The 72,089-nt window shown below is 41.0% G+C and overlaps 2 protein-coding genes across 4 annotated transcripts; both read left to right on the top strand.

The window, feature by feature from the left end:
* The first annotated feature begins 17,717 nt into the window (after positions 1–17,717).
* Positions 17,718–42,453, top strand: spon2b (spondin 2b, extracellular matrix protein). Of its 3 annotated transcripts, XM_060844730.1 has the most exons (7): positions 17,718–18,027; positions 18,463–18,723; positions 21,098–21,321; positions 34,393–34,584; positions 36,139–36,316; positions 40,451–40,631; positions 41,823–42,453. In XM_060844730.1, coding segments are annotated over exons 1-6 (1,035 nt in total). In that variant the 5' UTR covers positions 17,718–18,026; the 3' UTR covers positions 40,630–40,631; positions 41,823–42,453. The 3 variants fall into 3 exon arrangements, with proteins under 3 accessions (XP_060700713.1, XP_060700875.1, XP_060700797.1); XM_060844892.1 differs by lacking the exon at positions 41,823–42,453 and having other exon boundaries at positions 18,489–18,723; positions 40,451–41,172; XM_060844814.1 differs by lacking the exon at positions 41,823–42,453 and having other exon boundaries at positions 18,484–18,723; positions 40,451–41,172.
* A 12,772-nt stretch (positions 42,454–55,225) lies between these two features.
* On the top strand, positions 55,226–65,609 carry LOC132805450 (transmembrane emp24 domain-containing protein 11-like). The gene is made up of 5 exons (XM_060826767.1): positions 55,226–55,355; positions 59,992–60,092; positions 61,719–61,844; positions 62,388–62,534; positions 65,460–65,609. The coding sequence occupies exons 1-5, from the start codon at positions 55,226–55,228 to the stop codon at positions 65,607–65,609; spliced, it is 654 nt and encodes a 217-aa protein (XP_060682750.1).
* Positions 65,610–72,089: the final 6,480 nt, after the last annotated feature.

Below are 72,089 nucleotides of genomic sequence, written 5' to 3'. Positions count from 1 at the left end.
TATCTTTCCCGGAGTATTGGAGGTTGAGGGGATGGCATTATAAAGGTTTATAAAATCATGAGGGGCATTGATAGAATAAATAGACAAGGTCTTTTCCATGTGATGGGGACGGTGTCCAAAACTAGAGGGCATAGGTTTAAGGTGAAAGGGAAAGATTTAACAGGGACCTAAGGGGTAACATTTTCATGTGGAGGGTGGTGTGTGTATGCAATGAACTGCCAGAGGAAGTGGTGGAGACATTTAAAAGGCATCTGGATGGGAATATGAATAGGAAGGGATTATTGGGATATGGGTCAAATGGGATTAGATTAATATCTGGTCGGCATGGATGACTTGGACTGAAGGGTCTGTTTCTGTCCTGTACATCTCTATGACTCTATTAGACTCTTAATTCTGGATTTTTAAAAAATTCAAATTCCATCATCTACCATGGCAAGATTTGAACTCGGGTCCCTAGAACATTACTAGGACATCAGGATTAATAGTCCAGCAATAATTTGATTAACCCGTCTCCTCTCTTATATCATGGAATTAACACAAAAATATTTAAACAGAGGAATGAATTAAATTCTGAGGAGCTGAGGAGTAATAAAGATTAACATTACAAGAAATACAATAGGCTGTGGAATACTGTGAAGGAAAATAAGGGTAATATATTAAGTAATCCAAAAGCAGATTCGGCTTGAAGAGGTTTATTTTCCACAGGGCATGATGAGGGCCTGCGTTTTGCAAGTGTTTTCAGAATAGTTTTTACAGTCAATATTGCCATTCCTTCACTGAGAAAGAATGCCTATTTGAGCTATTTCTGGAAAGCAAAGTGGAAAGATTATACAACATTTGGGAATATTAACCACTATTTACCAATGTTTCTTAGAAAGTACTAGTAAAACTTTCAACCTCCACCATCTCCATTAGGGTGACACAGTGGCTCAGTTGTTGGTACTGCTGCCTCACAGCACCAGCGACCTGAGATTGATTTCAGCCTTGGATGACTGTGTGGAGTTTGCACATTCTTCCTGTGTCAGTGAAGGTTTTCTTTGAATGCTCCAGTTTCCATCCACATCCAGATGCGCAGGTTAGCTGGATTAGCCATACAGGGTTACAGGGATAGGATAGGCTAGGGGGTGGGGGTGGATCGGGATGGGTAGATCTTCACAGGGTCCGTTTGGACTTGATGGTCAAATTATCCGCTTCTCCACCTGTAGGAATTCTGCAAGAGCAGCAGATGTATTGGAAATGGCACAGTGGACTCAATGGGCCGAATGGCCTTGCTTCCACTCCTATATCTTGTGGTCTTATCAGCAAGATCCCCTCCAAGTCATACACCACCTTGACTTGGAACTATATAGCCATTTCTTCATTGTTGCCAGGCTAGGTTCTGTGAACATCCCGTTCATTGTGGGTGGACCTACACTACAGCACTTCAAGATAGTGGCTCACCACCTAACTTTTCAAAGTCAATTAGGGATATCAATAAAGTGTTGTATTTGCCAGTGACCACATGCTGTGAATAAAATGAAAAAAAAAATGATTTGGTATAACATAGAAAAGCTGCAAATGTGTTGCTGGTCAAAGCACAGCAGGTTAGGCAGCATCTCAGGAATAGAGAATTCGACGTTTCGAGCATAAGCCCTTCATCAGGAATAAGAGAGAGAGAGCCAAGCCGGCTGAGATAAAAGGTAGGGAGGAGGGACTAGGGGGAGGGGCGATGGAGGTAAGAGCTTCTGTGCAGAGGAGATGACCTGGGGGGTGCAGTGAGGGAGGGACTCACTGAAATCCTTGTAGAGGGAGGAAGAGAGCTTCTTCAAGGAAGCTCTCTTCCTCCCTCTACAAGGATTTCAGTGAGTCCCTCCCTCACTGCACCCCCCAGGTCATCTCCTCTGCACAGAAGCTCTTACCTCCATCGCCCCTCCCCCTAGTCCCTCCTCCCTACCTTTTATCTCAGCCGGCTTGGCTCTCTCTCTCTTATTCCTGATGAAGGGCTTATGCTCGAAACGTCGAATTCTCTATTCCTGAGATGCTGCCTAACCTGCTGTGCTTTGACCAGCAACACATTTGCAGCTGTGATCTCCAGCATCTGCAGACCTCATTTTTTACTATAACATAGAAAAGGAAAACTTGACTGTAGAACAAATTTTTGTGAAGTGTAACGGACCTAGTCCAAGTTAGTAATGAAGGAGAAAATTGGCAAAACAGAACAGTAGATCAGCAAAGAGGAATACATCAATGAGAAGTGAAAAGGCACAAACCAAATAAGTCAAAAAGTTGCCCGGAGGCTAAGCAGCAACACAAAATAATTATCAAAAACAAAAAGAAAACAAAATATTTTCCAGCTGAATGTGGGCAGAAGAAGGATAGTTTAAAAAATGTCTGATCAGGTACTGAAGATAAAATAATAATGTTTGATCATAGAATGGTTACAGCAGAGGAGGAGGTATTCAGTCCTTCAAACCTGTACCAGTAAATTGTAAGAGCAAGTTAGCTAGTCCCCCACACCCCTCCCATCCCACACCCTGTCAATTTGTTTCCTTGTTTTGCACAGAATTTTGAAAGCCAAGATTAATGAAATTTCAGAGATAAATAAACACTGCTGAGCTAAATATCTATTCTAATTAAGCTTTTCATCTTGCACTTATCAGGACAATTTGAAAGAATAACATTTCAAGGAGAAAACCAGCATTCGTAATGCATTAGAGAACAGTGCTACTTGCTTGGCAAGTGGACTCTGATTGATAGATTGCCACGGAGAATGAATCTCTTAATGCTGAAAGATAGTTAAAAGTCAGGGTTTAATTCGGTTTGATTTTAAACCAGTCAGTGTGGTTTGATTGGTCTGTGAAATAAATGACTAAAGGGCTGTTATCTGTTTTGTTGAGTTGAAACGGATGCAGTGTATGGACAAAGAACATAGAGTCATACAGCACGGAAACAGACCCTTCGGTCCAACCTGTCCACGCCGAACATAATCCCAGAGTAAATGTATCCCATCCGCCTGCGCCTTGCCTCCATCCTGCCAACCCGCTTCTATTCATGTACTTATGCTAACATTTTTTAAACATTACATTGTACTTGCGTCCATCATTTCCTCAGTAAATTCATTCCACACGTGAACTACTCTCTTTGTAAAAAAAATTGCCCCATATGTCTTTTTAAAATTTCTCTCCTCTAACCCCAAAAATATGCTCCCATCATAGGGAAAAGACAACTACCATTAAGTCTATCTATATACCTCATTATTTTATAAACTTCTCAACCTCGTACACTCCAGTGAAAAACGTTCCAGCCCATCCAGCTATTCTTTATAACTCAAACCCTCCATACCCACCAATATCCTGTAAATCTTTTCTGAATCCTATCTAGCTTAATATCCTTCCTATAACTGGGTAACCAAAACTGCACCCAGTATTCTAGAAGAGGCCTCAACAATTTCCTGTACAATTCAACATGACTTGCCAACTCCTATACTCAAAGGACTGAGCAATGAAAGCAAGCATGCCAAATGCTTTTTTAAACACTCTATGTGTGACACAAACTTCAAAGAATGATGTACCTGCACTCTTAGGTCTCTCTGTTCTACAACACCACCTAAGGCCCTACCGTTAATTATATCAGCCATACCCTTGTTTGTTGTATCAAAATGCAATAGTTCACATTTATCTAGATTGAACTCCATCTGCCATTTTTCAGCACATTGATCCACTTGATTAAGATCCCTTTGTAATCTTAGAAGACTTTCTCCACGCCACCAATTTTGGAGTCACCCACAAACTTACTAATCATGCCTTCTATATTCCCATCCAACTCATTTATATAAATGACAAACCAAAGAAGACCAAGAACCAATCCCTGTGGAACACCACAGTCTGAAAAACAACCCTCCACCACCACCCTCTGTCTTCCACCTTTGAGCCAGTTCTGTATCCAAATGGATTGTTCTCCCTATATTCCATGAGATCTAACCTTGCTAATCAGTCTCCCATGGGGAACCTTGTCAAACGCCTTACTGATGTCCTAATAGATCATGTCCACTGCTCTGCCCTCATCAATTCTCTTTGTTACTTCTTCAAAAAACTCAATCAAGTTTGTGAGAGACATGATTTCCCACACATAAAGCCATGTTGACTATCTTTAATCAGTCCTTGCCTTTCCAAATACATGTATATCCTGTCCCTCAGGATTCTCTCCAACAACTTGCCCACCACTGACATCAGGTTCACCAGTCTATAGTTCCTTGGATAGTCCTTACCACCCTTTTTAAACAGTGGCACCACATTAGCCAATCTCCAGTCTTCTGGCACCTCACCTGTGACTATTCTTGATATAAATATCTCAGCAAGGGGCCCAGCAATCATTTCCCTGGCTTCTCACAGAGTTCCAGGTTATACCTGATCAGGTCCTGGGGATTAATCCACTTTTTTGTGTTTCAAGCCATCCAGCACTTTCTTCTCTGTAATATGGATATTTTTTCAATTTCTTTCATGTCCTTTTCCACTGTAAACACTGTTGCAAAATACTCGTTTAGTATCTCCCCATCTCCTGCGTCTCAACACAAAGGCTGGCTTGCTGATCTTTGAGGGGCCCTGTTCTCTCCCTAGTTACCCTTTTGTCCTTAATGTATTTGTAAAAACCCTTTGGATTCTCCTTAACTCTGTTTGCCAAAGCTATGACTAGCTCTCCCTGTATTCCATTATAACCTTGATAACCAGTCTACCACAACGAAACTTGTTGAATGCTTTACTGAATTCCATATAGATCATGTCCACTGCTCTGCGCTCATCAATCCTCTTCATTACTTTTTCCGAAAAACTCAATTAAGTTAGGGAGACATGATTTCCCACGTACAAAGTCATGTTGACTATTCCAAATAAATCCTTGCCTTTCCAAATGCATGCAAATGCTGTCCCACAGGATTCCCTCCAATAAATTGTCCACCAATGCCAGGCCCACCAATCTATTGTTCCCTGGCTTCTCCTTACCACCTTTCTTAATAATCGTACTACGTTAGCCAACCTCTAGTCTTCTGGCACCTCACCTGTTGTGATCGATAATACAAATATCTCAGCAAGGGGCCAGCAATCAGTTCCCTAGCTTCCAAAGATGTCTTGAGTAAACCTGATCAGGTCCTGGGGATTTATCCATTCATATGCATTTTAAGCTGTCCAGCACCTCCCCCTCTGTAATATGGACATTTTTCAAGATGTCACTATTTCTTCCCCACATTCTATATCTTCCATATCTTTCTCCACAGTAAACAAACTGATACAAAATGCTCATTTAGTACCTCCCCAACTCCTGTGGTTCCAAACATAGGTGGCCTTGCTGATCTTTAAGGGACCGAGAATGTGTGCTGGAAAAGCACAACAAGTCAGGCAGCATCCGAAGAGCAGGAAAACCGATATTTTGGGCAAAAGCCCTTCATCAAGAACCTTTGATGTAATTAAGGGGCCTAATTCTCTCCCTAGTTACCCTTTTGTCCTTAATGTATTTGTAGAATCCCTTTGGATTCTCCTTCACCCTGTTTGCCAAAGCTGTCTCATATCCCCTTTTTGCTCTCCTGATTTCCCTCTTTATACTCTTCTAGGGATTCATTTGATCTCTCCTGTCCATACCTGACATATGCTTCCTTCTTTTTCTTGACCAAAACCTCAATTTTTCTAGTCATCCAGCATTCCATACACTTACATTGTCTCTGGACTCTCATTCTCTCATTTCTGAAGGATTCCCATCTCCAGCCATTCCTTTACCTGAAAACATCCCCACCCACAATCAACTTCTAAAAGTTCTTGCTTAATACTGTCAAAGTTGACTTTCCTCCAATTTATAACTTTAAGTTTTAGATCCGGGCTATTCTTTTCCATCACTATTTTAAAACTAATAGAGTTATGGTCACTGGTCCCAAAGTGCTCCCCTATTGACATCTTAGTCAGCTGCCCTGCTTTATTTCCCAAGAGTAGGTCAAGTTTTGCACCTTCTCTGATAGGTACATCCACATACTGAATCAGAAAATTGTCTTGTGCACATTTAACAAATTCCTCTCCATCCAAACTCTTGACACTATGTAGTCCCGTCTATGTTTTGGAAGTTGAAATCCCCTACTATAACCACTTCATTATTCTTACAGATAACTGAGTTCTCCTTAAAAATTTGTTTCTCAATCTGTATTGGGTGGGTCTATAGTACAATCCCAATAAGATGATCATCCCTTTTTTATCTCTCAGTTCCATGCAAATAACTTCCCTGGTCATATTCTCAGGAATATCCTCCCTAAGTACAGCCATATTATGGAAGGAGTTAATCAAACACAATATCTAAAAATTCTTACTACATTCAAAGATCAGGGGAGAAGCCGAAAAAGAAGTAATAGGTTGCATGACAAATTTCCATTCTCTGGAAAATGAATTGGTGCCAGAGACCTGCAAGTTTGGAAATATAGGTCTCTAATAAAGAACATACATAAGTACATAAGAACTAGGAACAGGAGTAAGCCATCTGTCCCTTTGAGCCTGCTCTGCTGATCTTTTTGTGGTCTCAGCTCCACTTACCCACCCTCTAACTGTAACTCTTAATTTCTTTACTGTTCATGATCAAATGATCAATCTTAGCTTTAAAAACATTTACTGAGGAAGCCTCAACTTCTTCATTGGGCAGGGAATTCCTGTGGGTGAAGAATTTCCTTCTCAATTCAGTCCAAAACCTGCTCCCCCTAATTTTGCGGCTGTGGACTCTTGTCCTAGTTTCACCCACCAGTGGAAACATCCTCTCTACTTCTATCTTATCTACTCCCTTCATAATTTTATATTTTGCTATAAGAATCCCCCCTCATTCTTCTAAATTCCAATGAATATAATCCCAGACTACTCAGTCTCTCCTCATAAGACAAGACCCTCAACTCCAGAATCAACCTAGTGAACCTTCTCTGTATCCTTTCTAGTGCTAAGTACATCATTTCTCAAGTAAGGAGACCAAAACTGCACACAGTATCCAGGTGTTGCCTCAGCAGCACCCTGTACAGCTGCAACATTTAAGTTTTTAAACTCAATTCCTCTAGCAATGAAGGACAAAATTCAATTTGCCATCTTAATTATTCATTGCCCCTGCAGATGAACCTTGTGTGATTCATGCACAAGGGCACCAAGGTCCCTCTGCACAGCAGTGTGCTGCAATTTCTTACCATTGACGTATTAGTCCTCTTTACTGTTATTCCCACTGGATTACTTCAATTGTACTCCATCTGCTAGACCTTTGCCTACTCACAAACCATCTATGTCCCTTTGCAAAGTTTCACCGTACTCTGCACACTTTGCTCTACCACTCATCCTCGTGTCATCTGCAAACTTTGACACACTACACATGGTCCCCAACTTCAATAAATTGTGCATAATTGAGGTCCCAACACTGATCCCTGATGCACACCACTAGTAAATTGCTAACCAGAATGGCACTCATTTATTCCCACTCATTGCTTCCTGTTGGTTAACCAATCCTCTGTCTATATTAATATATTGCCTTGCATCTTTATCTTATGCAGCAGCCTTTTGTATGGCACCTTGTTGAATGCCTTTTGGAAATCTAGATACACCACATCTACTGGGTCCCTTTTTCCACCATGTTCATAATGTCTTCATAGAATTCCAAAAGATTAGTTAATCTGTCCTCAGGCCCATGCTGCATCTGCACAATGGGACAATTTCTATCTCGATGCCTGGCTATTCCTTCCTTGATAATAACGCAAGCATTTTCCCCATTATAGAAGTTAAGCATTCCACAAGGACCATTCCCTCTATGACACTCTAGTCCAATCCTCTTCCACTCCCAAAATCTCCCACATTCCTGTGGCATCTTCCTGAGCAATCGTTTGCTTGTTCTCCTCCTCCCTCCTTACCATCCAAGGCCCTGAAGTGAAGCAGTGTTTTACCTACACTTCTGAGGAAGGGTCACTTGACCTGAAATGTTAAGCATGATTTCTCTCCACAGATGCTGCCAGACATGCTGTTATGATTTGGGCCACTTTTAACCATTCTCATTACTCCTCTGCCCATTATCACATCATATGTGTTGCATTTAGTACAGCTGACTCATTTTGTCCTCATCTTAGTTCTTATGATCACTTATTCAGCTTGTCTTATCACCTTATCACCGCTGTTTGTGGGTGGCAGGGTGGCACAGTGGTTAGCACTGCTGTCCACAGCGCCTGAGACCCGGGTTCAATTCCCGCCTCAGGCGACTGACTGTGTGGAGTTTGCACATTTTCCCCGTGTCGGCGTGGGTTTCCTCCGGGTGCTCCGGTTTCCTCCCACAGTCCAAAGATGTGCAGGTCAGGTGAATTGGCCGTGCTAAATTGCCCGTAGTGTTAGGTAAGGGGTAAATGTAGGGGTATGGGTGGGTTGCGCTTCGGCGGGTCGATGTGGACTTGTTGGGCTGAAGGGCCTGTTTCCACACTGTAAGTAATCTAATCTAATCTAATCATCTAACAGTTTGTGGCTTCTAAAACTTCCTTGGAATAAACGTCATGTGGCCGATTTATAGAGGGATGGCACAATGGTTAGCACTGTTGCCTCACAGGGCCAGAGACTCGGGTTCAATTCCTGCCTCAGGCGACTGTGTGGAGTTTGCACATTCTCCCTGTGTCTGTGTGGGTTTCCTCCGGGTGCTCCGGTTTCCTCCCATAGTCCAAAGATGTGCAGGTTAGGTGAATTGGCCATGCTAAATTGCCCATAGTGTTAGGTGCAGGGGTAAATGTAGGCGGGTCGGTGTGGACTTGTTGGGCCGAAGGGCCTGTTTCCATACTGTAAGTAATCTAATCTAATCTAATCTTATTTACCTAACCCTTTCATACTTCTCTCAGGGCTCCATCTCCACATAAAAACTACAAGAACTGCAGATGCTGTAAATCAGAAATAAAAGTAGAAATTGTTGGAAAAGCTCAGCAGGTCTGGCAGCATTTGTGGAGAGAAATTAGAGTTAACGTTTTGGGTGGAGTGACCCTTCTTCAGAACTGACGGCAGTTCGGAAAATGTTGGTTTTTATGCACAAGACCAGGGTGGGTAGGGGGTAAGGAGTAAACAATAGATGGGGATAGAGCCCAAAGTCAAAGGAGTGGATACGGATCTGGCTCGGAGCATGAATAACTGTTAATGGGGACTGTTAGTGGCGAACAATGGGAGGTGTGTAATAGCAGACTATATGGTACCAAGACCAGGTTGTGGGAATTAGGGTAAGGAAATGGGAGAGCTGAGGCTCTAAAGTTTTGAACTTGATATTGAGTCCAGAAAGCTCAAGGTTCCCAGGCAAAAAAAGAGGTGCTGTTCTTCCAGCTTGTGCTGAGCTTTGTTGGAGTACTGCAGCAAGCCCGAGGCAGAGACATTGACCAGGGAACAGGGTGGTGTGTTAAAGTGTCAGGCAACTGGAGGCTCAGGGTCTTTTTGCACACAGAATGTAAGTGTTCTGCGAAGCAGTCATCCAGTTTATGCTTTGTTTCCTCCAATGTAGAAGAGACTACATTTTGAGCAGCGAATGCAGTAGATCAGATTGTGTGAAGTGTAGGTAAAGTGCTGCTTCACCTGGAAGGCATGTTTTGAGCCCTTAGATACTGAGGAGGGAGGAGGTAAATGGACAGGAAATACGCCTTCGGTGGTTGCAGAGGAAGGTGCCGTGAGGCTGTGGGGGGAGGGGTTGTTAGGAGTGAAGTAAGAGTGGACTCGGATGTCCTGGAGGGAATGATTTTTGCGGAGCGCTGACAAGGGAGGGGAGGGGAGGGGAGGGGAATATGTGTCTGTTGTTGGCATCTTGCCAGAGGTGGAGGAAATGGCACCTGGTGATCTTCTGGATATGGATGCTGGTGGGTTGGTAGGTAAGGACAGGGGGACCCTATTGCTGTTGCAGGAAGCAAGAAAGGGGGTGTGAGGGCTGAAGTGCAGGAGATGGGTTGGGACAATTTTTCTTTTAACTTCTCTAATTTTCTTCAAGTCAGGAGGTGGCCATGGGTATGCTTTTAGGCCCCAGTTATGCCTGTCTTTCTGTGCGGTACGTGGAACATTCCTTGTTTGGTCCTATTCTAGCCCCCATCCACAACTCTCCCTCTGGAATATCGATGATATCATCATGGTGCCTCCATCTCCTGTCCAGATTTGGAAAATTTCATCGATTTCGCTTCCGATTTCCACCCCGCTCTCACCTTCACCTGATCTACCTCTGACTCCTCCCTTCCTTTGCTTGTCATCTTTGTTTCCATTTCTGGGGATAGACTGGCCATCAATATCCATTACAAACCCACTGACTCCCACAATTACCTGGTCTATACATCCTCACAGCCTGATTCTAGTAAAGATTCCATTCCATTCTCCAGTTCCTTCATCTCCATCACATTTTTTCTAGTGATATCAACTTCAACAGAGGATTCCCCAGTACCACTGTTGACAGGGAACTCAGCCATGTCCATCCAATCCATTTCCTGTGGTTCAGCCCTCACCTCCTCTCTTCCTTCCTGCAAGAGCAATAGGGTCCCCCTGTCCTCACCTACCATCCCACCAGCATCCACATCCAGAAGATCACCAGCTGCCATTTCCTCCACCTCCAGCGAGATGCCACCAACAGATATATATTCCCCACCACTCCCTTGTCAGCCTCTGCAGGGACTGTTCCCTGCAGGACATCCTGGTCCACTACCAACACCCACGCACAACCTCACGGCACCTTCTTCTGCAAATGCAGAAGGTATGACTCCTGTCTGTTTACTTCCTCCCTCCTCCATATTCAAGAGCCCAAACACACTTTTCAGGTGAAGCAGCACTCTACCTAGACTTCACACAATCTACTGTACTGCATTTCTTGCTCACAATGTGGTCTCCTCCACATTTGGGGAAACGAAGTGTAGACCAGAATGACCATGTTGCAAAACACTTGTGTTCTGTTCACAGAAATGACTCTGAGCTTCCAGTTACCTGCCACTTTAACACACCACCCTATTTCTTGGCCAACACCTCTGCGTCAGGCTTGCTGCAGTGCTCCAGTGAAGCTCAGCACAAGCAGAAAGAACAGCACCTCATTTTCTGTTTGGGGACCCTGCAGCCTTCTGGACTCAATATTGAGTTCAATAACTTTAGGGCCTGAGTTCTACCATTTCCTTACCCCCAACTCCCACACTCAGGCTATGTTATCACAGAGGCTGCTACTACACACCACCCATTGTTAGCTACTAACAGTCCCCGCTAACAACTATTCATGGGAACCTGAATTGTAGCTCCAGTGTACAGAAGGTTGAGAGTAGTGAGGTCATGAATAAGGTTTCAAGGACGCAGGAGTGTACCAGCAGGCAGGAACGTGGTTTGAAGTGTGTCTATTTCAATGCCAGAAGCATGTGGATTAAGGTGGATGAACTTGCAGCATGGGTTGGTACCTGGGACTTTGATTTTATGGTCATTTCAGAGACATGGATAGAGCAGGGAGTGGAATGGCTGTTGCAGGGACAGGAATGGTTGTTGCAGGTTCTGGGGATTTAAATGTTTCAGTAAAAATAGGGAAGGTAGTAAAAGAGGGAGAGGTGTCGCATTGTTGGTCAAGGACAGTATTATGTTTGATGGAGATACGACAGAGAGGACATTTGATGAGGACTCGTCTACTGAGGTAGTATAGGCTGAAATTAGAAACAGGAGAGGAATGGTCACCCTGTTGGTAGTTTTCTACAAGCCTCCAAAAAGTTCCAGAGAGGAAAGAATTGCAAAGATGATTCTGGAAAGAAGCGAAGGTAACAGTGTAGTTGTTATGGGGGACTTTAACTTTCCAAATATTGACAGAAAACACTATAGTTCGAGTACTTTAGATGGGTCAGTTTTTGTCCAATGTGTGCAGGAGGGTTTCCTGACACAGTATGTCAATAGGCCAATAAGTGGTGATGCCACATTGGATTTGGTACTGGGTAATGAACCAGACCAGGAGTTAGATTTGGAGGTAGGTGAGCACTTTGGTGATAATGACCATAATTTGGTTATGTTTACTTTAGCGATGGAAAGGGGCAGGCATTTACCACAGGGCGAGAGTTCTAGCTGAGGGAAGGACAATTATGATGCAATTTGGCAAGATTTAGGATGAATAGGATGGGGAAGGAAACTGCAGGGGACGGGCACAATTAAAATGTGAAGCCTGTTCAAGGAACAACTTACTGCATGTCTTGATAACTATGTACCTGTCAGGCAGGGAGGAAGTGGTCGAGCGGAGGGACCATGGTTTACTAAAGAAGATGAATCTTTTGTCAAGAGGAAGAAGGAGACTTATGTAAAGATGAGGCATGTAGGCTCAGTTAGGATGCTTGAGAGTTACAAGTTAGCCAGGAAAGACCTAAAGAGAGAGCTAAGAAGAGTCAGGAGGGGACATGATAAGTCTTTGGCATGTAGAATCAGGGTATGTCAGGAATAAAAGAATGACTAGAATAAGATTAGGGCCTGTCAAGGACAATAGTGGGAAGTTGTGTGTGGAGTCAGAAGTGAAAGGAGAAGTGCTAAATGAATATATTCAACAGAAAAAAGACAGTGTTATCAAGGAGAATACTGAGATATAGGCTATTAAACAAGATGGGTTGAGGTGCACAAGGAGGAGATATTAGCAATTCTAGAAAGTGTGAAAATAGATAAGTCCCCTGGGTTGGATGGGATTTATCCGAAGATTCTCTGGGAAGCTAGGGAGGAGACTGTAGAGCTTTGATCATTATGCTGTCATTGTCTACAGGAATAATGCCAAAAGACCGAAGGATAGCAAATGTTGCTCTCCCCTCCCTTGTTCAAGAAGGGGAGTAGAGACAACCCCAGTAATTATAGACTAAAGTGCCTTACTTCAGTTGTGGTTAAAGTGTTGGAAAAGGTTACAAGAGATAGGATTTATATAATCATCTAGAGAGGAACAATTTGTTTAGGGATAGTCAACATGGCTTTGTGAAGGGTAGGTCATGCCTCACAAACCTCGTAGAGTTCTTTGAGAAGGTGATCAAACAGGTGGATAAGTGTAAAGCAGTTGACGTGGTGTATATGAATTTCAGTAAAGTGTTTGAGAAGATTCCTTTCGGTAGGCTATTGCAGAAAATAGGGAGGCATGGGCTTGAGGGTGATTTAGCAGTTTGGGTCAGAAATTAACTAGCTGTACAGGGGATAGTGGTTGATGGTAAATGTTCATCCTGGAGTTCAGTTATTAATGGTGTACTGCAAGAATCTGTTTTGGGGCCACTGGTATTTGTCATTTTTATAAATGACCTGGATGAAGGCATAGAAGGATGGGTTAGTAAATTTGCGGATGACACTAAAGTCGGTGGAGTTGTGGACAGTGCAGAAGGATGTTGCAGGTTACAAAAGAACATAGATAAGCTGCAGAGCTGGACTGAGTCATGGCAAATGGACTTTAATGCAGAAAAGTGTGATGTGATTCACTTTGGAAGGAGTAACAGGAATACAGATTACTGGGCTAATGATAAGATTCTTAGTAGTGTGGATGAGCAGAGAGATCTTGGTGTCCATGTACGTCGATCACTGAACGCTACTATCTAGGTGATAGGATCGTTAAGAAGGCTTACGGTGTGTTAGGTTTTAATGGCAGAGGGATTGAGTTTTAGAGGTTATGTTGCAGCTGTACAAAACTCAGGTGCAGCAGTATTTGGAGTATTGCACACCATTCTGGTCACCGCACTATAGGAAGGACGTGGAAGCATTGGAAATAGCGCAGAGGAGATTTACTAGGATATTGCCTGATGTGGAGGGAAGGTCTTATGAGGTAAGGCTGAGTGACTTGAGGCTGTTTTCATTAGAGAGAAGAAGGGTAAGAGGTGACTTAATAGGGATGTACAAGATGATCAGAGGATTAAATAGCGTGGACAGTGAGAGCCTTTTTCCTCAGATGGTGATGGCTAGTACAAGGGACATAGCTTTAAATTGAGGCGTGATAGATACAGGACAGATGTCAGGAGTAGGTTCTTTACTCAGAGAGTAGTAGGGAGGTGAAATGCCCTGCCTGCAAAAGTAGTAGACTTGCTAACTTTAAGGGCATTTAAATGTCATTGGATAAATATATGGATGATATGGAATAGTGTAGGTTAAATGGACTTCAGATTGGTTTCACAATGTTGCGCAACATTGAGGGCCAAAGGGCCCGTACTGTGCTGTAATGTTCTTTGCTCTATTCGTTCTCCTAGCCAGATTGTTACCCATTCCTTTATCTGTCCAACTGCTCTTCTCTCTCTTTACTCTCTATCTCCATCTTACATTTACTTCTTACACCCCACCGCCCCCTACCTTCTGCATATGAAACGACATTTCCTAGTTGCCATCAGTTCTGAGGCAAGATCACTGGACCTGAAACATTAGCTCTGATTTCTCCTCACAAATGCTGCCAGAACTGCTGAGCTTTTCCAGCAATTTCTATTTTTGTCTCCGTCTCCACATATCCACTTACCTCTCCCGTTCACCCAATTTTGGTCTGAGTGTAAATTTTCCTGGCTACTGATAGTTCTGATCAAGAATCCAAACGTTAATTCTGCTTTCTTCCCACAGATGCTGCCAGATGTGCTGAGTTTCGCTGGTAATTTCAGTTTTTGTTAGCAATTTTGTTCTTTTGTCACCTCCTTTTGTCTTGCCCCACATTGGTATTTTCATTTGCATCTCACCTGCCCGCCAACCTGTCATAGACCAGGCCTTCATTGCAACATCCCTTCTCTTACTTTGCGACCTGGAAATTTTTTTCCAGTTCCTACAATGACCTGATCGAGACACTAATCTCCTCTTTAGAGGTGCAGCCAGCTCTGCTGCATATGTCCAGCGTTTCCTGCCTTTATTGCAGATTTCCGCGGTTTTGCTATTTGTTTTGATGCAAAGCATTTCCCCGGTGTGGTCTTTTGAGTCAAATTAAAGTCAAAATGTCAACAAAGATTTGTGCGGAACAGCACAAGGTCACAGCCAGCACAGAGTGGTAAATAAACAAAAATCAAGCCTTTTCCGGAGAAGAGCTGAATGGAAGAAATTGTTTGAAACACCTTTCCGAGGAATTAATAAATCATTCAACACAGGGGCAGAGTGAAAAGAGAAGCTAGTCACAACACAATATCAGGTTACTTTGGGAAACTGCTGCATGGTTAATAACACTTAACGCAGGTATACACCTGCATTTTAATAACTCCTTCCAGAGTATAGACTTGCTTTCTAAAAGTGAAAATTAACTCCAGAGGTTTGTATCTCTCACGGGCTCCCATATTTTCTATCAATCTCATTTAAACAGAGTGAGGATGTCACTTCATTTGCTTCTCACGTTTTGTGTGAGTGTAGAAGTGAAAATTAAAAAGGAAGGGGAAGAGCAATTATGTGTTTATAATTTAAAGGCAAGATCCATGCTGTCTTGTTTCTAAGGCATTCAAGTCAACCAAAGTAATTTGAAAAGGGTGCTGGAGCTTGGTACAACTCTGAATTTGTTTATATTCAACATATTGAAATAATTCAGAATGTTGGTAATTAGGGGAGATTTAGAATCCTGTTAAAGGCCAAGTATTCTCTCAGGGGTGAGATACAACAGGACCACACTGGCTTGTTAATGGCCTGATGTGTTCCTGTAAACCAGCACCCGCCAGTATCAATGAGGTTCCAAACTTAGTCCCTGTTCCTGTGCATTTAACTAGGCTCACTCATAAAATGTTCTTACAATTAGCCTCAGGACTAGTAGGCAGGAGAAACATCAAGTCTGGCTTCAAGCCTTGGTAATATGTTATAGCGGGTTGATTAAAATTAGTGGAGAGTAGGGCAACATCCCAGTTTGTCACCAGTGAGCTGGAGAATTGTCAATCCAGTGAAAAAATCTATAGCTGTGACAGTGAGTTAAGGACAAAATGTGTTTGTGCTTGAACCAGCCCAGTGAGACTCCTGACATGTCCTAAGTTCCTTAGGAACTGAAGGAAATGTAAACTTTAGTGTCAATTTTGACAAACACATTTTGCCTGCTTTCTCGCAGGTTATGGCGGGCACAATCAGTTGTTTTTATTTGTATGATGATTAGATTCCCTACAGTGTGGAAACAGGCCCTTCAGCCCAACCAGTCCAGACCAACCCTCTGAAGAGTAACCCACCTAGACCTGCTTCCCTCTGACTTATTACGATGGGCGATTTAGCATGGCCAATTCACCTGACCTGCACATCTTTGAACTGTGGGAGGAAACTAGAGCACCCAGAGGAAATCCAGGCAGACACAGCGAGAATGTGCAAACTCCACATAAACAGTCACCCAAGGCTGGAATCGAACCTGGGACCCTGGCACTGTGAGGCAGCAATGCTAACCACTGAGCCACCGTGCCGCTCCTGAAATATGAGATATGGGTGTCACTGGCAATGACTGTGGGCCTGGAGTCCCTCATTGAGGAGACATCTGAACTCCAAACATTAGCTTGCTCTCTCTCCATGGCAGCTGCGTGATCCACTGTGATTTCTGGCATTTTTTTTCTTTTCAGCACATGGATACGATAAATAGACAAAGTCTCTTCCCTGGGGTGGGGGAGTCCAGAACTAGAGGGCATTGGTTTAGGGTGAGAGGGGAAAGATATAAAAGAGACAAGGGGCAACTTTTTCATGCAGAGGGTGTTACGTGTGTGGAATGAGCTGTCAGAGGAAGTGGTGGAGGCTGGTACAATTGCAACATTTAAAAGGCATCTGGATGGGTATATGAATAGGAAGGGCTTAGAGGGATATGGGCCAAGTGCTGGCAGGTGGGACTAGATTGGGTTGGAATATCTGGTCGGCATGGACAAGTTGGAGATATCCCTCTCATATCTCATATGGATATCCCTCTAAAGCCCTCTGTTTCCTTGCTGTACATCTCTATGACTCTATGTAGGCCAGACCTGGGTAAAGATGGCAGATTTCCTTTAGAACAATTGACAGTGGTTAAGTGGTCATCCTTAGGTTAGATTTTCTTTAAAAATCCAGATGTTCACTGTATTCAAATGCCCCAATTGCCATGGGCGGGAATGTGTGAACCCAGAAGATAAGTCTGGGGTTCTGGATTAGTAGAGTCATAGAGATGTACAGCATGGAAACAGACGGTTTGGTCCAACTCATCCATGCTGACCAAATATCCCAACCCAATCTAGTCCCACCTACCAGCATCTGGCCCATATCCCTCTAAACCCTTCCTATTCATATACCCATCCAGATGCCTTTTAAATGTTGCAATTGTATCAGCCTCCACCACATCCTCTGGTTGCACATTCCATCCACACACCCTCTGAGCGAAAAAGTTGCCTCTTAGGTATCTTTTATACCTTTCCCCTCTCACCCTAACCTAATTCCACTAAGCCATTACCTCCTGGGTTAACCCCCTGGGGATGTGTGAGTTCAGTGTGATTGCACTGCTGCCTTCTAACAGGGCTTTTCTCGTTTTGAAGGAATAAAGCAGGGTGCTCCAGTCCAGTCCCGAAGGAAGCTACTCCTCACAATCTGATAGCTTCAGAAATGGCGATGGAAGCCTCTCCAAATTCAGACCAAAAGCCCGGACAGACTGAGTTATTTACATTGGGTTTAAAGTTTTGCAGAGTTGACGTTCTTTTTTTTAAAAAAAAAGCCTATCTGTACAGTAGATCCACAGCAGAATCGACTGTGACGTCCACTGGAGTTTTTGCAGCCAGATTTGTAATTCTATAGTCCTAGATCGGCATTACAGCAGAAATGTGGCAGTTTTAAGGCGGTAAACAGAGTTGCAGACAAAGCAGGGTTGGGGTTGGGTGATTTATGTTTTACAATCTCTTTTTTAGACCTATCAGTATCAACGATGCTTGAGACAACGCACAAAGCGGGGATAAACGTGATATAATCCGTCCAAATATCTTTAAATGAATATTATGGAGTGCCCACCCTTAAATGTGAGGTCGAAAGGTTACAATAATCGTTTGACTAGTAAGGACGTAGTGGGAGCATAAATAGCCAGTCTGTTCCCGCCGCTTTCTGCAGAGGTCCCGGTCTCAACACCTTGCAAAAGAGCGACAACACACCGATTTTATCAACAGCTCAACTTGCAGTAAGTATGCCAGGGCTGCACTCCTGTTTTAGAGCAGAAAATCGTGCAACTGCACAACAGCTGGCTCAGTTACCCAGACTGGGTGTATTTCCAGCTGACTTCCTTCATTTACTAATTTTTAATTTCTTATTTTTAAACTCTGTTTTGTGAAGGAGGCAACAGATCGTTTCACACCATACTGTAAACAAGGATTTCCCCCTGATCTCCCCGTGATAGTTTCTAGTAACAATCTTTAAATGTGTGCAGCGATCTCCCCTCTCTAAGGCATATGATCAGTCAATTTAGACTTAATTTTTGTCAATGCAACGTAACAGCGAAATGTGTTTTAGTATAGCGATGGAAGTAATCATTGACAGTGAAATGACATTTTTAAAAGTATTTTATATTTAACATTAAGGCAAAATACATCTTTAATAGTATACTTGTTTCCTGCAGTGCTTTTTTTCTTTAAAAAAGAACAGAAACCACCCGCTCGCGGCAATCTGATGGCGATGTGTGAATTGTGGAGAGTTTGGGGGATGCTACTTGTGACGGTGCTGGGCTGCGGGCGATGCCGGCCCGTGGATGGGGAAGCTCCGTGTGCGGCCAGTGACCGGGCCAAGTACAGTCTCATCTTCACGGGCAAGTGGAGCCGCACCGCCTTCCCCAAGCAGTACCCGCTGTACCGGCCCCCGGCGCAGTGGTCACCCATGATGGGTAAGTGTGCTGTGTTCCCTGTCACAGTATAACCCTCATCCCCCTACAAACAAAGCGTGCCCGATTCTCAACCAGAAATACATTTTTTTTGGAAAAAAATGAAGTTTAATAAAACTAAAGTGACTATAAACAGTTTCCCAGCTGCAAAACTGTGTCAGGTCTGGATTTCTTTTGACTGTCACCAAGACCAGCTTTAAAGTTAACTTTTTACAGAGAACATTTATCCGCCTCCCTTTTAAGATATTTCATTCCTCAGCCTCTTCCTGCCCGAATGAAGTGGGTGCTGTTCCTTCTCCAGGAGAACTTTCTGAAACAGGGAAATGCCGCTGCCATCTGGCGGACACTTCATCTTTTCCCTCCCCACCTCTCTCTCCCCCGCCTCTCTCTCTCTCTCTCTGTCTTTCCTGTGTCCTCACTCCTGAGGCGACATTCGGATCTCGTTCAGTTCGGGCAACGTGTTATGTTGTGAACAGATGACTACTTCAAGCCCGAAGGATGAAGCTCTCCCCGGAGATCACGTTTATCTTTATCTCCAACCGCACCTGTCATTTCGTGAAACATTCGCGTTCATAACCGTGTTTTATTTTTTTTTAAAAGAAAACGCCATAGATTGGCTCAAAGAGGCCACTCGACCCGTCGTCTCAGTGTTGGTTGCCTGCAGGAGCAACGTCCCCACTGCAATCTCATGTTTTCTTCCCGTAGCATTTTTTTTTATTTTCAGATAATAATCCACTCCCTTTTACATGCATCAGTTGAATCTACCCCCATCACAGTCTCATGTCAATAGTCAACAGACAGTAGGTGCAAGAATAGGCCATTCTGCCCTTCGAGCCTGCACCCCATTCAATATGATCATGGCTGATCATTCCTCATTAGTATCCGCTTCCTGCCTTATCTCCATAACCCTTGATTCCACTATCTTTGAGAGCTCTATCCAACTCTTTCTTAAATGAATCCAGAGGCTGGGCCTCCACTGCCCTCTGGGGCAGAGCATTCCACACAGCCACCACTATCTGGGTGAAGAAGTTTCTCCTCATCTCTGTCCTAAATGGTCTACCCTGTATTTTTAAGCTGTGTCCTCTGGTTCGGCACTCACCCATCAGCGGAAACATGTTTCCTGCTGCCAGAGTGTCCAATCCTTTCATGATCTTATATGTCTCAATCAGATCCCCTCTTAGTCTTCTAAACTCAAGGGTATACAAGCCCAGTCGCTTCAGTCTTTCAGTGTAATGGATTCCATATCCTAGTCTCTTGCTTTGTGAAAATAATTTTTCCCCATGTTATTGCCTCTGTCTTCCAGTTACCTTAAATGTATACCCTCTGGGTGTCATCATTCTGCCAGTGGAAATAATTTCTCCATCTGCTAGTTTCGTCATGACATCTAATATGTCTATCAAATTTCATGTCCAAGATTCCCTCCTCCAAGCAGAGCAATCCCAACCTCTCCATCTAACAACTTCTCCATCCCTGGAACAATTCTTGTGAATCCTTTGGCAAATTGCAATGGTATTAGATTAGATTACTTACAGTGTGGAAACAGGCCCTTCGGCCCAACAAGTCCACACCGACCCGCCGAAGCGCAACCCACCCATACATATACCCCTTACCTAACACTACGGGCAATTTAGCATGGCCAATTCACCTGACCCGCACATCTTTGTGACTGTGGGAGGAAACCGGAGCACCCGGAGGAAACCCACGCAGACACGGGGAGAACGTGCAAACTCCACACAGTCAGTCGCCTGAGGCGGGAATTGAACCCAGGTCCCTGGCGCTGTGAGGCAGCAGTGCTAACCACTGTGCCACCGTGCCGCCCAAATGGTATGTTGTGCTACAATCTTAGTTGTTTTACAAAAAAGAGAGGAGTTAGTTTTTCCTCTTTAGATGGCTTTTTAAAAAGGAGAAATTGCAGCAACCAATATTTGGTGCAAATCATCAGTCAAATTAACCCAGAGACACCGATGGGACGGCTTCCATTAACTTGTAGTCACACCCGAGAAATCTGTTTTCAACATTTTTAAAAAAGAAATCAAGACTCCAGTTCAATATTGATGGAGTAGAGTTCTGACTAAGGTGCTGCCATTTGGGTGAGACGTTAAAGCCATTCAGATACCCACAATGACCTCTGACATTTCAGTTCTTCTTTATCTTAAAAGTCGCACTACTTGTCCTAGTGAGGTAAATCTATCAGCTTGGCTCAGCCCTGATCTCTAGACCACAGCAAAGGAGCCATTGAATCTATCAGACAAATGTGTCTATACTTTCAGAATAACCGTACACTTATTTAAACAGTTTGTTTTTGCAGTACAGAAGAGTGTAGCGCTATTTTGTTGTGACTGAATTAGTAAAGCTGCTTTTCTGTTTCCTGAAACAGTGGTCACCCACAGCAGTGACTATCACATGTGGCGAGTGGGTGAATATGCCAGCAATGGAGTACGGGAATTTGCAGAGAAAAGTGAGGCATGGTCTTTGATGCGAGAGGTGGAAGCATCGGGAGAAAAAATCCAGAGTGTCTACGGGGTTTTCTCAGCACCAGCTATCCCAAATGGTGTGGAACAGACTTCCACTGAATTTGAAGTGCATGCCAGACATTCTTTTGTGAGTATCCACTTATCCATTTTCCTTAGCCTGTAGTTTCTCCTAATTGGAAAAGGAGAAAGTGAAGATTGCAGATGCTGGAGATCAATGTCAACATTCCTGATGAAGGGCTAATGCCCAAAATGTCAATTCTCCTGCTCCTCAAATGCTGCCTGACCTGCTGTGCTTTTCCAGTGCCACACTTTTTGACTCTAATTGGAAAAGGGTCGATTATCTCTGAGTTAATATATCAAAATGTGCAACACAATTATCTTAAACTGGGTGACCCTTTTTTTTCCCCCAAAAATCATATTGGAGTTCACGATTTATCATAGAATGTAATTTATCACAACTGAGAGAGGTCATTTGGTTAGCTCTCTGCCAGATTAACCCAACTGGTCCTACTCCCCTGTGCTTTCCCTGCAGCACTACAAATATTTTCCTTTCAGATTATTCTCTAGTTCTCTTTTGAAAGCGTTGATTGAATCTCTGTGCATTCATTAGAACTTAGTGTTGGTGTAATGGCGTAACAATAAAGAGCAGCAAACTGGATTATAGATAATGAAGGGAATTCTAATTGTGGGTGATGATGAAAACCAGGTATTATCAAACTGGTGTTATACAGCTGGTTTTTACTTCCCACTGAATTCATGCAAAGGAAATATCGGGTTGTGTGATGAGTTGCCAATTAAATTTTATACTCGGATCAGCAATTAAAATTATCCCCTACGTATGCATTCACCATGATTATGCCCTGCATGAAATTGCTTGGTCTACTTATTTTTGTAGAAAGAAGGAGACAAACTGAACCTCAGTTGCCAGCATGGACTGGATTGGAAGGACTATTGTTCTAAACATTTTAATTTCTCTATTTTCTAATTTATTCCAACAATCTGAAATGTTGGACTTTTTATTTTTAATTTTTTTCCTAAGGACTGTATTGAAGAATCTATATCTAGATAGCTTTGTATCTAAGATGATGTTGTAAGTGCTGACTTGTACACTTATCACTATACTCCTTAGAGCATGTGTGACAATAAAGCTAATTCAATTCAATTCAATTCAATTAATTCTCAACAGAAAATCATTAAGTTAATGTAGCCTAGGAAATTCCTTGGGTTGATCCTCCTTAGTATTTGGTTTCAACTTGGTGGTGATAAAGGCTTTAAAATTGCATTGATTCCTGAGTGAAATTTATAGAATCTGTATTTCCTGGTCGACTCACTTTCACATTTTGGATGAAAGTTGCCTGCAGATTATCCAGCTTGAGGGGTGGAGAAACAAAGAAGCCAGACATATGAATAAACAGGTGAGCTGTATGTCATGTAACAGCTTTTAGACAGAAAGGAAAATGGATTGAAAACAGCTGAACTGGAAGCCAATCTCAGGCTGGCTAGCTGTCTGTTTGGGTGCTGTTTTGAGAGTTAGAAAGAGACAACGAGAAAGCCAATTGGGAAAACATCTATTCACTATATCTACATCTATGTATCTATTCGCATGAGAATCTACAAATTTCACCACTGTTCGGGATATAAGACATCAATGAAACAACTATGGTTTCAGTTCAAAGCCAAACATCTTAATGCCTCTAACATTATTTTAAACTGTATACTCTTGGCCTTCCTTTTTGTATTTGGCAATCTCCCCTCTTACCTGTGCTTGTATATATATTTAACTTTTTAAACTCTTGGAGTTAGTAAATAACAAAGTGCCCTTTTTTATTTTCAGTCAGTCTAATAAATGTCCTATTTGGCCTCTTCTTTTTTGAACTGGTGAACTGTTTTAATTGAAGTGTGATATAGTTGCATACTAGAAATAATTCATGATCTTTTGTTATAGACTACTGAAATGGGAGTAAAACTAGGAGAGCTGATTCATCCACCTCACTTGGGCATAATAGGGGACATAGTATGACCATACAGAAAATTGACAGATTTTTTTTCAGTTGCTTGGTTTGGAACCTCAAACATTTTGCTAAGCTCCTGTTGCATGTTAGCTACCTGTCTGGCCAAATTAAAAAGGCTCACCCATTGGGAAGACTCTGCTCTTAAGGTGTCCTACGGTGGCCAGTACCAATAGAATCATGCATCAGCACATTGTATTCTTTTGATGAAAGTTTACAGATTGCCCAAGGGTCATGGAGTTTTACTGAGGTGCAACAGTTCAAAAAGCATGCAGCCTGAATAAACAAATACATCCAATCTAAAACACGAGAATGGTATCAGTCACTACATTCTTGGAGAGCTTCCCTCTCCTCATCTACCTTGCCACTTATATATTTAAAGGGTCAGTCAGTACCTTGCATCAATGTTCATTTAATTACATTTGTCCATTCTGTTCAGTTGGGGAGAAGAAACAAGATATCTGAGGTATACTATTTGTAATGCAGATTCCAGCCCCAAGAAGCCATTCTTTGACTTATCACTTGTATGAATGTCATGTGAACTATTTTATTGATCCCAGCTGGTGACTTTGAGGATTCCATTAAAGTTTCCAGCTGCTCAGCCTCTCACCCCTCATCCACCTGAAATTTCTGAAGGGAACAGAAAGACCTTGTTCCAGGACAGTGGTTAGGCCACAGTTGGAATATTGCATGCAATTCTGGTCTCCTTCCTATCGGAAAGATGTTGTGAAACTTGAAAGGATTCAGAAAAGACTTACAAAGATGTTGCCAGAGTTGGAGGATTTGAGCTACAGGGAGAGGCAGAACAGACTGGGGCTGTTTTCCCTGGAGTGTTGGAGGCTGAGGGGTGACCTTATAGAGGTTTACAAAATTATGAGGGGCATGGATAGGGTAAATAGACAAAATCTTTTCTCTGGGGTCGGGGAGTCCAGAACTAGAGGGCATAGGTTTATGGTGAGAGGGGAAAGGTATGAAAGAGACCTACAGGGCAACTTTTTCACACAGAGAATGGTACGTGTATGGAATAAGCTGCCAGAGAAAGTGATGGAGGCTGGTACAATTGCAACATTTAAAAGGCATTTGGATGGGTATATGAATAGGGAGGGTTTGGAGGGATATGGGCCGGGTGCTGGCAGGTGGGACTAGATTGGGTTGGGATATCTGGTTGGCATGGATGGGTTGGACCAAAGGGTCTGTTCCCATGCTGTACATCTCTATGACTCTAATTGAGGCCATGAACTATTACTATTTCTTACAATTTCACAACTTCTATTAACTCTGGCTTTACTCTTGACTGATCTAGCCACTCTTGAGTTATTGGCTATTATCCCTAACTTCTTAGTCAGACGTGTAGGTAACATACCAAAGTTATTAGAATTATAAGCTCAAACACTTCACTGATCACTATCAATAAAGCAAGCATCCTGTTTGGCTAATGTTGTAAACTGATACATATCAAAGGCAAAGTTGCTATAGTCCTATTGTTACTCTGTCATTAGAGAGAGACACCTGGTGTTGTTTTAAGCGGACTGCTACCATGCCTCACATGAGGGGAAGATTGAGAATATGAGTACTTCAGGGTAACCTCAGCCAGTGTAGGAATCAAACTAATATTGGCATCATTCTGTATCACAAATCAGCTGTCCAGCTAACTGAGCTAAACAACTCTGATTCCCTTACTGATTAGAAATCTGTCTATTTCAGCTTTGAATATTGTTAATGACCCAGACTCTCCAGTACTCTTGGCAAAGGTTATCACAGACTTACTACCTTCTGAGAGAAGACATTCCTCCTCCTCTGTCTTAAATGCACAACCCTTTACCCTGAGATTATGCCCTCTAATTCTAGACTGTCTCATTAGGAGAAACAACCTCTCTCTGCATCTACCCTGTCAAGTCCCTTAATTATCACTTCAATAGTGTTGCCTCTCATTCTTCTAAACACAACCTGCCCTCAAGTCCTGGGGTCAGCATAGTGAACCTGTGCGGACTGCCTCTAATTACTGCGTTCTCTCACCTTGATCATAGAACATAGAACATAGAAGGATACAGCGCAGTACAGGCCCTTCGGCCCTCGATGTTGCGCCGACCGAATCCTACCTAACCTATACTAGCCCAATAACTTCCAAATGCCTATCCAATGCCCGCTTAAATGACCATAAAGAAGGAGAGTTCACCACTGATACGGGCAGGGCATTCCATGAACTCACAACCCGCTGTGTGAAGAATCTACCCCTAACATCGGTCCTATACCTACCACCCCTTAATTTAAAGCTATGTCCCCTAGTAACACCTGACTCCATTAGCGGTAAAAGGTTCTTAGTATCTACCCTATCTAAACCCCTAATCATCTTATACACTTCTATCAGATCTCCCCTAAACCTTCTCTTCTCCAATGAGAACAGCCCCAAGTGCCTCAGCCTTTCCTCATAAGATTTTCCTACCATTCCAGGCAACATCCTGGTAAACCTCCTCTGCACTCGTTCTAAAGCTTCCACATCCTTCCTATAGTATGGCGACCAAAACTGCACACAATACTCCAGATGAGGCCGCACCAGAGTCTTATACAACTGCAACATGACCTCAGGACTCCGGAACTCAATTCCTCTGCCAATAAAGCCCAGTACACCATATGCCTTCCTCACAGCACTATTTACCTGGGTGGCAACTTTCAGAGATCTGTGTACATGGACACCAAGATCCCTCTGCTCATCCACACTACCAAGTAGCCTACCATTAGCCCAGTAATCCATCATCTTGTTATTCCTACCAAAGTGAACGACTTCGCACTTAGCTACATTGAATTCCATCATTGAGCAACAATTTGAAATCAGCACCCTTTTCTCATGCGGTATACGTTGTTGCTGCCTTTGAAATTTAGTACTCTTGCTTTTGTGCAGATGACTGCAAAATGAAATGCCTCAAACCAATGTCTGTTTTCCAACCATCCAAAACTTCCAGCTTTTAGGGTTCCTGGAAATACTATAGTATTACGTAGTGCTGATTTTAGTGCAAGCATTACGCAGGCAAATGGGACTAGGTTAGTTTGGGGAAGCTGGGTTGGCATGGATGAGTTGGACCAAAGGATCTGTTTCTGTGCTGCGATTCTATGAATCTGAGATGCTCTCCCATTCATCCTGGGGAAAATCCCGGGGAAAATCCCTTTCAGTTGTACCCTCCAACCCATGCACTTCAGAAATCTCTTGTGTTTTCTCTTTGTGTGATGTTTCCTTTATGTCCAAAATGGTCTGAACAGTGTTCTGGAAGGGAATTAGTTAGTTAGTGCGTATATGACTTGAACATGCCATGATGACTTGAACATGCCATGATGCAAAGGGTAAACAAAACTACTTACAGTGGCATTTTTATTAACCTTTTCTTTATGATACAGAGTTTCAATACACAGAATTTGTATGAGCTTGGCTGTCTCCAAATGGAGGAGAAAGTGAGGACTGCAGATGCTGGAGATCAGAGCTGAAAATGTGTTGCTGGAAAAGCGCAGCAGGTCAGGCAGCATCCAAGGAACAGGAAATTCGACGTTTCGGGCATGAGCCCTTCATCAGGAATTCCTGATTCCTGATGAAGGGCTTATGCCTGAAACGTTGAATTTCCTGTCTCCAAATGGAACAGTTTTCAGTTTGAAAGTTTTCAAACAGGTTCTTGTAGTGAAGCAGGTTTCTAAGATTAGAACAGAGACTTTATTGCTTTTGTTATGTAGTGCTAAAGGATAGGGAGCTGAAGGCAGGAGGAGCAAGGAATTCTGAATGGACAAGAATCATTACTACTATTTTGTGTTACCAGAGCCTGCAAGAACCTATCAGACAACTGAAATGCATCAGAAAAGGGAATCCCAGCAATTCTGGGCCATCAGGATTGTTTTCCATTGAGCTATGATGTGGAGGAGCTGGTGTTGGAAAATCAGACGACATTAGGTGATAGCCCAACAGGTTTATTTGAAAGTACTAGCTTTCGGAGCACTGCTCCTTCATCAGGTAGCTGTGGAGCAGGAATACGAGACACAGAATTTAAAGCAAAAGATTAGTGTCCTGCAACTGAAATGATATATTGAACAAACTTAGATTGCTGTTTAGTCTTCAGTTTTTTAAAATTTCACAATCTTCAGGCAGTCAATGGCAGTCAATCCATGTAATATTTTATAAATTCCACTTTGGAAATAGAACCAGTCTGACTCAAGATTGGGATACAGACAGACTGTAACCTTTAATGTAGTGTCTGAGCTGGATTATCACCATTTTTTATAAAACCTTAAGTTATCTTGAGAAAATGACTTAAAACAAGTTCAGGGATTTACATATTAATGAACTGAAATCTGTAACCCATTCTAAAAGGTTAAAGACTTAACAGCAATCTATATCAATATATCATTTCAGTTGCATGACACTAATTTTTTGCTATAAATTCGGTGTCTTATGGTCCTACTCCGCAGCTACCTAATGAAGGAGCAGCACTCTGAGAGCTAGTGCTTCCAAATAAACCAGTTGGACTATAACCTGATGTTGTGTGATTTTTAATTTTGTCCATTGAACAAGAGAGGGTTTGTAAACATGCACCTGCTTGGCGTAATTTTGGATGGAGCATGGCTCCTGGTGAATGTGACTCAAGTACTGAAGCAATTGAGCAAGAAGTAAGAAATCCTACATAGTACAAGCCGCGTTGGTAAAAATTGAGATTGCATGTGCTATCATGTTGCATGTGAAGGGCATTTAAACGGTCATTGGACAAACATGTGAATGATAATGTAATAATGTCGGTTAGATGGGCTTCACATTGGTTTCACAGATCGGCGCAACATTGAGAACAGAAGGGCTTGAACTGCGCAGTATTGTTCTATGTTCTATTGCATTTGTGTAAGGAGTAATGCAAGTGGGTGCAAACATGTATGTTCTTGTCAAATCCTCAATTCATTCCCACCTGCTTTGTGTCATCTCTGTTGCTTACTGTATCCGTTATAGTATTCTTTTTGGGGGACAAAGTTTATCACCATCTCTTCCAGCAATTCTTTTCAAAATGCCTCGACAATTTTGCACCATTTTGGTTTTAAGTATCTCAGGTATTTAATAATTCTGCTTCTGGGGCAGCACAGTGATTCAGTTGTTAGCAATTCTACCTCACAGTGCCAGAGACCCGGATTCAATTCTAGCCTCGGGTGACTGTTTGTTTGTGTGGGTTTTCTCCCATAGTCCAAAGATGTGCAGGTTAGGTGAATTGGCGATGCTAAATTGCCCATAGTTTTCAGGGATGTGTAAGGTGCATCAGTCAGAGGGAAATGTAGGGGAATGGGTGGAATACTCTTTGGAGGGTCGGTGTAGACTTGTTGGACTGAAGGGTCTGTTTCCGCACTGTCGGGATTCTGTGTTCTCCTATTCCCTTATGCGGTTTGCAGCTGAAAAGCAACATTCTTTATAAATAAAAGTAAAATAAATATTGGTACATATATTGATATTTATGGTATTATAGAGAAAGGTATTTTAACATGAACCAGTCCCTTTCAAAGAGAAGGGGATAAAATTGGCCCTTTTGATGTAATAGATACTTGAACGAACTGTCAAAGGCTCTGATGGTCACCCAAAGTGGAGAATTAGATATAAAATGAATACTTTCTGCTACTGATGACCAATCACTAATTTTGCTGACAAGAGCATTGGGCACCACTAACTGTGTGCACTTACCTATCAACCAGTTTGCCTTGTCTAATCTGCCTCCCTTTTAAGGAGTTCCTTAAAATATTATGTTGCCATTTCTTGCAAGATTTATGTGTTTGTACCTTGTGTTAGTATGGCATCTTTCTGGAGGTTTTTTAGAATTACAGTTTCTGAGTAAAAGAATACGATTTGATACCTAATGTTTATGCATCAAAAGGAAATATTAGAACATAGAATGTTACAACGCAGTACAAGTCCTTCGGCCCTTGATGTTGCTTCGACCTGTAAAAATAATCTGATTCCCATCTAACCTACACCATTCCATTATTATCCATATGTATGTCCAGTGCATATTTAAATATTGATAGGTTTGTACAATTCATGAAGTTTATGTGTGTCTCTGATTCAGCAATATGCATTTCTAGTTTTAAAACTGTCAAACATAAATAACAAAGTCTTTGGAAATATCAAAGGATTAATGGAAAACCATTTTTTTTTTACCTTTACATTTTTGGGAAAGTTTTGGATTCAACCTGGCTGCATCTACTCATACTGCATTGATATGACATTTATATAAAACAAAGAACTGTGGATGCTGGAGATCTGAAACAAAAACAGAAATTGCTCACGAAACTTAGCAGGTCTGGCAGCATCTCTGGGAAGAAAATAGTTGATGCTTCAAGTCTGGTGACTTTGAAGAGTCATTAACTCTTTTTTTGTAACCCCACAGTTGCTGCTAAACTTGCTGAGTTTCGGCAACAATTTGTTTTTGTTTCAGACAACACATTTATGTTAATTTGGTCTGCCCACTTCAAGGTATCACCTCGTTAATAAACACTAACGTGGACAACTAGGAAATTTGGCTTAATGGCTTCGAAACAAAATAATGGCTGTCTCAATAATAAACCCAATTACTCTAAAATTGCCTTAAATATTGGCTACTGATGCAGCTGGTCAGACACGAGTTTATTACAGTTGAAGCTGGAGGTTTACTGAACATCATCTCACTCAAATAGTGGAAAATTGTGGCATGAATTGCTGGGAATTTCCTTTTCTTCATTTCATGTGCAGAAATTTGAGTCTTTTGTGACTGTGAATTAGTTCTGCTCAATATATGGCAGTATTTTCATTTCTCTCCCACGTCTCTTTCCCACCCATGTCCCCATTTATCATTTTTTCCTGTATCACAGTTTGCTCTGCCAGTTTGCACTCCAGCTGAAGGGCTTTCTTCCTCCTTACTATTTTCCCCCTTTGTTACATCGATCAATTGATGGAAATTCATAAATTAGAACATATCATCATTAATCTCAAACTCCTGAAATCATTCCTATCACAAGATCTGAGAAATGGCAAATTGGCTACATTTTGCTTTCTCAAAAGCTTCCTACAACAGAAGGTTAGACAGAAATTATTTATTTTCTTCTTGCAGATTCAGTTTTGTGTCTGCCAACACCACAGCTGAGTTCTCCGTAATTGATTCAATTTAGGAGGGGAAGAATTGACATTAATATGTTCTGAATAGAGTAAATTTGCTTTGTTTGCTGTTCAGAATTGAATCCTATTTTCAATTGTAGATGCGATGTCCGTATGAAAATTCTTTGTTTGCAAGGGCCATTGTTACTATGGTAACTTGCCTTCCCAAACACTTTCACTGTGTATAGAGATGAGTACAATAATGAGCTGCTATGGTATCACTAACTCACCTATTTTGTTCATTAGGGCAAATCACTTTGTAAAATGCATTCCCAGCGATTACAAAAATATAGTGCTTGGCTTTGTAGAAGTTACATTTCAGGTCACAGAATTATTACTGTGCAGAAGGAGGCCATTTGGCTCATGTCTGGCTATCAAAATGAACATCTGTTTTTTTTAAAATGCTATTCTTGTTTCTTGCTATAATCTTTGCACATTGTTCCTTTCTCCAATACAATTTGCACCCTCATGACTAGACAAACCCTTCAAACTACCCTTACCATTAAGCCCGGTGCCACCTGTTGAAGCAAGAAAAGGACTACTGTCATGCCAATAGCACCAGAAGCAAGTGACCGAGCTAAGCGATTTCCATGACCAATGAATCAGATTAAAGCTCTGCAGTTGTTAATGATGGTGGATAATTAAACTTGCTAGGGGAGGAGGTACCACAAATGTCCCCATCCTCAATGATGGAGCTCCAGGTTCAGCCTTCACACTTCTGAATGAAGAATGTAAGAGATGAATGGATGACCCATTTTGGTCTTCTCCTTGTGTCAGTGGTCTCACAGATGCCACCTTTCAGCCATTAATTCACTCCATGTGACATCAAGAAACCGCTGAATGCACTAGATATTGCAAAAGGTATAGGCCCTTGCAACATTCCAGCAATAGTACTGCAAACAGTAGTAAGGTGATAGGAGAGTCAACAGTGCTATGAAGCAGTGCTTTCTGAGCAATAACCTGCTCGCTGACTCTCAGTCTCAGTTATGCTAGGATCATTCAGAACATGACCTAGTTACAGCCTTGATTCAAACACTGACAAAAGGGATAAATTCCAGAGTTGTGAGAATGATTGGCCTTGATATCTGGCTTACAAATACATCACAGTTCTTTCAAGGGCGACAGGTACATGGGAACATCACCTGCAAACTCTCCTACAAGCTACTTCACCATCATGACCTGGAAATATTTACAGCCATCCCTTCAGTGACACTGGATATAAATGTCGGAACTCCTTAGCAGCATTGTGGATGTGCCTTTCCCAAATGGACTGCAACAGGTCAAGAAGGCAGCTCACCACCACCTTCATGACAATTAATGTTGGCCTAGCCAGTGATGCCACCTCCCTTGAACGATTTATTTTTCTAATATATCCATAAATCCTATGGTTAATGTTAAACTGATAGTTTAGCGGCCACAACAGAAATACAAATGTAACATTAGAAAAGGACTTACTCTTTCCTGGAAAAGGATAATCTCTGCAAATGAATACTAGAAACTTTAAAATACTGAATGTCAAATTGGATCTTTCATTTGTTTTAAAATCTATTTTGCAGTTGTCAAAGAGGAAGCCACATTGGAAGAGTTCTAAGGAAGATGATTTTTCCACGTAATTATTTAAGGTCTTGGAGCTTCCATTCTGGCTTCTATTAAGATAACTCAGACTCTAATGAGGAATAGGTAAACAGTCTGGACCTAGAACAATCAATTTTCCCAGAAACTTCTGTTAGGCAGCTGCCTTTTATGCATTCAGCCCCTTTTGCCTTACTCAAAAGCTTTTTTTTAAAATCATTCATGCGATGAAGGAATTGCTGGCTAGGCCAGTATTTATTGCCCAACCCAGAGGACAGTTAAGAGTCAACCATACTGTTGTGGATCTGGAGTTAATGTTGCCAGACCAGGTAAGGACAGCAGTTTTCTTCGCTAAAAGACATTAGTGAACCAGATAGTGGTTTCACAATCATTAGACCCTTATTTCCAGCTTTTTGTCACCATGGTGGAATTTGAACCTGGGTCTCCAGAACATTACCTGGGTCTTTGAATTCACAGTACAGTGATAATATCACCTCACCTACATTTTCACATATGTTGATAACAGCCAGTATTACATCACCATTCCCCCTCTCTCTTTCTCAACTGGTTCTGAACTATTAGACTGCTGATCCTGACATCCTATACTGTTTGAGTCAAGGTCTCCACAAATTAAATGTTGGGAAGACTGAAGCCCTTGTTTTGGTCCCTGCTCCGTCATACATACTGCCTCAATCCCTTCCCCTGGCAACAACAGATCAGGATTAATCCAGTCTATTCCCAATCTTTGGTGTCATGTACTTTGGCTTAATTTGTTTATATGTGATTTCTGTTGTCAATATAGACACTGAAGTAGAGCGACTTCCCACTCAATGTTTTTGTAAAAATACAAGTGACAATAAATTATTATTCTATTCTAAGATTAGCTTCCAATCTCATTGGTATCACCACTAAACCCACCTGCTTCCATCTCCATAACATCATCCAGTCTTGACTTATCAGTTAATTAAAAAAATCACATTCATGCCTATATACTTGATGATGCAAAACTTCGCTTGTAGCTCATAAAGATAACTGGGTCCTGCATTGAAATATCACCTTGTTTTACTCCTCCTCCACTCTCAAACACGGGGAATTTCCAAACTAGCAAGATTATTTCAGGATAGAATATATTAATAAAGTGACAAGTAGTTTAAATTAACTTATATTAGCAAATAGAATTAGGTTCTTGATGGTTTAAGTGTGCAATTGCAACCTTTTTTGTTTGCGTATTTATTACAAGAATGAATCTGGATTGCATTGTAGTCATGCATTTTGCATCAGAGTCTGTGGTAACTCATGATAATTAGAAGATATCAAGTCTACCTGAAAATTGCATACAATCTTTAAATCCACCATATGAAGCAATGACATGTATTTAAACAAAGAGATATTCTGTAAATTGTACTCTAAATAGTATGGAGGGTTTTTGGCTCAACCCACAAAGAGGGATTTCCTTTTAAAACCCAATCCTGTCATTTCCCACAAGGTAACTAATTTGTGTTGTATATTCTTTTTAACAAGTTTTTTGAATATCTGCAGCTGCTCGAAATAACAGGCAGCTGTTATGCTTTGTTCAGATCTTATAACCACAGAAGGAGGTTATAGAGGATAATAGTAGCCTTTTCTTGCTAATGAGTAATTAAGATTAAACAAACTCACAGGTGCGAAATTAAAAATGGCAGTGAGGCTATCTTTACATTTCCCTATGCCTTCAACACTACATCTGAGAACCTGGTTCCTGGCTACATTTCAAATTCTCAAAATTGCTTTAAATCTTATTTCAAATTGAAGACCTTAATTGTGGGTTGTGTTTTGACTCTCTCTTACACTCCTGGCTTTATTCCCATATTCTGCCAACTGGAATAAAATGTTGACAATCTCTGACGGTCTGTGATAATTGGAAGCAAACTATCTTGTTGGTGGTGAGCCTCAGTGAATTCAGCAAGGTCATTCCAGGGCAGATGGCGCACCCAGCATCTTTCCACCACGAGTACAAATACAAACTCCGTTTCAGAAAAAAAAAGACTAACGAAAGAACTGAATGCAAAAAAAATTACAAACAGCAAAATGGTGGACTCTCTTGTATTTTTGCCTGTGACATCTTATAGTTTAATTAGCTACTTATCCTACTAGCTACCTGAACAAAACTTCAAAATAAATCCTTAAACAACTAGCACTGTACATGACTGAGAAGTTTTGTAATGCATTCTCAGTCTCATTATGCATTTTGTTCTGCTCACTTTATCACAATATGGAATTTCACTTCATGGAATGCCCTGCCAGTAGCAGTGGTGGACTCTCCCTCTTTATGGGCATTTAAACGGGCATTGGATGGGCATATGGAGGATAGTGGGCTAGTGTAGGTTAGGTGGGCTTGGGTTGACGCAACATCGAGGGCCAAAGGGCCTGTACTGCGCTGTATTTTTCTATGTTGTATGTTCTATATATAAGGACTAACCAAAATACTTCTGCTTATTCCCAGATGTCTTTTATGGTTCGTATTGTACCAAGTCCAGACTGGTTTGTAGGAGGTGACAGTATTAATCTGTGTGAAGGAGACAACTGGAAAGAACAAATGTCTATAGACCTGTATCCCTACGATGCTGGGACAGACAGCGGTTTCACCTTTTCTTCACCAAATTTTGCTACCATTCCCCAGGAGACCATCACTGAGGTAGCTATGATATGCATAAAAGTATAACTACTTTAACATAAATCCATTCAATGATTGTTGCCAGAACTTAGGTGGTCAAAACTTTACACGCTATCTATCTTTCTAAAAGTACCAGCTGTCTCTTTAATATGGGCAGCAATTGTGACATACATGTGAGAGGACTGTGTGATTGATTTCTGGAATGTGCTGAAATAGCTGGTGTGGTAGTCAAGGCGCTAAAGTTGGCCATATAATGACGGGTGTTGATCTTTGCTGTGATTCATCCCTTGTAAATAAACAGCCTTCTGATGCTCATTGCCAAGAGTCAAAAGGAAGGAACTGAAACACTGGAGGATAGCATGTATCCCATCATGGCTTGGGGCACCTAAAAGATAAGGGGCAGCAGATAGGCCAAGGTACTGCACCTTATCACAGTTCAGAGTTTATTGGATTCAAAGAGCAACGTTGTACACCATGGAAAAGATTTTGACTAAAATAGCATAAAGCTGATTTTTCTTTACAAATTGGTATATTGCACTTGTCTATTTCATGAAATTTTAATAAACTCATTCATTTTTTTATGGGGTGTTTGAAGCATGTATTACCCAGGCCTAATTGCTCATAAGAGTCAGCCACATTGCTGCTGTCCCAACTTGGTTGATCCAGGTACAAAGGGCAGCTTCTCTATTCTGAGAACAATGGCTACATGATCACTATTAGGCTAGCTTTTACTCCAGATTTTTATTGAATTCACGTTACCTCATCAGCCATGGTAAGATGTGATGTATGCTCTCAGAAGATTAGCACAAGGTTCTGGATTACTAATCCAATGATGTTATCATTACATCACTGTTAGTTAGTACTTTGATCCTTGTTGTCTTCATTAGGAGTATTGTAGGTAGTAGGTGACTTTGTTGAAATATCAAGATCCTGATAGGGGTCTTGACAGTATGGATGTGGAGAAGATGTTTCCTCTTGAGAGAACTTAATATTTAAAGTTTTCCCAAGTAAAACTGGGATCAATTATTTCTCTAAAATCGTGTTTCTTAGGTGCTAGCTTCCTGAATCCGTGAATATTTTTAATACAGAGGTAAGTAGTTTGTTGCTTAAATGAAGGGGTAAAAGGCTGTTGCAGGATAGTCAAGAATATAGCGTTGAAGTTACAATGAGATCCAGCCATGATCTTATTGAATGGCAGAGCAAGATCAAGAGGCTGAATAGTCTGTTCTTGCTCCTTGCGTGTATGTGTGCTAGGTCTATATTGGTATTTGTGGAGCCATTCTATTATAATTACCCAGCACATTTTGTATGGGCCTCTTGTTTCTTTCTAAATCATGAAATGCTTGGCTTAAATTTGGTTAATGCATTATGCATTATTTAGTGTTTAATGTACAAGATATTTCTACCTAGGTCAACAGAGATTGTCAGTTTAAATGTTAATTTCCAAAATAAGCATTCGATTTGAATAGGTAAAGTATAAAGAAATAGAGGGTGTGGTGGTTAACTGTGATATAATGGTTCAAGAAAACTACCACTAATCTGATATTTAACTGTTGAATGTGCTGCTTCATTCAGATAACGTCGAGCTCACCAAGCCACCCTGCAAACTCATTCTTCTATCCCAGACTGAAGCAGCTCCCTCCAATCGCCAGAGCGACACTGACAAAGCTGAAGGACAACCGATTAATTGGAATTATTCCAGCTCAGTCCAACCTCATTCCCATGGGCAATGAGATAGATGACATTGTGTCAGGTAAGTTATAAAACTTTGAATCAGTCTATGATTTTAATTGGCCATAGAATCATAGTTATACAGCATGGAAACAAACTATTCAATCCAACCCATCCATGCTGACCAGATATCCAAAACTTATCCCAATTGCCAGCATTTGGCACATATCTCTCTTAAATTCTTCCTATTCATATACTCATCTAAATGCCTTATAAATGTTGTAATTGTACCAGTCTCTACCACTTCTTCTGGCAGCTCATTCCATACACATACCATCCTCTGTGTGAAAAACATTGCCCCTCATATCCCTTTTAAATCTTTCCCCTGTCACTGTAAACCTATGCCCTCTAGTTTTGGACACCTCTTGGGGGAAAAAGATGTTGGCTGTTTACCCTATCCATGCCCTTCATGATCTTATAAACATTTATACAGTCACCCCTCAGCCTTTGATGCTCTAGGGAAAAAGCCCCAGCCTATTTAGCCTCTCCCAATTGATCAAATCCTCCAATTCTGCCAGCATCCTTGTCAATCTTTTCTGAACACTTCAACATTTAACAACATCTTTCCTATAGCAGGGAGACCAGAAATGAACACAGTTTTCTGGAAGTAGAGCCATGGCTATACAAATCTGTGTAGTTTTAACTTGCTACTGTTTTTGTAGTTACTCCTTTTGGAGACCTGTTGTCGGGGTGTGCTACACTTGTCTGTCTTACTATTCTCTTACATCACTGTATCTCATCTGCAAACACTTATATTTGTTTGAGCTTTGGTCAAATGCTTATTATTTGTGTTTTGGATGTTACTTTTTAAAAGTTTATTTTGTTTTTGCAATTTCAAGTACCCTTTAACTTGTTTATGGAATTTTTAGCATATGTTTTAGCATCTGCATTTCAGTGACTTCTGTTTTCTTCCAAAGATCCTTTTGATGTTGTCTGGGTTACTCAGATATACAGAAAAGTGGGTAAATGTAGTGTCTTCTGAGTTCACTTCATGTTGTTAACACATCCTCAGTTTCACAAAATTACTTCTGTTGTTATCCTTGCTTCTGCAAATCATCGATATCTTCTGTTCACACTTGTCCTAAATAGACAGCTTGTTCCAGTATATCCACTGCAATCTTAATTTTCTCAACTTCCTCAAAATAAATCTGATCAAACTCAAATAAATTTTGCTTTGTCCATAATATTTTGTCTGACCTCTTCTATAATAGCACTGTATTGTCGGCATACTACTCTTGCTTCCAATTTTTACTCCTAAAGATGCATCTGAGTGTTTGACCTATGGGGATTGATTTCGCTCAGTTGGCTGGATGGTTGGTTTGCAGAGCAGTGTGATACCGAACAGCATGGGTTCAATTCCCATCACCAGTTTGAGGTTACCATGAAGGACTCACCTCACCTTCTTCCCTTGCCTGAGGGCTGGTGGCCCTCAGGTTAAATCACTACAGTTGCTTCTTTCTAATGAGAAAGAAGTCTCTGGTGAAACTATGGCAATACAATACAATTTGATCTATATGAATGAATCATTTTGGTGACAGTCTAAAGCCTTAACTTGCTCCTTTCTTCATATTTGATTATCCCTTTATTAGTCTTTGTTTTGCTGTTTGTTCCCAGAATGTGGATAAATCTCTCATCTTTACTGACATCATATTTCAGCAAGACTTCTCAACTTGTGGTGATTTAAATTTGATTTGAATGCTTTTTAATAGTCTACAAAGGAAGTACAATCTGCATTTCACCAATTTCTGTTTAAAATGTGCTATTTCTTTCTATTATGATGTTCAAGATCATTTTAATGAGGCAACCCAATAAACGTGAAGTTCTCAAATTATTGTCTTCCATTGCTGTAGTTTCTTCAGTAGCTTCCCTATTAGTGAGTGTCTCAATTCACTTTGAATATACCCTTTGGTATATATTTAATATGAACAGGAGTAGGCCATTCAAACCATCAAGAAAACTCTTCCATATAATGCAATCATGGCTGATTTGAATAATTCAATGCCTTTTACCCATACTATCCCCATTACCCATGTGGTCTAATTCTGCTAACCAATCTTTTTAAAGCCTTTCTTCTGAAAATACTAATATACCATGTCCATTTATTAATTTTTGTTAGCAATACAACAAAGTAGTAATAGTTAGTAACTATGCTTCTTTATTATTCAAGTGTCCATTTATCAGATCTTTTAAAATAGATTCTAGTGTTTACTACTTTCCAATCTGCAGGAATCATTCCAGAATGTATAGAACTTTGGACGGTGATCATAAATATATCATCTATCTCTATAACCACCTCCTTGATACTGGGCTGTAGAATATCAGGTTTCAGAGATTTACCAACTTTCAGGTCAATTGATTTCTACAATACAATTTTCTGACCAATACAAATTCCCTGCAAATCATTCTCCATAGTCACTTGGAAATCTAATTTTGGGAAATTTCTTGAATCTTCCTTAGTGAGAACTGACACAAAGTAATAATTTAGGTTCTCTGTCATTTCTCTATTCCATACAGGACCCACATTTAATTTAGGCAGACATTTCCTTTTGCATACATACAAAAGCTTTTACAGTCCATTTCTTGTTTTTTTTATGCTAGATTGCACTCAAAGTTTATTCTTTTCCTTACTAGCTTCTTGGGCATCCTTTACTATATTCCAAAAACCTTGTAATCCACAGATGTCCTTCTGTTCCTGTCCACTTACTTCACATATCAAGCAATGTACTGTGGATGCTGAAAATCTGAAACAAGCAATCGTTACTGGAAAATCTCAGGCAGCTTCTGTGGAGAGAAACAGGCAGCATGGTGGCTCAGTGGTTAGCACTGTTGCCTCACAGCGCCAGAGACCCGGGTTCAATTCCCATCTCAGGCAACTGTCTGTGTGGAGTTTGCACATTCTCCCCGTGTCTGCGTGGGTTTCCTCTCACAGTTCAAAAATGTGCAGGTTAGATGAATTGGCCATGTTAAATTGCCCGTAGTGTTAGGTGAAGGGGTAAATGTAGGGGAATGGGTCTAGGTGGGTTGAGTTTAGGCAGGTCAGTGTGGACTTGTTGGGCCCAAGGGCCTGTTTCCACACTGTAAGTAACCTAATCTAATCTAAGAAACAGGTAAGATTTCAGCCAGTTGATCTTTCATCAGATCTGAAGACAGATTGAAATGCAAGAGATTTAAGCCAGTGTAACAGGGCAGGAAGAACAAAACCGGATGCCTTTAAAGGGATGGAAGAGAAGGGAGATAAAGCAATAAAAAAATTCATGATTCAATTACCAAAAAGAGGGGTAATCCATAAGTTATATAAACAAAGATGCTGCCCAAATGAGGCATGATTTGGCTATAGAAGTGGGAAAGGATCAACAGTCAGATCTCAAGCTCTGAATTAAACAACAGTCTAGATAAAGTCTAATCTCAAGCAAATCTAAATCAACTTGATGAAATACAATGCATAAATTACAAAGTGGTGCAACAAAAATAATATAATTTGAGTGAAAACTCTCAGCTGAAGAGAATGCTTCATTGCCAGAATTGTCTTTTTATCCAGTTGTTCAGGTGGTCTTTAAAGACCCTCTAGTGTGGCAATATCCAAAGAGAGTTGTCTGGGTCCTCAGGCAACACTCACTCCTCAGCAACATCACCAAAAGTATATTTCTCATGCATATCCAGAATCAGAGGTCACAGTCTGAGGATACGAGGTAGGCCACTTAGAACTTAATAGAAATTTTCTTCACCTAGCGAGTGGAAGAGCATATGGAATTCCCTGCCATAGAAAATGGTTTAAGGCCAAAATATTGAGGGCTAAAGGGGTCATGGAGTATAGGGAGAAATTGGGAATGGGATTCTGAGTTGGATGATCAGCCACAATCTTATTGAAAGGCAGAGCAAATGGCCTAAACCAACTTCTATTTTAAATGTTTCTGTATCTATGTATCCAAATGATTCCACTGTTGTCTTAACACCGCAAAGCAATTCATTATGCTTGAGAAAGTTTTGACAATGAGTAATATATATTTGAAGTTTTATCAATTAAATAATTACGATGATTTTTATTACCCAACTGAGTTGCACTAATTTACATGAAAATGTAGGAAAAAAATCCTCTGTTTGTAACAACATCTTTTCTAGACTTTATGATTGTAATTGATTGTTTTATTCATTACAGAGACTCCATTGGACTGTGAGGTTTCCACCTGGTCTTCCTGGGGCCTGTGCATGGGGAAATGCACAGAGAAGGGTGTGAAGCGCCGCACTCGCTATATCCGACTGAAACCAGCCAACAGCGGTAATCCATGTCCAGAGCTACAGGAGGAGGAGCAATGTGTGTTGCACAACTGTGTCTAAAGGTGACACTTGATAGATCGCATTGTCACCTTTTGGAGATGAGAACGGCTGGACCTCACCAAAGATGAGTCCCTATGCAATACTAATTAATTCAACGAATTGTTATTGATTCAGGGTTAAAATGACAGCTAAATTGACAGTCATTCTATGTAAATGCTAATGCTTTTCCTATCAGTTTGATGTCTACTAATTGGAGAGTTTAGTTTCCTTCTTTCTCATTTGACATCACTATCTTAGTGTACAGCAAATACTGTAAGCAATGATTCAAAACCATCCTCAGCAGTAATCTAATCTCTCGAGTAAATTCTCAGATTAGACTGCAGTTTGGAAATCATCCCTAGAATCACACGTTATTTATACAGTGTAAATTTCAATTTAACACCAGCTTTTGAATTCTTCTGTTTTTGTTATTGGCATAAATGATAATCTGTGAATGCCTTCCGGGTTCTTGATCTGTGATGGTATTTATGTCAGAAGATTAAAAGTGGTTAGCAATGAACATTTTTATAATCTAAATTTAATTACCTGGCATTCTGTGCAGTTGCTAATTAATAGCTTCAAGAAAATAATGATGAAAATTGATTTGAATGTTGCTGTTAACTTGTATTTTGCATGCATTCTCATTTAAAAGTTGTCTTAGGCAGTCAATATTTACTGAAAACCTTCATAGAAGAATTAACATAAATTTTTATTGCATTCTCATGATTATTCATTGAGAGATTATATTACTGATATAATTATTTCCTGAGGAAAATACATTTTGATACTAATTTAAAACATTTTATCCAGTTCTGTCTTTCAGTTCAACCCAAAATTGTTTTTAAAAAAAAATCAGTGTACTTAAATTAAGGAAGCTATTGCAGTTCGGTTTGAGTTTTTTTTTGTCTCTAAAGGCATTTTGTTGGACAGAGCAATCCATTGCAATATGTGAGAAATTTAATTTGGGTAGAGACTTTCTCGTGAAGATGTTACATTCTTATTTATTTGTCCATATTACATAAATTAACCTAAATCACAAGATATAATTCATGAAATAGCTTTGTAGGTGGGTTATATAGGAAGGTGTAGGTGATTCAGTCCCTCAAGCCTGTTCAGCCATTCAATGAGGTCATGGCTGATCTGTGGCCGAACTCCATATCACCTGCCTTTTTTCCCATATTGATTAATCTCTTTACTGTCTTTCTGTTTCACAGAAAAAAAGATCTCAGATTTAAAATGAATAATTAACAACTGATCGAGCATGGTTGGATAGGATGGATGGAGAGATTTGGCTGAGTCTGTTAACTACTTAAACAATTTCAGAGTATTTACCCATGTGTTAACATCAAGTAATGAAGTTCCACCTTGCACCACTTGCTTGTGATGAGACAAATTGTTGGGATATGAGTAGCTGAAGTATTTCTGTATGTGTCATTTGGCAATTGAAGCTAAGGGAAACTCTGATCCATCAGTCCATTATGTGGATCGATCTGTGGATTTCTCACCAATCGATGTCTGGTATATTCAATAAAGAATCAAAATGGTATTGATTGCTATGACATGTGAATATGACAGATTAATGTGCAATGCTATAGAATGGATTGAATGCAGTTTAGAATCTACTGTAAATGTATATAATGAACCATTAATTTTAGCACCATGCTTGTGGGGGAGCATCAAATGAAGACCAAACACCATCTCATGACAAAGGAAAGCAATTGTCAGGAAGAGTCCCTCTGAGTTTACTTGGCACTGGTGATCAATCACAGAATGGAATATGCAGAAACTTGTCTCTGGAATTCTGTATTCCATCCTTAAAAAATAAAACCTGTTTTATTGTTGTTACTGGTGAGATCAGTGCCATTCTGGTCATTTTGAATTTGATATACAGGTCTGACTTGCAACTCCACTTCAGAGAGCATTTGCATTCCAAGCATGTTGATATATGGTTGGAGTCTGATTATAGGGCAGAAGAAGTTAGGGTGGCAGGTTTTCATTTATAAAAAACATGTGAGAACATTGTGAAATGCATGCTTTTTTGTATTTGAAGACTTTTTAAATTTGAATTCACATTCTCATATGGTGATGAGGGAATCTGATCCCATTATTGATTAGGGTAGATTTGAATTCAATAACATGACCACCACACTCCCACATCCTTAATGATACTGGGTACTTAAACTAGAAAGAACTGTAAGGAAAGGCAGGTGTAGTCATCGATTTTCCACTTCAATCTAGGTTAATTAAAATTCAAACCAAAATTAAGAATATTGATTGAAATAATTGATCACCCTCACCTCCTTCCACCTATCATATTCCTAGCACCTCTCCCCCAAATTCTCTCCCCCCTATCTTTTATCTCAGCCCGCTTGGCACACCAGCCTCATTCCTGAAGAAGGGCTTATACCCGAAACGTCGATTCTCCTGCTCCTCAGATGCTACCTGGCCTGCTGTGTTTTTCCAGCACTACATTTTTCAACCAAGGTATTGTCATATCCTGGCTACTGTTATCTTCATAAATTATTGATCTTTCATTCTCGGTCCATAAAACTAAATGATTCATAAAGTCCCCTTGGAAAGAAAATCTGCATGGCCTATGTATGACTTCAGACCCTCAATAGTCTTTCCTCCTGATATAGTCTGGAAAACTGATAAATTGCATTCTAACAGGTTGATCTTGGTGGAGGGCCATTTGGAATATGCAGTAAATGCTACTGTAGTGCCAACAGCCGATGCATAAATGAATGAAGATCAATAAGCACAAAGGGTCAAATTTCATGCCTTCTTTATCAAAAGAGGTAAAGGCAGCATTTAGAAATGAAATAAAAATGATGTGCTGGAGAAACTCAGCAGGTCTAGCATCATTTGTGGAGAGTTAATGTTTCAATTTGCAAATGACTCTTCAGGGTGTTTAAGGACAGGACTCTGGCTATGAGATTTGACAGGTATGACCATGCCTACTTGTTTTGGTTTTAAAAAAGCATGATTTAAAGGGGCCTCACAGTTGTTAGAATTTGATCAGAACTCCACAGCAGCCATTGTAGCATCTGAGTTCTCGATCCCAAAGTTTGGGATGCTGACCCTGCTTACACTCACAACTTATAGTTTGTTTAGCCCGATCCTATTTAATTCATGAAAATCTTTAACTAGCTTGTGTTCTTTATCCACATGTACTAATGTTACCTTTTTTTAAAAAAAGCCTATAAATTCATGTTCACGGCAATCATGTCCGGTTTGAAGGAAGCATGCATCGGCACAAGTTGGACATGCATTTGGGCAGTAACATGCCTTTGCATATGCAGCATAAACATGCATATATCATGAGTATTAAATGCATATTTCCTTTTTAGTTAAGGCTAATCTTTCCCTTGAAAGGAGTGATATATGCATTTGTTAGAATCATGCCACAGGTTAAAGGGTTAAATTAAGAGTACAGTTTACATGAAATTAGTTTACAATACTGAGTTTATGAAGTTTTGGTTGACCTAATAGAGGTATTTAAAATGGTAGGGCATTTGTTAAGGTTGATGTAGAAAACTATTTTCTCTGGTAGGAAAATCCAGAACAAGCTAGCAACCATTTAGGAGATTAATCAGAATGGACTTTTCACAGTAGAGGATATTTCCAATTCCCAAAAGGTTGTGGATCTGGGTCAATTGATTTTCTTTTCAATGGCAGTGCGTTGCGTATGTAATGCTTAAACCGATTTTCCACAGTGCACTTGGGAGTCTGCTATATTTGAGGATTAACAGCCAGGTTTCACAAAGTTTGGAAAAACCAGGCAGTTAAATGTGGATGCGAGCAACTGATTGCAGAAGGCCGGTGTTCTTCATAGCACTCTTAGAGGAACAAGAGTACTTTCCCACAACTCCTCAATTTAACCCTTTCTGACCTGCACAACCTCTTGTGTTATTATTAGTCACTCCTCTCAACCCTTGATTGGTCCTTCCCTTCCTTTCCAATTCATCCTAAAACTTTGATTTTCACCACTCATTTACAAGTCTGAGTCCCCAACCCTTGACCCTCTACCCAGTGATGGTATCAAACTCTGGCTTCTGATTGAGTTTTCCTGCCTGGTAGTACGGCTACATGCTGAATGAGAAGAGGAATATAAAAATGTTGTTGTGATATTGTCTTTGTATGGTAACTTCTTGTCCACAGATGTTCTCAAATTCCTTCCCACATCCAAGAGATGTGCTCCTCCTGTACCTCCCCATCTCCAGCTGAATATTGGAATGGAACAAATGACAAAGCATCATTCCAGAATTAGAGCCAGATCATGTGGATTCATTCCCAAGACTTCTGAAAGCTGGAACTCACTGTGCAAAAAAATTCTGGATACTGGGTCAAATGGAGTATTAAGTAAGGATGTCAATGATGTGGAAGAGAAGTGGATGCATGGAGTTGAAATACAGATCGAACATAATTCAATTGATTGATAGTACCTTGCTGAGGGGTGAATGACCAGTATCTATTCCTAATGCTCATTTGGACTCTTTCTTCAATGTATAACATCGATAGTGTGGTGCTGAAAAAGTACAGCAGGTCAGGCAGCATCTGAGGAGCATTAGAATCGACGTTTTGGGTATAAGCCCTTCATCAGGAAGTATATCTGAAGTATGCTGTGCTCTTTGTTTCATGAAGTGGGATCTAAATAATGCACTTGCACTTAGTTATTGGATTTTTATTGGAGTGTTGTGCATTTATTAATATTGAAAAGACTACTAGTCATGTCATTAATAGATTGCAATTATCTCCTGCCTATATGTGTTGTTTTTACTCCTTAAAAAAAGGATTATCTTGCTGTTTTTTTTATCTTTCCTACATTTGATTCCAATGAACGTGCATGTGTATATAGCTGACTTGTATATTGCTGTATTTAATTGTAGTTAGCTTAACTGACCATTTGTTTAGTACATTTTTGTATAAAACTAAAGGAGAAAAGTGTCTCAATTGCGTATCTTCGTTATAAATTGAATAAATAAAATGTTCTAGAAAGGAAATTTGGTTCTGACTTTTATTTGGCACTGGAGAAAATGGTGTCTGTACAAATCAGACAGGTTTTGCCTGAACACAGCTGGGACTGAGTTCCAGTGGAACCTTCTCCTAATACTATTGGGCGGGCGTTAAACTAATGTGGCAGGGATGTGGGAATCAAGAGAGGGTTGTGGAGATGAATGCTATGGCTCATAAAAGCATTGAAGATACATTTGGCATGAATAGAGAGAATAGCAAGTTAATAATTGAAGTGGGATGTGACAATATGTGCCTTTTAAGAAGGATTTGTTCTGTTGTAGGAGTGTTGTAGATGTGATGACGAGGTGTCTGCTCCATGTAAAGCTGAGTAAATTGGTTTGGAGAATTTTTAAAAAGTTAGACAAAAGAAGCATGACTGGGTGGAATCAAGTTCATATATACCCAGTGTTTTAGTTTTGCTTTCAGGTGATGAGGTTGGGGTCTTGGAGTTGAAGCTGCTAGATACTATTCTGTCTGCTGCTACAAAAAGCTTGAATTATGTCTCTGCTGTTAGATTCATTTTTCCAGTTTTGCCTTTCTCTTACACTGGAAATGCAGCAAATGCAGCAAACCATGAACAAATCTGGTTTGCTGCATTTGCCTTTGCTAAGGTTCAGTTTATGGGATGCTGTGATATTGGAACAGTTGATGAATAATGGTTAAATTTTTTTTAGTATTTTGGTAAAGTTATGCCAATTTTTTTTTGTTTGCATTTTAACCGTGGTATAAGAATAAAGTGTGTTTCGCTTAAAGCCTACTTGAATCAAATCTGGAATGCAGTGCCTTACACTTGCCTTGAAATAAGATTAAAGTTAGGGTCTGTGCTATCTCCATGATATATTTTGAAGGGTTTAGTCTGGTCCATAAGAGGGAGTATGGAAGAAAGTAATTAAATCTAAATCTGGATTACTCTGCATATATGTGGATGCATGTAGTATAGTTAACAAGATTCTACAGGCAGAGAATTTTATATGGAATTTTATATTGTGGTAAGAGTCCTGGCTAAGGGAAGGGCAATTGACTGTTTAATATTCCTATGCACCAAGATTTTGGGTAGAAAACAAAAGTGACTAAAAGATGTGGTGGTTTTGTTTAATGAGAGCATTGCAGTGCTGGAGGAAGATATCTGAGCGTTCAAGATCTGAATTTTGCTGGACCTTGGGAACAAACAGGGTGCAATTACGTTGTTTAGTGTATTCTAAAGACCACCAACTAATGGAAAGGATTTAAAGGCACAAATCTGCAAGGAAATTACATACATACCAACAATACAGAGTAGTTATAATGTTGAGCTTCAACTGCACTACCAGTATCTCAGTCTATATTTGGGTAAAGGGGTGTGAGATGTAATTGCGCCTACAGCACCATGTGTTCATCATCTCTAATTAGGCTGTACTGTTTGACATGCTTCTTGGAAATGAGGTGGACCAAGTGACTTCAGTGTCAGTTAGGCAACATGTCGGAGACACTGATAATTGAATCCTAAGGTTCAGGATGATGGTGGAGAATGACGTCTTAGAGTTATACAGCACAGACATTCTTCGGTCCAACTTGTTTAGGTTGACCAGACATCTTAAACTGATGTAGTCCAATTTGCCAACATTTGGTTCTTATCCCTCTAAATCCCATCATGTACCCATCCAAATGCCTTCTAAATGTTGTAATTGTACCCGCCTCCAACATTTCTTCTGGTAGTTCGTTCCATACTTGCACCACTGTGCATGAAAAAGTTGCCCCTCAGCTTCCTTTAAATCTTTCCCCTCTCACCTTAAACAAATGCCCTCTAGTTTTAGACTCCCCTACTCTGGGGAAAAAAGATCTTGTCTATTCACCACATTCATGCCCCTTACGATTTTCTAAACCTCTGTAAGGTCACCTCAGCCTCCAACACTCCAATGAAAAAAGCCTCAGCCTGTTCAGTCTCTCTTTATAGCTCAAACCCTCCAATTCTAGCAACATCATTGCAAATCTGTTCCAAACCTTTTCAAGTTCAATAACATTCCCCTATAGCAGGGAGATCAGAATTGAACGAAGTATTCGAAAAGTGGCTTCAACAATATCCTCCACAGCTGCAACATGACATCCCAACTCCTGTCCTGAGTGCACTGACTAATGGAGGCAAACACCCTAAAAACACTCTCCTCCACTTCCCGCTCCTCCGCCCTTGAGCCCCGCTCCTCCAACCGCCACCAAGACAGAACCCCACTGGTTCTCACCTACCACCCCACCAACCTCCGCATACAACGTATCATCCGCCGTCATTTCCGCCACCTCCAAACGGACCCCACCACCAAGGATATATTTCCCTCCCCTCCCCTATCAGCGTTCCGCAAGGACCACTCCCTTCGTGACTCCCTCGTCAGATCCACACCCCCCACCAACCCAACCTCCACCCCCGGCACCTTCCCCTGCAACCGCAGGAAATGTAAAACTTGCGCCCACACCTCCACACTCACTTCCCTCCAAGGCCCCAAGGGATCCTTCCATATCCGCCACAAGTTCACCTGTACCTCCACACACATCATCTATTGCATCCACTGCACCCGATGTGGCCTCCTCTATATTGGAGAGACAGGCCGCTTAATTGCGGAACGCTTCAGAGAACACCTCTGGGCCGCCCGGACCAACCAACCCAACCACCCCGTGGCTCAACACTTTAACTCTCCCTCCCACTCCACCGAGGACATGCAGGTCCTTGGACTCCTCCACCGGCAGAACATAACAACACGACGGCTGGAGGAGGAGCACCTCACCTTCCGCCTGGGAACCCTCCAACCACAAGGTATGAATTCAGATTTCTCCAGTTTCCTCATTTCCCCTCCCCCCACCTTGTCTCAGTCGGTTCCCTCAACTCAGCACCGCCCTCCTAACCTGCAATCTCCTTACTGACCTCTCCGCCCCCACCCCACTCCGGCCTATCACCCTCACCTTGACCTCCTTCCACCTATCCCACCTCCATCGCCCCTCCCCCAAGCCCCTCCCCCCTACCTTTTATCTTAGCCTGCTTGGCTACTCTCTCTCATTCCTGATGAAGGGCTTATAATCGAAACGTCGAATTCCCTATTCCTGAGATGCTGCCTAACCTGCTGTGCTTTAACCAGCAACACATTTTCAGCTGTGATCTCCAGCATCTGCAGACCTCATTTTTTACTCGAAGAAATACCCTAAAGGCCTTCTTCACCACCCTGTCCAACTGAGACTCCACTTTAAAGGAACTATGCACCTGCACCCCTCAGTCTATTTGTTCGGTGACAATCTCCAGGGCCCTACCATTAACTGTATAAGTTGATTGGTCAAAATACAACACCTCACATTTATCGAAATTAAACTCCATCTGCCACTTTGCCCATATGATCAAGGTCCCATTGTACTCTGAGATAAACTTCTTCACTCTCCATTACACCACTAATTTTGGTGAAATCTGCAAACGTACTAACTATACCTCCTACATTCACATCCCAATCATCCGAATGACGAAAAGCAATATACCCAGCATGGTTCTTTAGGAGAAAGTGAGGACTGCAGATGCTGGAGATCAGAGCTGAAAATGTGTTGCTGAAAAATCGCAGCAGGTCAGGCAGCATCCAAGGAGCAGGTGAGTCCACATTTCGGGCATGAGCCCTTCTTCAGGATTCCTGCTCCTTAAATGCTGCCTGACCTGCTGCGCTTTTCCAGCAACACATTTTCAACCCAGCATGATCCTTGCCAGATACAACTGGTCATAGACCTCCAGCCCAAAAGACAACCTCCTCCACCACCCTCTGTCACCTACCTTCAAATCAATGTTGTATCCAATTGGCTAGTTCCCCTGATTTCCATGTGATCTAACCTTGCTAACAAGTCTACCATGTGGAACTTTGTCAAACATCTCGCTGAAGTCCATACAGACAACGTCCGACGTTCTGCCTTCATCAATCTTCTTCAAAAAACTCAATCAAGATAGTGAGACACGATTTCCCATGCACAAACCGTGTTGAATGTCCCTAATCAATCCTAACTTTTCAAAAGCATGTAAACCTGTCCCTCAGAATCCCCTCCAACAATTATACCCAACACTGACATCACGCTCACCAATCTTTAATTCCCTTGCTTTTCCTTATCATCTTTCTTAAATAATGGCACCGCATGTACCTAAACTCCAGTCTTCCATCATCTCACCCATGGCTATAGATGATACAAATATCTAAAGAAGGGGCCCAGCAATCTCCTCCCATGTCCCACAAAGTTCTAGGAAACACATAATCAGGTCAATGCAGAGCAAAAACAAAAGTCAATTCGCAGAGAGCCAAATTCAGTGGGAAAGGATAGAGGTGGGCAGAATAGACTAAACTGAGAGATTCATGGGAAAAGGTGTAATAGTACAATGGATTATCTGTAAAGAAGAGATGGTTTGGGCAAAGCCATGGCATATTCTCTCAAATGGGAAAGATAGGACAAACAAAGTCAGAGCTCCCTGTATAACAAAGGAAACATAAATTAAGGTAAAGAAGAAAAGGTGCCTATGACCGGTGTAAGATAGAAAATACAACTGAGAACATAAGGAATACAGAAGCTTCGGAGGAGAAATGACAAAAACAAATCAGAGAAGAAATTGAGGGAAGACTAGCAAATAACATAAATGGATGTCCCAAAATCTTCACTAGTTGGAGAGACTTGGACCTGAGGGCACAACTGTGGAACTCATTGCTGCAGAAGGATGTGGAGGCCAAGTCATTGAGTGTGTTTAAGACAGAGATAGATAGGTTGTTGATTTGTAAGGGGTTCAAGGGTTGAGGGGAGAAGGCAGAAAAATGGGGGAGAGAAACATATCAGCCATGATTGAAAAATGGAGCAGACTTTATGGGCCAAATGGCCTCAATGTGCTCCTATATCCTGTGGTCTATAGGCATATAAATAGAAAAGGAATGGTAAAAAGTTGAGTAGGATCGATTAGAGATCAAAAAAGGGATTTACATATGGAGATTCTTTAACAATAAGGGAGATGCTATCTAGACCATAGTGACAGATAGGAAATGTCAGTCAATAGGAAAGTTCTAAATTGTGGACTTGAAATGTTAATCGTAATTTCTCTCCACAGATGCTGCCAGATCTGCTGAGCTTTTTCAGAGAATTTCTGTTCTGTTTTTAGTTTCTAGCATCCATAATTCTTTTGGTTTCCACTCATTTATGGTTGGTGACTCCTATTTGAACAGTAATTAAGCAAGTACTACCCATTAAAATGTTGTTTGTGTATTAATTAGATTAGATTAGATTATTTACAGTGTGGTAACAGGCTCTTCGGCCCAACAAGTTCACACCGACCCACCAAAGCGCAACTCACCCAGACCCATTCCCCTACATTTACCCCTTCACCTAACACTATGGGTATTTAGCATGGCCAATTCACCTAACCTGCACATGTTTCTTTGGATTGTGGGAGGAAACCGGAACACCCAGAAGAAACCCACGCAGACACGGGGAGAATGTGCAAACTCCACACAGACAGTCACCTGAAGCAGGAATTGAATCCAGGTCTCTGGCGCTGTGAGGCAGCAGTGCTAATTCTTACATGTTTTATTAGGATACAACTAAAGGAGAGGATGAGCAATGTCTGATGTTAGACTAGTCATAGCCAGGAATTATCATTCAGGGCGAGATTATAACTCATTCAAATCCTATCTACATACACAGCATTAAATCTGGTTCATGCTGTTTCGGATCACAAGAAGAATGACTGGGTGCGATAAGGCGACAGTAATTCACAGAATGACTACAAGACTTAAAGGAATGTGTAAAATTAAAGTGGATAAGATTGAGATGGAGAGAAAATTTGCTAGTACAGAGAAAACAAAGAGTAGGAACAAATATGTCCTTTTTCTGAATGACAGGGAGTGACTAGTGGGCTATTGCACAGATTGGTATGAGGAGCCTGACTGTTCACAATGTATGGTCACAATTTAGATGAGGAAATTAATAGTAAAACATCAGAATGTGCAAATGACACAAAGTTGGGTGGAAGAGTGAGCTATGAGGAGGATGCGGACATGTTGCAATGTGATTTGGACAGGCTAAGTGAGTGAGCAAATGCATGACAGATGATGTGTAATGTAGATAAATATGAAGTTATGCACTTTAGTAGCAAATATAGAAAGGTAGATTATTATTTGAATGACTAAACTGAGAGAGGGTAATGTTCAATGAGATTTGGGTGTCCTTGTGCATCATTTAGATTAGACTTACAGTGTGGAAACAGGCCCTTCGGCCCAACAAGTCCACACCAACCCGCCGAAGCGAAACCCACCCATACCCCTACATTACCCCTTACCTAACACTACGGGCAATTTAGCATGGCCAATTCACCTGACCCGCACATCTTTGGACTGTGGGAGGAAACCGGAGCACCCGGAGGAAACCCACGCAGACACGGGGAGAACGTGCAAACTCCACACAGTCAGTCGCCTGAGTCGGGAATTGAACCCGGGTCTTCAGGCGCTGTGAATGTACAAGTACAGACTGCAGGCAGCAAAGAAGACAAAATGTAACTTCATAGTGAGAAAATTCGAGTACAGGATTAAGGTTGTCTTGGTGCAATTGCAGAGGGCATTGATGAGGCCACATCTGGAATATTCTATGTGGTTTTATTCTCCTCATCTGAGGACAGATGTTTTTGCTACAGAGAGATTGCAGGGAAGATTTAACAAAATTGATTCCTGGGATGGTAGGACTGATGTATGATGAGAATTTGAGTTGATTATGATTGTATTCACTGAAGTTTACAAGAATGGGGGTGGGATTTCATAGAAACCTATAAAATTCAAACAGGTGAGATGCAGGAAGGATGGTCATAATAGTGAAAGTCCAGAATCAAGGGTCATATTTTCAGGATATGGGCAGGCCATATAGGACCGAGATGAGGAGAAACGTTTTCACCCGTAGAGAGTGGTGAGCCTGAGGAATTCACTATCATAGAAAGCTGTTGAAGCTAAACATTGTTTTCAAGAAGGAAGTAGATATAGTTGTTATGGCTAAAATGGATCAAGGGATATCAGGAGAGGGTGGGATAGGGTATTAAGCTTGATTAACCACGATCATAATGAGGTAAAAACAATGACTGCAGATGCTGGAAAGCAGATTCTGGATCAGTGGTGCTGGAAGAGCACAGCAGTTCAGGCAGCATCCAACGAGCAGTGAAATCGACGTTTCGGGCAAAAGCCCTTCATCAGGAATAAAGGCTCCTCGGGCAAAAGCCCTTCATTAGGAATAAAGGCAGTGAGCCTGAAAGCTTAGAGAGATGAGCTAGGGGAGGGTGGGGGTGGGGAGAGAGTAGCATAGAGTACAATGGGTGAGTGGGGGAGGGGATGAAGGTGATAGGTGAGGGAGGAGAGGGTGGAGTGGATAGGTGGAAAAGGAGCCAGGCAGGTCAGACAAGTCCGGACAAGTCATGGGGACAGGGCTGAGCTGGAAGTTTGAAATTAGGATGAGGTGGGGGAAGGGGAAATGAGGAAGCTGTTGAAGTCCACATTGATGTCCTGAGGTTGAAGTGTTCTGAGGCGGAAGATGAGGCGTTCTTCCTCCAGGCTTCTGCCAGTGAAGGAGGCCCAGAACCTCCATGTCCTTGGCAGAGTGGGAGGGGGAATTGAAATGTTGGGTCACGGTGCGGTGTGGTTGATTGGTGCGGGTGTCTCAGAGATGTTCCCTAAAGCGCTCTGCTAGGAGGCGCCCAGTCTCCCCTATGTAGAGGAGACCGCATCGGGAGCAACGGATACAATAAATGATATTAGTGGATGTGCAGGTAAAACTTTGATGGATGTGGAAGGTTCCTTTAGAGCCTTGGATAGAGGTGAGGGAGGAGGTGTGGGCACAGGTTTTACAGTTCCTGTGGTGGCAGGGGAAAGTGCCAGGATAGGAGGGTGGGTCGTAGGGGGGCGTGGACCTGACCAGGTAGTCACGGAGGGAACGGTCTTTGCGGAAGGCAAAAAGGGGTGGGGAGGGAAATATATCCCTGGTGGTGGGGTCTTTTTGGAGGTGGCGGAAATGTCGGCGGATAATTTGGTTTATGTGAAGGTTTGTAGGGTGGAAGGTGAGCACCAGGGGCGTTCTGTCCTTGTTACAGTTGGAGGGGTAGGGTCTGAGGGCGGAGGTGCGGGATGTGGACGAGATGCATTGGAGGGCATATTTAACCACGTGGGAAGGGAAATTGCGCTCTCTAAAGAAGGAGGCCATCTGGTGTGTTCTATGGTGGAACTGGTCCTCCTGGGAGCAGAAACGGCAGAGGCGGCGGAATTGGGAATACGGGATGGCATTTTTACAAGAGATAGGGTGGGAAGAGGTGTAATCCAGGTAGCTGTGGGAGTCGTTGGGTTTGTAAAAAATGTCAGTATCAGGTCAGTCGTCATTAATGGAGATGGAGAGATCCAGGAAGGGGAGGGAGGTGTCAGAGATGGTCCAGGTAAATTTAAGGTCAGGGTGGAATGTGTTGGTGAAGTTGATGAATTGCTCAACCTCCTCGCGGGAGCACGAGGTGGCGCCAATGCAGTCATCAATGTAGCGGAGGAAGAGGTGGGGAGTGGTGCTGGTGTAATTACGGAAGATCAACTCCTCTCTCTACAAGAATCTCAGGGAGTCCCTCTCCCACAGCAACTCCCAGGTCATTTCCTCTGCCCTGAAGCTCTTCAACCATGTCATGAAACAAACTCGGTACCACAGCCACATTTGCTTCCTCAGTGCCTACCTTCGTAACCAACTCATCCCACACGGACTCCAAACCACCTTTAAACTACTTTCTCTCCACCCCCACTCTCCTCTAGCCTATCTCTTCATGCTTCAGGCTCACTGCCTTTATTCCTGATGAAGGGCTTTTGCCTGAAACGTCGATTTTGCTGCTCCTTGGTTGCTGCCTGAACTGCTGTGCTCTTCCAGCACCACTAATCCAGAACATGATCATAATGAGTTGCGGAGCAGGCCCCAGGGGTTGAATGGTCTACTCTTGCTCCTATTTTCTAAGTTTCTATGTTATGTTGCTATGAGTGTATTTGGCATTTCATGTTTATATGGCCCACTGAAGAAGCTATTCACTTAGTGCTTGCTTTCTCTGCGTTGCTCTACAAATTTTCATTTCCAGATAATAATCTGTCATTTGAAAGCCCCAATTGACCTTCCCTGCAGCAGAGAGGAAGGGTTTAAGCTCAAAACATCAATTCTCCTGTTCCTTGGATGCTACCTGACCGGCACCACACTCTTTGACTTCCCTGGAACATATTGCATACCTACTTTCTGAGTGAATTGTTGGATGGTTGGGGGGAAGGGGGATATTCAACTATACTTAATGCTTGGTTAAAGAGGAGAAACAAATTGAGCATGGGTTAGGATCTCTTTTCAGTTAAAAATTACACATTCCCTTCAATAATTCTTGCAAAATCAATTTTGAGGGATCTGCAATTAGTAGTTTATGTCTGATGGGATGGGCTTATACGTCATGTGACTAAATATCCAGCTGGTGTAATAGAAAAGTGTCTCAGTTAAATCAAGTCAGGTTTTGTGTGACGTGTCAGTTGGTAGATCTATAATATTCAGATTTCTGCTTTCTGGAGATTCCACTAATGTTACTGAATTCTCAACTAAAATGAAACATCCAGTCACAGAATTTCTGTTCATTTTGAGCTGGAGTCTCACCTCTTCTCTTTATTTTCATCAGGGGGAGAAAGAAGAAAAGTGTATCATAGAGGATATTCCAGGTGATACCCTGGTTACAGGTGAGTGTGTACTTAAAATATTGTTGCTATTTCAATAAAATCCAAAGAAAGACTTGTTCACTGATTAAAAAGAGTTAAATGTCTTTTTGTTTAAGCAAGTCACATAATTACTAGCTTTTCTTAACCATTGGAGATGATTGAGGTAACATGGGTTTTGGTAATGAAATACAATGACGTTTATCGAAAAGTAGATTAGTGTCCATTTTTCACACCTTTAGTTTAAATTGATTGAATGCTCCACACATCTCTTTTATCATCATTATGTCTTTGCCAATCTGCTGTTTCAGTGAGTCACTTCGTTTGTAATAGATCAACAGCAGTATCTTTACAACTTTATAATTGGGAATCTTTGTTGCTCAGCATTTACATTTCGTTACCATAAAATTAATTGAAGCTAAAAGTTTCTTAACATAAATCAAAGATTTTGTAAATTATGAAGGAAGTTGTCTGTTACTTTTAAGCTGAAAAGGTGCTCTACATCACCTGCATCATTCTCAGGACAGAAAGTGCACATTGTTTGTTCTGAATGTCCTTGGAAATTTCATTGATTACCTTCATGTTGCACAAATGTTTCCTTATCAGTTTGCTGATAAATTAATGCTACACAATAATGAATGCTGCACACTAGTTCTCACTCCCCAAACTCTAGATATACTGCTGATTGAAGAATCTATTAGAAATTTATTAAAATTTATTTTCCAAAATCTTAAAAGGACCTCTCACTCCCTACAGCATAACTATTCACGTGCAAAGTGTAGAGAATGAGAGGCTGAGTGCTGAGAGTATTGGCTTTAAAGTAATACGATAAGTAATTACGATAAAGTATTTCACTTTAGATGATCCTTGAGAACCTTTAAACACTTGATTCATTTTCCCACAATTAGAATAACTTTATTTCGACTTCTTTAGTGATTGAATTCTTGTCCATACACCAGAAATGTAGTTGCATATTAATTTATTTATTAATAAACTGAAAGTTCCTTTGAATGGTTGATGGTGTTTCAAAGACACACTCAAAGATAAATTATCTTTCAAGCAGTACTCAGAGTATGGGGAAGAAATTAAATTAGGAGGTAGAAAAAAATGTGTAAGAAAGGCACTATGACAATAATCTAGGGGAGTTCAATATATTTCTGGGAAAATCAGTTTGGTAGCAGAGCCCAAGAAAAGGAATTTGTGGAATGTCAAGAGATGGATTTTTGAATCAGCTTGTGGTAGAGCACACCAGGGAACAGGCAATTCTGGATTTGGTGATGTGTAATGAGGCAGACTTCACTTGGGAGCTCAAGGCGAAGGATCCTGAGGAGGCAGTGACCATAATATGATAGAATTGGCCCTGCAGTTTCACAAGAGAAGCTTGAGTCAGATGTAACGGTATTACAATTGAGTAAAGGTAACTACAAAGACAAGAGGGAGGAGCTGGGCAGAGTTGATTGGAAGGAAAGCCTAACAGGAAGACAGTGGAGCAGCAATAGCAGAAGTTTCACGGCTAAATTGGAAGGCATAGCAGAAATTCATCACAAGGAAGAATACACATACTAAGGAGAGGACAAGGTAACCATAGCTGACAAGGGAAGTTAAGGACAGCACAAAAGCAAAAGAATCCATGTATGTGGTGAAACCAGGAGATTGGGAAGCCTTAAAAAACCAACAGAGGACAACAAAAAAAGCTACAAGGGGGGATAAAATGAAATATGTCGTTGAATATATCTACAGGAATATAAAAGATGTTAGCAAGAGTTTGCTTTTAATATCTAAAAGGTAAGGGAGAGGCAAGAGTTGATATCGGACCTTTTGAAAATGAGGTTGGATAAATGTAATGGGGAACAAAGAAATGGCAGAGGAACTGAATAGTTACTTTGCATCAGTCTTCACAGTGGAAGACAACATTAGTATATCAGAACCTCAAAAGAGTCAGGTACAAAGGTGAGTGTAGTGGCCATCATTATGGAGAAGCTGAAAGATCTGAAGGTGGATATATCACTCATACCAGACGGAAAACACCCTAGAGTTCTGAAAAATATAGCTGAGGAGATTATGGAGACATTGGTGGTGATCTTTCAAGAATCACTGCTTCAGGGAGTATCTCAGAGGACCAGAAAATGGCTAATGTAACACCCCTATTTAAGAATTTCCTCCATCTGCCGTGGACAGGAAACTATAGGCTGTTGACCTGACCTTGGTCACTGATAAGGTTTAAAGTTAATTATTAAGGATGAGATTGTGGAATACATGGAAATGCATGGTAAAGTAGGGCTGATCAACACAATTTTGTCAAGAGGAAGTCATGCCTTACCAATCTGTTAGAGTTATTTGAGGAGTTAGTGAGCAGGTCAGACAAAGGAGAGCCAGTGGATGTGATCCATTTGGATTTCCAGGAGGCCTTTAACAAGATGCTGCACAGGAAACTTCTAAATTAGCTAAAGGCCCATGATGTTAGTGACAAGGTATTGGCTTAGATAGTGGTTTGGTTGACTGGCAGAAGACAGAGAGTGGGGATAAAGGAGTCTTTTTCAAGATGGCATCTGGGGTCAATATTGGGACCACAACTATTCACATTATACATTAACTATCTGGATGAAGGAACCAAGGGTATTTTTCCCAGGTTTGGAGCTGACACAAAGATAGGTGGAGGAACAGATAGTGCTGAGGAGGAGGAGAGGCTGCAGAAGGCCTTAGACAGGCTAGGAGAGTGGTCAAAGAAGTGGCAGATAGAATTCAATGTGGGTAAGCTTTTTTTAAGTCCATACATGAGACACTAGTTGGCCAGCATTTATTGCCCATCCGTAGTTGCTCCTGAACTGAGTGGCTTGCTAGGTCATTTCAAAGGGCAGTTGGAGAGTTAACCACATTGCTGTGGATCTCATGTAGGCCAGACCAGGTAAGGATGGCAGTTTCCTCCTGAAAGGACATTAGTGATTGACAATGGTCTCATGGCAGATTCTTAATTCCAGATTATTAATAAATTCAATTTCCTCCATCTGCCGTGGTGGGATTTGAACCCAGGTCCCTGGAACATTAGCTGAGTTTCTGGTTTAATAGTCTAGTAATAATACCACTAGGCCATCAACTCCCCGTGTATGATATTATGTACTTTTATAGGAAGAATAGAGGCATAGACTATTTTCTAAATGGTGAAAAGCTTCAAAATCTGAAGCATAAAGGTACTTTGGAGTCCTTGTTCAGGATTTTCTTAAAGTTAACACGCAGGTTCAGTTGGCAGTTAGGAAAGCAAATGCAATGTTAGCATTCATTTCAAGAGGGCTAGAATACAAGAGCAGGGATGTTCTGCTGAGGCTGATTAATGCTCTGGTCAGACTGCATTTTGAATATTGTGAATAATTTTAGGTCCCTTTTCTAAGGAAGGATGCACTGGCCTTGGAGGGGATTGAGAGGAGGTTTTTAGGAATGATCCCAGGTTGAAGGGCTTATCATATGAAGAGCAATTGAAGATTCAGGGTCTATACTTGATGGGGTTTCGAAGGTTGATGGGGAAATCTCACTAAAACCTATGGAATACTGACAGGCTTTTGTACAGTGGATGTGGAGAAGATGTTTCCACCAGTAGGAGAGAGTATGACTTGAGGGTACAACTGCAGAGTGAAGGGACGGCCTTTTAGAACTGAGATGAGGAGGAATTTCTTCACTCAGAGGGTAATGAATCTGTGTAACTCATTACCACAGGAGACTTTGGAGGCTAAGTCATAGACTGTATTTAAGTCAGAACTAAGATCAAGGGTGAGAAGGAGGCAGGAGAATAGAGTTGAGAAACATATCAGTCATGATTGAATGACAGAGCAGGCTAGATGGGCCAAATGGCCGAATGCTGCTCCTATACCTTATATATGTTGGATGCACCCATAATCAGAATATCTCCATGTAAACGAGGATGAATTCCGGCATCTTTTCAACTGAAACAATGGGCAGTTCTTTGCTTTTTACGTGTGATGAAATATATACTACACCATTTTCACATTTTATGTCACTTCTCAACAATTCACTTTTATTGAATTATTCATAATGAAGGCATATTCTTTCAAATATTATAGGAATTATTTGATAAAGATCTGGTCATTACAGACATTTCTAAAATGAACAATGTTGATGTTCAGACTAGTAGTGTAAGACACCAACACAACATCTATGTTCTCTCTAATTTCTGGACTGTGGACTGCAGCAGCTTAAGAAGGCAGCTCACGACCACTTCCTCAAGGGCATCTAGGGACAAGCAATACATTCTAGCCAGCAAGCGATACCCACATCCCATGAGTGAATAAATAAAATTTTTTTCCAACTACTGCACAGACCTCTGATGTCCGTGCATGCAGCATCTGGAGAAACTGATAAGTCAATAGGCATGTGCTGATCCTTGGGCCATGTATCTTTGAGGGAAAACTGACCAAAACGGTATGAAACAAAAAAAATGATTACAAAATTAGTTAAGTAATGTAACACTTAAATTATAAATGCACAATGAAAGGGTGAGTGTGGGAACAGGAGTTTCACAATTTTGAAGACCACAAATTGTAGTTGTAGTTTCCCAGTCAGAATTCTTACCTCAGTTCACTCTTTTATATAATTACTAGTGATTAACATGACAGCAATTAATAATTATCTGGACTCTCCTTCTGTTTAGGACATTACAAAATCCAATCCTGGGATTTGGCCACACGAGATTTTCTTCCTTCTGCACCAGGCTTGGGGATGTTTGTGACTGTCAAAGGTCCAGATGAGCAGGTACAAAAATATTTAATCTTATGCATTTTTAATACATTACTGCGCAACAGACATAGGTAGTAGTTAAACGAAACCTATGAAAATGTTTGGTAAGATATTGCACATAATAAATTTTGCTGCTTAATTTTTAAAAGAATTTTTAAAATTAAAAAAAAATCACCCTATGATCTTTTTGTCCTTGCTTACCATGATCTGTCAATACTGCTCATAAACAAAGCTTTTCATTGTACTTAGGTGCACTTGACAATAAATAAATCAAATCCAATCAACTAACAAGAAAAACGCCCATAGTGTTGGAGCTATCATATTATCATGGATTAAAGATTGCTAAACAAAGAAGACAGAGAGTTAGGTTAAAGGGGGCATTTTCAAGATTGCAGACTGGACCTAGTGGAATCCCACTGCTAGGACCATAAATATTTACAATATATTATGAAAGACTTAGTTGAGGGAAGTAAGTATACGATTGCCAATTTGCAGATGACAAAAGATAGGTGGGAAGGCAAAAGTCATGAGGATGACACAAAGAGACTACAAAGAGGTATAGCCAGGTTAAATAAGTGGGCAAAAACATGGGTGATTGGATTTGATGTTGGAAACAGTGAAGTTACGCAACTTTGCATGAATAATAGGTGAGATGAATATTATTTAATGGAAAAAAAATTACCAAAAGCTGCAACATAAATTGAGATTCCTCACACATGAATCACAAAAGCCTAGCATCTAAGTTCAGCAGGTGGTAGGGAAGGAGGAAGAAACGTTGGCTTTAATTTCAAAGATATGTCCTCATGTCGCCTCATATCCTAATGCCAACCTATGGCCCTATATCCATCCCCCATGAACATTCATAATTCCCTTTGTGAGCTGATGCCCCATGACTCTTTAATAGCATTCATGATTCTTTGTAAAGTTCCTTAATGATTGGGTTTCAGCAGTCCTCTGGGTTGGGAACTCCAAAGATTCACCACTCTCAGAATGAACAAAATTCGTTCTCACCCTTAGATGGCCTGTCCCTTATTCTGGGACTCTGTCCCTGGTTCTTCAGTAACCAGCCAGCAGAAACATACCTTGCAGTAATTTTGTAAGTTTTAATGAGATCACTCCTCTTTCTCTGAACTTTGCTCATTATTTCCCTTTTCACATATTGATAAAAGCTTTGTAGTCCACCTTCATGTTTCTTGCTAGCTTGCATTCTCTTTTCTTCGTCAATTTCTTTGCCATCCTTTACTGGATCATAATTGCTGCCAATCTCAGGCTTATCACAATTTCCGGCATTGTTATAAACCAGCTTTGCGTTTCATCCTTCCAAGTCTAATAGGTACAGGTAGCATTTTGTTTGTGCCAATTGAAAAGCAATCAGCCTGAGGCAGATAGATTTTAATGTGTGTAGCTGCCCCATGAGTCATGGATGCGCAAATTGAAACCCACACCACTCAAATCCTCCACCGTGAAAATGGCAGGACTTATGGAAACAGGCGTCCACTGCCATTTTTGTAATGACAAAGAAAATTCAGGCCTGGATGTTTGCTTTCAACTTGAATGTCTTTCAGGCAATGAAAAATAAAACAACTACAGAAAATTGTATCATATCTAAGTAATTCATGTTCCTCATTTTCTTGGAAACAGGTTTTGTTGCATAAATTGTATGGGCCAGAGAGTCGTTTTACATTTCAGTCACACTCCCAGGGGGAACACCGTATCTGCCTAATGTCCAACTCCACCAAAATAGCAGTGTTTGCTGGGAACAAACTGGTATGGCTGTCAATTAATAATCTGATCTGTAAATTGTGTCCATAAAAATAATTGTGTTGTAAATTTCTATAGAAAGGAGACCTTGCATTTATGTAGTATCTTTCATTGACTCAGGACCTTCCAAGACACTTGATAGCCAGAGTTATTTTTAAAACTTACTAATTGCTATAATGTAGAACACATTCTATGAGTGTAAGTGCAGATGGTGTAATAATACAATGGTGGGAATGGTGACAGTGGTGAGAATTGTTTATCTGAAACTGAGAATTTGTTATTTTGGTTCCTGCTTTAAAAAGCCAGGAATAATGTTACTCCATGTTGAAATTATAATTGCACTGAAATTCAACAGAAACTCTTCTCATCACCTTTTGTAACTATAGTAAGAAATAGATAGGACCACCATCAAATAATTTTATGGAAGGTCAACTAAATTCAGAATTCAATATTGAGTACGTAAAGTTACTTTTTTGGGAGATGTTGCACTTTTTATTTTTAATACCATTGCCATTTCCTCTCTGTTTACAGTGGTTTTCTGTTTTACAGCGTGTAAATTTAGATGTTCAGGTTGGTGAACATGCTACTGATGAATCTTTTGAAGAAACCAAAGACATGATCAATGAAGTGAAGGCAAGAATGCTGCATTTACTCCAACAAATGCAATACATCAGTAGTCAGCAGGACTATCAGAGGGTATGGCAGTGTTTTTTTTATGCAAAGAACAGTAGTGTAAACTTTCTGCTTTATAGGGATACCCCCCTGACCTTAGTGACTTTCTGACCTTTGGATTTTTCATCCTCAACATGGGAGTCTGCCAAAACCTGGGTGGAGTTTTGATATGGTAGACCAGTGGGAGCTGTTTTTGTTATGAATGCCACTGGCTAGGCCAGCATGTATTGCCCATCCTTGATTGCCCTGGACATGGTGGTGATGAGCTGCCTTCTTGAACTCCACAGTTCTGTTGAAAGTGAGTTCCAAGATCTTGACCCAGTGACAGTGAAGGAATGACAAAGTAATTCTAAGTCAGGATGGTAACCTCAGAGAGGAACTTGCAGTTGGTACTGTAATCATGCATTTACTGCCATTATCCTGCTAGATGATAGAGATTGTGGGTTTTGAAGGAGGAGCCTGAGTGAGTTGTTGCAATACATCTTGTAGATGGTTTACCCTGCTGCTGTTGAGTGTTGGTAGTGAAGGGTGTGAATGCTGAAGTTGGTGGATGAAGTGCCAAATCAAACAAAGTGTTTTGTCCTGGATGGTGTCAAACTATTAGAGGCGCACCCAATCTGGCAAGTGATGGGTATTCTATTACATCCTTGACCTATGGCTTCTAGCTGGTAGACAGGCCACTGGGGAGTCAGGAGGTGAGTTACACACCCTAGAATTCCCAGCTTCTGACCTTCTCTTGTAGCCAATGTATTTGTATGACTGGTCCAGTTCAGTTTGTGGTCACTGGCAATCCCAGGACGTTAGCAGGTGGGGATGCATCAATGTTATGTCATTGAATGTCAAGAGGCAATAATTAAGTTCTCTTTGCTGGAGAAAGCCATTACTTCACACTTATGTGGTGAGAATATTACTTGCCACTTGGCTGTTGTCCAGGTTTTGCCGCAAATGGAAGTGAACTACTTTGGTGTCTGAGGAGTCGCAAATTGCGCAATCATCAGTGAACATCCCACTCTTGACCATATTATTGGAGGGAAGGTCTTTGATGAAGCAGTTGAAGATGGCTAGGCCTAGGATATTCCCTGAGAAACACCTGCAAAGGTATCCTGGGGTTGAAATGATTGACCTCCAACAGCCACAACCTTTCAAACAGCAGAAGGTTTACCTCTTGATTCTCAATGACTCCAATTTTGCTCGGGCTCTTTGATGATATACTCAGTCAAATTCTGCCTGAATTTGAAAGCACTCTCATTTCACTTCTGGAATTCAGCTTTTTTATTCATGTTTAAAGGATGGGTATAATGAGGTGAGTAGATGAATGGCCCTGGTGGAACCTAAACTGAAAGTCAGTGAATAGACTATTATTTTGCAAATGTCACTTGATAACACTGTTGGTGATATCTTCCATCACTTTACTGATGATCGAGGGTAGATTGATGGGCAGTAATGGGCTAGACTGGATTTATCCTGCTTTTTGTTACAGGACATGACAAGGCAATTTTCCACATTTCCACATTGACTCTACTGAAAGAACCTGGCTAGGGGGCATGACCAGTTCTAGAGCACAAGTCTCCAGAATTATTTTTGGAACATTGTCAGGACCCGTAGCATTTAAAATATCCATTGTCTTCATCTGTTACTTGATATCATCCAGAATGAACCTGTGTCGCGAAAGGAGGTGAATTTTTTGATTCTTAACCCAGAGGCCCAGGCTAATGATAGAGGTTCACATTTGCCCATGGTGGCTGGTGGAATTTAATTTCAGTTAATCAGTTATGTAAAGCTCACAATAAAGCCAATAATGGTCGAGGTAGATCAGAAGGGCTCTTGTGGTGCTGTGATAGTGTCCCTACCTTCTTGAGCCAGGAGGGATAGGTTCAACTCCCATCTACTCCAGAGATGTGTACTCTCATCTCTAAACAAGTTGATTAGAAAATAACTGGAAATTGCCCAGAAGGGTCTTGTGGCACAGTGGTGATGACCCTACTATTGGTCCAAATCCACCAACTCCAGGGATGTGTTATAACACACCTGAACAAAATATCTACAAGGAGCTCACAGAAAGTTGATTAAGCAAATTCCTGGGATAATGAGGTTGTCACCTGAAAGTGCCTTTGAACTTAGAATAAGAGATGATGGTCTTAAACATAAATTTCTGCTCTTTTTTGAGCCTTGGTTGCATCCAAGGTCCAAGTACTGCACATGGTAGAGACCATGCTTTCCATTAAATGTACAGTTGACACAGTGAATCTTTCACCTTTGTGATGCAGAAGCTAACATTCTGCAAGAATGTTAAGGCACTTTGACTTCAAAAGGATTCTTTCATTCGGATATTCTAAAATACTAGATATGTGCCATTTTGGCTGGGGATGGGGTGGGGCTAGTTTAAAGGTCTCAAAAGGTCACTCAGGACAGTTCAAGAATCACTAAAGGGAAGTTCAAAGAAAACAGAGACGGAAAGTTAGGATGTGTGTGTATATCCATATCGATATATTTATGATTATGGCTTGCTGCATAAATCCCCATAAACAAAAATAACGTGGCTGCTTATTTTGAAGTTATGATTATTCTAAAATACAAATTAGTTCATGTTTTATTTCAATAAAGTTATAGAAAAGTTTTACGTAATTTTGATGTGTATTAGAACACAACCACTTTTGCAATTGATTAACTTGGATTAATTGATTTTAAGTCAAGAATTTATTGTGCAGCTTTACCAGCAGACGGTTTTGAATTTATTTTCTAAGTTACATTTTTGGATGCATATGGTACATAAGAAGTTGCTTGAAAGTTATTTAAAGGCGATTTTTAAAGATAACTTTTAAGTGAAATTATTTTAAGAAATGTCATTTCCATGAAAACTCTTATGATATTCAGAAAATTGAGTGGCATTTTCAATTCAAGTCCTGGTATGTATGATCATTTAATTAAAATCTTCTTTCCTACCTGCAGTCACGTGAAGAAGAATTTCGTCAAATAAATGAGGAAACTAACAGCAGCGTCTTATGGTGGGCTATGTTTCAAACCGTTATTCTCCTCTCAGTGGGAGCTTGGCAAATGAAGCAGATGAAAAATTTCTTGATAGCCAAGAAACTAGTATGAGAGGAATGTTTACTTGAAGGAACAGCATATTAGGTCATCAAATTCCCAGGGGATAGTTCCTGATGTCTGACCATAATTCTACAAGTTATAGCATAGAAATATGGTACTTCATGGCTAAGGTTATGGTGAATAATATACAATTTTAAAATTTTAATTGCTGATCACAGCTTCTGAATTATATTCTTTAAAACTGTTGTCATTTTCTATAAATCGATAAAATTAAGCATATTCTCATTTCAGAAAGTTCCGATGGCTTTCAGCATGCTCCCAGGTCAGGTATGAAAAAAGGCGTAATAGCCATTTTTGTTACTTTGGAAGCTTTTACCTGACACAGTCAGATACAAACAACAGTTGAATCAGTCCATCCATATTAAAATATGTAGCCTTGGTGGATCCTCTGATCACTACACTTTAAAAGAATTCAGGTTGGTTCTAAAATTAAAATTAAATGACCACTTCATACAAGTACCTCTAAATGGCTGGCAGCTTTATTAGAAGGGGGCTCCAATTCCATTCCAAAAACTGGAACATAGAATCCAGGTTGACACTTGCCCGCAGCACTGGATGAATGCTGAACTGATGGAGTTGCTGCCTTTTAGATGAGAAGTTAAACCTGCCCTCCCAGGTAGATGTAAAAGATTCCAAACACTTCCCAAAACAAGGCAGTTCTCCCTGTTACTGTGGCCAATGTTTATGCTACAATCAATACTTTATCTGGATATTATTGAATTTCTGATAGTGGACTTTGCTGAACAGCAATTGGTTTACATTACAATAGTAAATAAAATTCAAAGTACTTAATGCATTTCAAAGCATGTTGGAATGCCATGGAGTTGTGAATGATGCTATACAAATGTAAGTGTTTATTTTTCATTACCAGATCTAGTAGTCACTTGTGAGACTTTGTTGTTGGATGATCAAAGTTATGAACTAAGTGCATGATTTTAGAAATGTTCTACATTCAGGAAATAAAGGCATGAAAATTTTTAAAATTATAAAAAAAGAAAATGTTTTAAATGAAGTAAGCAGAAACATTTGCCTGTGAACATATAAATTAAATAAGATTGATATTTAAGCTGAAAATCAGACTATTTATATGAAGTACCCTCATCCTTTAAATGCTAAGATGTTAAAATAAAAACAAAACAAGAAATATTTGCAAAGAACTAAGACTTTTTAATCAACGGGTTGTTTTAGATTGGGTGTAAAGTTTGGTGTCACTTCAACTCTGTTGGAAAATTGCAATGTTTAGCCACAATCGTTTCGAGGCTGGGATAGACAGAAGACTGCAGCTGCTTGGTTCTTCTACTAATTGGCTTTCAACACCTGTTCCAGTCAAGAAATTTAAAACAAAGACTGAATTCCTTGCAAGCTCTGGATTTTATCCCAGATTCTCAGCTGGTGGTTGGAAACCGAAAGCAAATTAAACATTTTCAATAAAACAACCCTTTAGCTAAATGGACATCTTAAATTATGTGATCTTTTCAATTACAGTGAAATTGTGATTGTCAAATTCAAGAACCCAAAATTATGGTTGCACTGAAGTTGTCAACCACTCCCGGTAACAGAATAACAAATCCAATAGAATGATGCCTCTGATAAGTTGTGTTTCAGACTGATAGTTCTGGATTAGCTGATTTCATGTGTTGTGTAAATGCACCAATCAATTGGAGAGGAATTAGGCTAGAACATGAAACCTTGGAGCACTAGGCAGATATTATTTGACATCAAGATCTCCCTGTGAAAAGATATTCAAATCCTGTAGGCATAGCTAAATTTGTGAGCAGGTTAGAAGTGTTACTGGTCAGAGAGAAAGTGAATTTGACAAAGCAAGTGGAAAACAGGGGCACAAAATGAAAAGCAGACATCGCTATGGAGAAGGAAATTTCACCAACCACTCTGGAGTTTAATCCTAATAAATGTGAGGAGATGTATTTTGGGAGTTCTAATAAGTGAAGGAAATATACAATCAATGGTAGGTCCATAGAGAGCAATGAGGATCAAACAGACCTTGGTATACAAGTCCATAGACCCCTGATGGCGTCAGCTCAGGTAGACAGGATGCTGAAGAAGGCATAATGGATGTTTGCCTTCATTAGCTGGGGTGTAGCATATAGAGCAAGGAAGTCTTGTTATAACTTTATAGACCATTGGTCAGGCCACAGATGAAATACTATGTGCAGTTCTGTTTGCCACATTATTTGAAGGACATGGTTGGACTGCAGAGGAGATTCACCATGTTGTTGCCTGGGATGAAAGGTCTCAGTTATGAGAAGAGACTGGACAGACTAGGTTTGTCTTCTGTGGAGAAGGGAAGGCTAAGGGTGGAACTGATTGAAGTGTATAAAATTATGAGAGACGTAGACATGATAAATCAGAAGAATCTTTTCCCGTTGCTTAAGACTAGAGGGCATAGGTTTAAGGTGAGGGGCAAATGGTTTAGAACAAATCTGAGGAAACATTCTTCAACCAGAGGGTAGTAAAGATATGGAATGGATTGCCTGAGAGAGACTCTTGAAATATTTAAGAAGCATCTGCTGGGACACTTAATTCCAAGACATAGTAGGCTATGGACCAAGTGCAGGTAAATGGGATTAGTGTAGATTAGATGTTTTGGTCAGCACAGACATTGTGGACCGAAGGGCCTGTTTTAGTGCTGTTTGACTGTATGAGTTCGATAAGTACACACTCTCTTCAGCAAGGACAAGAAACAGCTGCCTATCCCAATGGTGAAGCAGCCTTGCTGTGGTTCAAGGTCGCTCAAGAGAATATTCAAATCTCCAATCCAATCCTGGAGGAAAGGGCAGTCACCCCAGCAAAGAGACCCTGTCTCAATTAATTCACTTGCAGTGACAAATAGTTGAATCGATCCAAGACAAGACAAAATGAGCGGTAAGCAGTGGAGTGACAAATAATTGCAAAATAGCCTTGCCCACATCTACATGAATGAGTGTGCTTCAAGACAAACTTCTAATCTGAATAATACTGGACTGTTTCACTGTCTTTAATGTTTAAAAGTGAAATTTGTAATAATGGAGAGGGAAGGAACATATTATTGCTCTGGTCTATTCAAATATATATACTGAAAACTGAGGTTGATACAATTATAACCTTTAAAAGTGTAATGGGCAAAGCCAGTCACCCTCAAGACATTTCAAAAATGTAGCCCTCACTTTACTAGTTGTTTTAAGCAGGTGTAAAGTGGATATTCCAGGAGTGATGCAGCTCGCCTAATCACAGTTTTAAACTAAACAAAATTTATTTGCAAGATTACTGAATGAAACACAATCAAAAGAAATCAGAACACAGAATAACCTAATGGTCTGAAAACCCAACAGATTACCCCAACTTAATAATGCTGTTCCAAATACTTGCAACAATCCCCATAAACAGCCCTTGACACAAAAATCAAACATTAGGTCTTACAGTACAGAGAGAGATGGCAGAGTGATTTAGCATGGCACACCTTCTTGCATAGAACACACAAAAGTACAGCACAGAACAGGCCCTTTGGCCTATAATGTTGTTCTGAGGTTTAATCCTAATGTAAAAACAAAATTAACCTACGCACCTCTCAATTCACTGCTATCCATGTGCATGTCCAGCAGTCACTTAAATGTCCCTAATGACTTTGCTTCCAACACCACAGTTGGCAACGCATTCCATGCATTCACAACTCTCTATGTAAAGAACCTTCCTCTGAAGTCCCCTCTATACCTTTCCCCTAATATCTTAAAACTATGACCCCTTGTACCCGTCAATCCTGCCCTGGGGAAAAGTCTTTGGCTATTGACTCTATCCATGCCTCTCATTATCTTGTGTACCTCGATGAGGTCACCTCTCTTCCTCCTTCTCTTCAGAGAGAAAAGTCTGAGCTTAGTCAACTTCTCTTTGTAAGACAAGCCCTCCAGTCCAGGCAGCATCCTGTTAAACCTTCTTTGCAACCTCTCCAAAGCCTCTGTATCTTTCCTATAATAGGGTGACCAGAACTGGACACAATATTCCAAGTGTGGTCTCACCAGGGAGTTGTAGAGCTGTAGCAAAAACCTTGCGGCTCGTAAACTCGATCCCCCTGTTAATGAAAGCCAAATCACCATATGCTTTCTTAACAACCCTATCCACTTGGGTGGCAATTTTGAGGAATCTATGTACTTGCACACCAAGATCCCTCTGTTCTTTCACACTGCCAAGAATCCTGTCTTTAATCCTATAATCAACATTCGAGTTCAACCTTCCAAAATGCACCGCTTCACATTTATCCAGGTTGAACTCCATTTGCCATCTCTCAGCCCAGTTCTGCAACTTGTCTATGTCTCCATATAGGAGAAAGTGAGGTCTGCAGATGCTGGAGATCAGAGCTGAAAATGTGTTGCTGGAAAAGCGCAGCAGATCAGGCAGCATCCAAGGAACAGGAAATTTGACGTTTCGGGCATTCCTGATGAAGGGCTTATGCCCGAAACGTCGAATTTCCTGTTCCTTGGATGCTGCCTGATCTGCTGCGCTTTTCCAGCAACACATTTTCAGCTATGTCTCCATATAGCTGTTCCTTGTCCAGCAGCTTCAAAACTGACTGCCTGCTTTCATTGAACAGCCAGACTGCTAAAAACCCAACAAACTACAGAAAAGCACATTTATAAAATCATGACGCAAATGGATATAGTAAATAGACAAGGTCTTTTCCCCAGGGTGGGCGAGTCCGAAACTAGAAGGCATAGGTTTAAGTTGAGAGGGGAAAAATGTAAAAGGGACCTAAGGGGCAGCTTTTTCACACAGATGGTGGTGCATGTATGGATTGAGCTGCCATAGGAAGTGGTGAAGGCTGGTACAACATTTAAGAGGCATCTGGATGAGTGCATGAATAGGAAAGGCTGAGAGGGATATGGGCCAAATGCTGGCAAATGAGACGATTTATTTATGAAATCTGGTTAGTATGGACGAGTTGGATCGAACGGTGTCACTCTGAGATCTAAAGTCCAACAAGCTACATTGTTTGTGAATGTCAAAACACTTGACATATCCATGCAGTGAGAGGCTAACAAAACTGCCTATATAACTTGCAGAATTTTTGAGGCACAGATCAGGAAAATGGACAACACGTATCAAAGGAAGAAGAGGTAGTTTTATCATCAATGGAGAAAACTTCCCCACCTTGCCTCCAGAGGAGAAAGTTGATGGCCTTGTCTCCAGTGCCACAATCAAGCTCCAGCCAATGGCTCATGATGTATATAGCCACCTAAAAATTAACTACATATGGATGCTCACCTCTCACTTTATCAAAATCACTAATAAAAGTTACGATTCCAATACAACTATCTAGAGACCATGTTCGCATTGAAAGAGGTGTGGAAGATGGGGATGGCATCCACGATGCCAACTCCTTGTGCCATGTTGGGTTCCAAAAGGCTATGACTTTGCAACATACCAAGAACAAGGAGGAGCAAGGTGATGTCAGCCAACCAAATGATGTACAAAGTTAAGAGTCACATAACACTAGCTTAAAGTCCAACAGATTTATTTGGAAGCACTACTTCAGAGTGCTGCTCCTTCATCAGGTGATTCACCCCAGTCCAAAACTGGCACCTCCAAATCCCACGCAAATGATGAAGCCTTCTTCAATCACCTGCAGATGAGCATGGAAATGCCAGCGGAGATACCCATTGAAAGTAATCCTGAGATAGATGACACTCTAATGCACAAAGGAACAGATGGATGAGGCAGGGATACATATAGTACATTCTCCAAATGAGAAGCTTGATGGTCCTGAAGAGTCTGATGATTGCCTGCTTGTTCCCCCACCTGTCTCCCCAGCTAAAGTGCAAAAAGCCTTAGAGATGATCCTAGATTTCATACTTTAGTACAAGAACAAGGAAGCATGTCTGGCTGAACTGATGACATAGCAGGCTGTATCACACATTTGAAGTCGCAAAGTAGAAAATTGTCCCTGTTTTTTTAGAAGAAAGTGAGGAGTGCAGATGCTGGAGATCAGAGCTGAAAATGTGTTGCTGGAAAAGCGCAGCAGGTCAGGCAGCATCCAAGGAGCAGGAGAATCCACATTTTGGGCATGAGCCCTTCTTCAGGAATGAGGAGAGTGTGCCAAGCAGGCTAAGATAAAAGGTAGGGAGGAGGGACTTGGGGGACGGGCATTAGAAATGCGATAGGTGGAAGGAGGTCCTTCCACCTATCGCATTTCCAACACCCGTCCCCCAAGTCCTTCCTCCCTACCTTTTATCTTAGCCTGCTTGGCACACTCTCCTCATTCCTGAAGAAGGGCTCATGCCCGAAATGTGGATTCTCCTGCTCCTTGGATGCTGCCTGACCTGCTGCGCTTTTCCAGCAACACATTTTCAGCCCTGTTTTTCTAGAACCCAATTCCTATTATATTGGAATGCCACTTGCTTTACAAGGCTAGGTCACTTTGGAAATAAAGCCATTTTTCATATTTACCGCTTTACTGTGTTTTCATTATTTTTTTAAAAAGTG

Source organism: Hemiscyllium ocellatum, chromosome 1, assembly GCF_020745735.1.
Source record: "Hemiscyllium ocellatum isolate sHemOce1 chromosome 1, sHemOce1.pat.X.cur, whole genome shotgun sequence".
Classification (NCBI taxonomy): domain Eukaryota; kingdom Metazoa; phylum Chordata; class Chondrichthyes; order Orectolobiformes; family Hemiscylliidae; genus Hemiscyllium; species Hemiscyllium ocellatum.
Note: the sequence above shows the minus strand (reverse complement) of the source record. Positions and strands in the feature narration are given on the sequence as shown.

Excerpts from the sequence above, each read along its gene's own strand:
- LOC132805450 (XM_060826767.1), top strand. The coding sequence starts at position 55,226 with ATGAAACATCCAGTCACAGAATTTCTGTTCATTTTGAGCTGGAGTCTC. Across the intron at positions 60,093-61,718 it reads TCAAAGGTCCAGATGAGCAG|GTTTTGTTGCATAAATTGTA; the intron begins GTACAAAAATAT and ends TCTTGGAAACAG. Across the intron at positions 62,535-65,459 it reads GTCAGCAGGACTATCAGAGG|TCACGTGAAGAAGAATTTCG; the intron begins GTATGGCAGTGT and ends TCCTACCTGCAG.
- spon2b (XM_060844730.1), top strand. Across the intron at positions 21,322-34,392 it reads TGCATGCCAGACATTCTTTT|ATGTCTTTTATGGTTCGTAT; the intron begins GTGAGTATCCAC and ends GCTTATTCCCAG. Across the intron at positions 34,585-36,138 it reads CCCAGGAGACCATCACTGAG|ATAACGTCGAGCTCACCAAG; the intron begins GTAGCTATGATA and ends TGCTTCATTCAG.